This window comes from Salmo trutta, chromosome 25 (assembly GCF_901001165.1).
Source record: "Salmo trutta chromosome 25, fSalTru1.1, whole genome shotgun sequence".
NCBI lineage: Eukaryota > Metazoa > Chordata > Actinopteri > Salmoniformes > Salmonidae > Salmo > Salmo trutta.
The window spans coordinates 48,832,941-48,891,839 of record NC_042981.1 but is presented as its reverse complement, the minus strand read 5'-3'; the positions used below and the strand labels follow the sequence as shown (position 1 = coordinate 48,891,839).

Here is a 58,899-nt window from a genome sequence, read left to right as displayed (position 1 = left end):
AATGTAGATGAGCAGTGAAAGATATGTAAACATTATTAAAGTGGCATTATTAAAGTGACTAGTGATCCATTTATTAAAGTGGCTAATGATTTCAAGTCTGTTTCTAGGCAGCAGCCTCTCAGTGTTAGTGAAGGTTGTTTAAAAGTCTGATGGCCTTGAGATAGAAGCTGTTTTTCAGTCTCTCGGTCTCAGCTTTGATGCACCTGTACTGACCTCGACTTCTGGATGGTAGCGGGGTGAACAGGCATTGGCTTGGGTGGTGGTTGTCCTTGATGATCTTTTTGGCCTTCCTGGGACATCGGGTGCTCTAGATGTCCTGGAGGGCAGGTAGTTTGCTCCCGGTGATGCGTTGTGCAGTTCACACCACCCACAAGAGCCTTGCTGTTGTGGGCGGTGCAGTTGCCGTACCAGGCGGTGATACAGCCCTACAGGATGCTCTCAATTGTGCATCAGTATGCTTTGACCATGACAGTTGACAATCTAATATAACACCAAGAACACCATTCATATGGCAGATCACATCAAGTTCTCAAGACAGATAACTTAAAGGTCTGTACCTCTTACTAATTATAATCTCTTTCAAATTATAATTGAAGATATCCCTCTAGTGGTGTTGGGGATGTGCTTTGGCAAAGTGGGTGGGGTTATATCCTGCCTGTTTGGCCTTGTCTGCGGGTATCGTCGGATGGGGCCACAGTGTCTACCGACCCCTCCTGTCTCAGCCTCCAGTATTTATGCTGCAATAGTTTGTGTCGGGGGGCTAGGGTCAGTGTGTTATATCTGGAGTATTTCTCCTGTCTTATCCGGTGTCCTGTGTGAATTTAAGTATGCTCTCTAATTCTCTCTTTTTATCTTTCTCTCTTTCTTTCTTTCTCTCTCTGAGGACCTGAGCTCTAGGACCATGCCTTAGGACTACCTGGACTGATGACTCCTTGTTGTCCCCAATCCACCTGGTCGTGCTGCTGCTCCAGTTTCAACTGTTCTGCCTGCGGCTATGGAACCCTGACCTGTTCACCGGACGTGCTACCTGTCCCAGACCTGCTGTTTCCAACTGTTTCCTGCTGACCTGTTGCACCCTCTACAACCACTGTGATTGTTATATTTGACCCTGCTGGTCATCTATGAACATTTGAACATCTTGGCCATGTTCTGTTATAATCTCCAACCGGCACAGCCAGAAGAGGACTGGCCACCCCTCATAGCCTGGTTCCTCTCTAGGTTTCTTCCTAGGTTCTGGCCTTTCTAGGGAGTTTTTCCTAGTCACTGTGCTTCTACACCTGCATTGCTTGCTGTTTGGGGTTTTAGACTGGGTTTCTGTACAGCACTTTGTGACATCAGCTGATGTAAGAATTTGTGACATCAGCTGGTGTAAATAAATTTGATTAATTAATCTATGAGCCAAGCTTAATGTTATTTAAGGAGTGCAGCCTACCTGGCACAATAGGGGAAACACAGGACAGGGTGTGAGCTGGGTTGGGGTCAATTCCATTGCTATTGAGTCAATTCAGTAAGTAAACAAAAATGTAATGTCAGGAAGTAAACTAAGTTGAATTAAAATGGAATTGACCCCAGCACTGAAACAGTAGCTATTGTTCTAACACCACAAGAGAACAGAAGGGAAACTAAAGATTACAATCTTGTTCCTGTATTTCTCTTTCCTAATGCGTACGTTCCAATCTGAGTCAAAGGCCTGACATTTAATGCCCAAATCCATTTAACATTCATCCAAGTGTTCCAATAACTCCTATGTTGCCCGACACAGGTAAATAACATTTCGAGATTTATGACGCCTATCCAGCTTATCCATTTAGTGGGGTTATTGGTGCCTGCCAGGTGGGGAAATATATCAAGTAAGATCACATGACCTTTGTGGTCTGACTCTGACATACTGTATTCATTTGCAGGTATGTAAGTATTCACATGTTTTTTTGTTCTCCTGTCAGATAGGATAGCTATCATTATTGAGTAAGTTATTAAGTTATAAGTTATTGAGTAATTTTTTTGCAAGTGAATAATGGAGTGTTTTTTTAACCCTATATTCTATCTACAATACACAGTCATGAGGAGGTAGTTTAGAAGTTTACTACACCTGACCTCTGTACAGTGTGTAGGACCTTGCAGCCACAGTGCAGTCCTTAAACTCTTTCTTATTAGCCTACTAACTCATTTACAGCCTGGTGATGTCACCAGGCAGGCCACAACTCCATCCCACCAAAACAGGTTGACATTTCAGGCAGTCTTTTCAAACAGCTCTTACACTAAAAACTCTTACACAATTTCACAGTATTTTTCCAAACTCATAGTGTGGATTTACAGTACCTGTCACACCCTGATCTGTTTCACCTATCTTTGTGCTTGTCTCCACCCCCCTCCAGGTGTCGCCCATTTGCCCCATTATCCCCTGTGTATTTATACCTGTGTTAACTGTTTGTCTGTTGCCAGTTCGTCTTGTCTCGTCAAGCCTATCAGTGGTTTTCCTGTACTCCTGGGTTCTCTAGAGTCACTGTTATCTAGTTTTCCTGGTTTTGACCATTCTGCCTGCCCTGTGCCTGCCTGCTGTTCTGTTCCTTTCGGACCAACTCCGCAACGCCATCTCCTCCCAAGGAGCCACCATTGGGGGACACGAGGAGTTACTTCAAGGTCATCTAGATGGATTCCAGACCTTGGCAGAACGCCATGACTGTGCCTTGAATGCATTGCTGGAGCAATTCCACTGATTATCTGTGAGACAGCCGGCCACGACAGTAGCCTTCCAGCCCCCCAGTAACACCGCTGTCTCTCCAGGCCACCCCGGCTTCCCAAGAACCCCGCTTACCTCTTCCGGAACACTTCGCTGGAGGGTCAGGAACCTGTCGAGTGTTTCTTTCCCAGTGTTCCCTCATCTTCGAGCTGGAGCCTTCATCCTTCCCCTCGGACCGCTCGAAGATAGCGTATCTCATAAAGCTAATGTCCGAGGCAGGCTCTTGCCTGGGCTACGGCGGTGTGGGAACAACAATCTGACATGTGTTTCAGCCTGGAGGAGTTCGTGGCTGAGGTGAAAAAGGTTTTAGATTCTCCATTGTCCGGGAGAGAGGCTGCCAGGAAGTTACTGCAGCTTTGCCAAGACTCCCGCAGTGTGGCTGACTATGCGGTTGATTTCCGCAAGTTGGCTGCCGAGAGTGCCTCTGAGGAACTCCGGAAGTCCCCGGCGTCTACGTCCCCGAGAGGATCCGAGTTCCCCGAGTCTGCCGACTGGCCTTTTACGGAGCAGATGCAAATTGGCAGAGCTAGGCTGTCTCCAGCCGAACGCTTACGCAGACTTAACACCTGCCGGTCATTATGTGTCTACCTGTCCGTTAAAGAGACCAGGCTCATCAGTAGGTACGAGTACTCTGGTGGGCCATATGGAGAGTTTTTCTTCTCCCCTCACTCGCACCCCTCTCCATGCCATCTTGCTGTGGTGCGACCAGTCTAAATCTCTCTGGGTTCTCATTGACTCTGGGGCCAATGAGAGTTTCATGGACGCCACTCTGGTGTCTGAGCTGGCCATCGCCACTCAGCCCCTCTCCATTCTCTGGATGTTAGAGCACTGGATGTGCACTCTATAGGCACGGTCACCCACAATACTACTCCTATCCACCTGCGTGTGTCCGGAAACCACAGCGAGTCTATACAGTTTATGCTCATCAAGTCTCCTCAGGTTCCCGTGGTATTGGGGTTTTATTGGCTCCAGCACCACAATCCCCTTATCAACTGGACTGGTGGTACTATTGTGGGCTGGTGCCCGATCTTCCACGCCCATTGCCTGAAGTCGGCGCAGCCTGCCCCGGGACCTCTTCCTGTGGGCTCGGAAGAAGCCTCGGACCTCTCTACCGTTCCCGCGGAGTACCAAGATCTCCGGGAGGTTTTCAGCAAGGCCCGGGCCACTTCGCTTCCTCCACACCGTCCCTATGACTGCAGGATCGACCTTCCCCCAGGCACTACACCACCCCAGGGACGGCTATATTCACTGTCGGGTCCGAAGACCAAGGCTATGGAGACGTACATTGAGGACTCCCTAGCTACAGGGGCAACCGTCCTTCTGCCTCCCCCTCCAGCACAGGGTTCTTCTTTGTGGAGAAGGACAAAACCCAGCGCCCGTGCATCAACTACCGGGGCCTCAATGACATCACAGTTACATCACATCACAGCTGTTACCTGCTACCACCACCTCGGCTTTCAAGCCGCTCCAGGGGGCCACTATATTCTCTAAGTTAGACCTGTGGAACGCCTACCACCTGGTATGAATACGGGAAGATGACGAGTGGAAGACAGCCTTCAACACTGCTAGTGGACACTATGAATACCTGGTGATGCTATTCGGTTTGACCAATGCTCCTGCTGTGTTCCATGCCCTGGTTAATGATGTTGTCCAGGATATGTTGAACCGGTTCATGTTCGTCTAGCTTGACGACATCCCCGTTTTTTCCCGCTCGGCTCAAGAACACGTTCTCCACATCCAACAAGTCCTCCAGCGTCTCCTGGAGAACCAGCTTTGTCAAAGCCGAAAAATGTGAGTTCCATCGTTTTCCTTCCTTGGATACATCATCGCTGCTGGGAATGTGCTGATGAATCCGGGAAAGGTGAGAGCGGTGGTGGCTTGGCCCCAACCCACATCCAGAGTGCAGCTACAACGTTTCTTAGCATTTGCGAATTTCTATCGCCGTTTTATCCGGAGTTACAGCACCCTGCCCCCCCCCCCCCCCCCCCCCCCCCGTCAGCACTCACCTCTCCCAAGGTCCCGTTCATGTGGTCCCTGGCCCGCTTCACCACATCTCCCGTATTGATCCATCCAGACACGTCCTGTCAGTTCGTGGTGGAGGTAGACGCTTCAAATGTCGGAGTGGGGGTCGTTCTGTCCTGGACCTAAAGCTGCATCCCTGCGCCTTCTTCTCCCATCGCTTAAACGTCACGGAGAGGAATTATGATGTGGGGAACCGAGAACTACTCGCGGTGAAGATGGCCTTGGAGGAGTGGAGACACTGGTTAGAGGGGGCAGAACTTCCATTCATAGTGTGGACGGATCACAAGAACCTGGAATATCTCCGCACCGCCAAGCGTCTCAACTCCAGGCAAGCTTGATGTGCCATGTTTTTCACCCGTTTCAACTTCACCATCTCCTACCACCCGGGGCTAAGAATGTTAAGCTGGACGTGCTTTCACGACGCTATTGCCCCGCTTCTACACCCTCGGACCCGAGACCGAATGGTGGGAAGAATTTCCTACCTCGTGCCTGGTGGCTACCCTCGTCTGGGGAATAGAGAACCCGGGTCCGTGAGGCGCAGCGTTTCCCGGGGGGGCCCGGCTAACCGGATGTTTGTCCCAGACGCTGCCCGCTCCCTGGTCTTGGAATGGGCTCATTTGGGCTCATGCTTCTTTAATCAGAACAACAGTTTTCAGCCGTGCTAACATAATTGCAAAAGGGGTTTCTAATGATCAGTTAGCCTTTTAAAATGATAAACTTGGATTAGCTAACACAACGTGCCATTGGAACAAAGGAGTGATGGTTGCTGATAATGGGCCTCTGTACGCCTATGTAGATATTCCATAAAAAAATCAGCCGTTTCCAGCTACAATAGTCATTTACAACATTGACAATGTCTACACTGTATTTCTGATCAATTTTAAATTATTTTAATGGACAAAAAATGTGCTTTTCTTTCAAAAACAAAGACATTTCTCAGTGACCCCAAACTTTTGAACGGTAGTGTGTATATATTTTTAAGTCTAAATAAATGCTACAGTACCGTAGGACCAAAGGGATAGACTGTAGACAGCAAGACGAGACTGTCTAGGTCTAGTCAATATCTGACAGTCAACCATTGCACACTGACAGTGTATTTATTCAACACATTTACAATGCATGAGCTTAATATTGATTAGGTTTTCTAGGAACTCTGCATGCATGGGTCAGAGGAACACTGAAGCTTCGTCCCAAATGGCACCCTATTACCTAGTTAGTGCATTACTTTTGACCAGAGCCTTATGGCCCTAGTGCACTAAATATGAAATAGGGTTCCATTTGGGAAACACCCTGCCAGTGGTTTTTATAGAGCCTAGAGAGGATCTAAAGGCCAAAAGAGGATTCCTGACATCTCTCATTAGGGTGGTTTGTTTTTTCCCCTCACCCCAATTAACCCCAGATAAAGTAATCTATTCTCTGGCTCAGTGAGTACTTGTACAGCTTCCAAGAAACGGCTTACTTAAAAAGAAGACACTCCATTGGGCACAAACGTCAATTCAACATCTATTCCACGTTGGTTCAACGTCCCACTGGGCACACACTGGTTGAATCAACATTGTTGTCACGTCATTTCTACGAAATTATGTTTAACCAACTTGGAATAGATGTTGACATCTGTGCCCAGTGGGGTTGATTCAACCAGTGTGTTCCCAGTGGGACCCTCCTATGCCTCTTCTAGAAGAATCCATGCAGTTTGTTTCATACATGAGTGAAAGTCAATTTAATTTCTCCTTGCTTGATAAGTAAGTACTTTAGGGGTAATAACAGAACAGAATAGAATAAATTGAAATAGAATAAAACAGAACAGAACATACAGTACATGGTACCAAATCTGTTTTCAAATAAAAAGGTTAATCTGTATCCCCTGTAGATTAGAACGAAAAAATGATTGCTGTGAAGTATGGTGCCAAAACTAAGAAAATATAGCTTGGACTAGTTCCTACCTCATTGTCAGTGTTGGAATGACAATTTCTTCCTCCAGATTTGCTTGATATCTATCAGCCTTTCTTGTAGTCCTCATTTGTTTCAATCAAAGCATATACTTTATCCTGCCTAGCGGTGGGCGCTGTTGAGTTTTGGCCGCATTAGGATTTTCTTTTACTATTCAGCTTCAGATAAGAATTGACTGAGGAGGTGTTTTTGGTGTAACATAGTATAGGCCTATTGTGCTATTATATTCGGTTCTGTTATGGAAAATGCTAATTAATCATTATGTGATCTTGCGAGACATTGATTGAGCTTTGATCTAACTTTACTAAACAAGCACCGTTGTGAGAAGTGATAATCTTCTATTTGTAATAATAATGATGAGTAGGACTATTAGGTGTAGGCAACAGACATATCTTGATGAGGGTTATTTTAAGCGCTTTGAGTGCCCTTCGAATTGTGGTGGACAACACCATAACCATGTGGCCACATATCGTTCAGGGTTCCTCTGCGCAAGAGGGGGTCAGTGGAGTTTTTTGAACATCAAGGAGACACACAGTGAATTTGGATCTTAGATCTGGTTGATGTGATGATAAGGTTAATGCGGTGGATCAGTTTGTCTGCATATGCAGTGGTACGTTTCTGTAAGCTAAGGACTCGGACAGTAGGGCGAGTTCAAGTGCGACGTACTTGTACATGAGTCCCAACTCCATAACAAACTGCTTTGAGGACAGCCATTTTAGCAACCCCTGTTAAAGTTTCGTCTGTGGCTGTTCTTGTTAAGTCGGATTTGGCCTGCTCAAAATGGTCAAAATGCTCCGACCGACATGCCTCTGCACACACCTACAGTTATTCCAGAGAGATAGAAGACAGGGAAGAAACCACCATCCCTAACTTAAGGCTGCTATAGCCTACAGTACATTTTTATTTTGTTTGTCATTCTATCGTTTTCATGGAATTTTAGTGGTAATTAAATAGAATTTATTTAGAATTTATCCGAATTCATTTGACCAGCTCTGTGCATTCTCAAATTGTAAAAAGTGAGGGAGTGCCGCTCCCCCGCGCTACAGCAGCACCACATCCCTGGTCAAGAAAAGGTTGAAAACCCCTGGTCATGTAGTAATGTAGGCACGTGCCAAGGGGCCCTGACTTTCAGGGGGTACCATTTGATTTTGATAGTCCCTATCACTCAGATATCATTAGCATGGCATAAGTTATGAAAAAACAGTAGAATTGCATGAAATTTGTTATAAAATTGCTAGGCTTTCTCTCGGCCCCATTGCAAAATCTGTAGAAAACTTGCTTTAAAACAGCAACATTATCTCTACAACTCATGACAAAATGTGTAGAATTGCAGGAAATTGACTTTAAAACATTTTTTTTTTGCCAAATCTCATTTAGGGCCGCTAAAAGACTAGAGCCGACCCTGTTTGAATGACTAGCTCCTCTCTGTACTCCACACATACAGTAATCTGTAAGGTCACTCAGTCGAGCAGTGAATTTCAAACAGATTCAACCATAAAGATCAGAGTTTTTCCAATGCCTCGCAAAGAAGGGCACCTAAAAAATGTAATATCCCCCTAGGTTTTACGGGTATTATGACACCTCCACTGTGGGGCTCTATTGCACATCACATTCAGTCATCTAACAGACTCCCATCAGAGCGACCCACAGAAGCAACCAGGGTCAACGTCCTGCTCAAGTGCACGTTGACAGATCTCCCACAAGGTCAAAAACGGGGACCCGAACCAGAGACCTATCAGCTACCGGTCCAAGCTCCCAAACGCCAGGCCACCAGCCCTCCAAGATCTCCCCCACAGTTCCCCAAGAGCTGCCCCTCAACCATCCGAGGCCCCCCCCCCCCCCGAGAACATTTTTATAATTCCTTCCCCCCCTGTCCCCAAACCCCCATCCCCAATGCACCAACAAAATGAACAAATGACAAAAAAGACAAAGACAAAAGAAAACAGAAAACAACAATGGAAAAAACTAAATCAAATAAATGTTTATTTGTCACATGCGCCAAATACAACAGGTAGACCTTACCGTGAAATGCTTACTTACAAGCCCTTAACTTTATTTCTTGAACTGCATTGTTGGTTAAGAAAATATTTACAAAATAAAGTAATACAAAATAACAATACCGAGGCTATATACAGGGGGTACCGGTACCGAGTCAATGTGCGGGGGTACAGGTTAGTCAAGGTAATTTGTACATGTAAGTAGAGGTAAAGTGACTATGGGGGGTGTCAATGTAAATAGTCCGGGTGGCCATTTGATTAATTGTTCAGCAGTTTTATGGCTTGTGGGTAGAAATAAAGGAGCTTTTGGACTTAGATTTGGCGCTCCGGTACTGCTTGCTGTGCGGTAGCAGAGAGAACAGTCTATGACTTGTGTGACTGGAGACTTCGACAATTTTTTTGGGCCTTCCTCTGACACCGCCTAGTATATAGGTCCTGGATGGCAGGAAGCTTGGCCCCAGTGATGTACTACCCTCTGTAGCACCTTATGGTTGGATTTCTCGAGCAGTTGCCATACCAGGAGGTGACGCAACCGGTCAGGATGCTCTCGATGGTGCAGCTGTAGAACTTTGAGGATATTGGGACCCATGCCAAATATTTTCAGTCTCCAGAGGGGGAAAAGGTGTTGTCGTGCCCTCTTCACTACTGTCTTGGTGTGTTTGGACCATGATAGTTTGTTGGTGATGTGGACACCAAGGAACTTGAAACTCTTGACCTGCTTCACTACAGCCCCATCTGTGAATGGGTGCGTGTTCAGCCCTCCTTTTCCTATAGTCCACGATCATCTCCTTGGTCTTGCTCACGTTGAGGAAGAGGTTGTTGTCCTGGCCACGCGGTCATGGTTGAACAGGGAGCACAGATAGGACTAAGCATGCACCCATGCGGGTCCCCCGTGTTGAGGATCAGCGTGGCAGATGTGTTGTTGCCTACCCTTAACTGTAAACAGTTGAAGTCGGAAGTTTACATACACTTAGGTTGGATTCATTAAAACTCATTTTTCAACCACTCCACAAATGTATTGTTAACAAACTATAGTTTTGGCAATTCGGTTAGGACATCTACTTAGGTGCATGACACAAGTAATTTTCCCAACAATTGTTTACAGACCGATTATTTCACTTATAATTCACTGTATCCCAATTCCAGTGGGTTAGAAGTTTACATACACTAAGTTGACTGTGCCTTTATTAATTAAACAACTTGGAAAATTACAGAAAATTATGTCATGGCTTTAGAAGCTTCTGATAGGCTAATTGACATGGCTAATTGACATCATTTGAATCAAGTGTACCTGTGGATGTATTTCAAGGCCAACCTTCAAACTCAGTGCCTCTTTGCTTGGCATCATGGGAAAATCAAAAGAAATCAGCCAAGACCTCAGAAAAAAATTGTAGACCTCCAGAAGTCTGGTTCATCCTTGGGAGCAATTTCCAAACGCCTAAAGGTACCACGTTCATCTGTACAAACAATAGTACGCAAGTATAAACACCATGGGACCACGCAGCCGTCATACCGCTCAGGAAGGAGGAGTTCTGTCTCCTAGAGATGAACGTACTTTGGTGTGAAAAGTGCAAATCAATCCCAGAACAACAGCAAAGGACCTTGTGAAGATGCTGGAGGAAACAGGTACAAAAGCATCTATATCCACAGTAAAACGAGTCCTATATCGACATAACCTGAAAGGCCGCTCACCAAGGAAGAAGCCACTGCTCCAAAACCGCCATAAAAAAGCCAGACTACGGTTTGCAACTGCACATGGGGACAAAGATCGTTAATGTGGATATATTGAAGCAACATCTCAAGACATCAGTCAGGAAGTTAAAGCTTGGTCGCAAATGGGTCTTCCAAATGGACAATGACCCCAAGCATACTTCCAAAGTTGTGGCACAATGGCTTAAGGACAACAAAGTCAAGGTATTGGAGTGGCCATCACAAAGCCCTGACCTCAATCCTATAGAAAATGTGTGGGCAGAACTGAAAAAGTGTGTGCGAGCAAGGAGGCCTTCAAACCTGACTCAGTTACACCAGCTCTGTCAGGAGGAATGCTTAAAAACACACAAAATAGCACAGTTGGTTAGGAGCCCGTAAAACGGATGGCTGCCAGTAAACGGCAGCCATCCCTCCGGCGCCATTATATCGTGGACAACCATACATCAAGGACAACAAAAATAACAGCAAGGCCAACTGAATATGTGCATGTATGGCACTATTTACTTGTGTGTGTCCGTGTATGTGCACGTGTGTGCATTTTAATGAGTGTGTATGCACACTTGAATGAGTGTGTGTATATGCATGTGTACCAACACCTGCGCGGCATCAGCCTCAGGCAAACAGGCATTAGCTGTAACAACACTGCCTCTGTGTCATTCAAGCTTACTTAAAAAAAAAATATGTTTTTAATTACTTAAGCTAAATTACAGACTTGTTGGACACATTTGCAGTTTGTTGAGGTTGTGTTTCGGGTTATGTTGTGCCCAGTAGAAATGAATGGTAAATAATGTATTTTGGAGTCACTTTTATATTAAATAACAATATAATATGTTTCTGAACACTACATTAGTATGGATGCTACCATGATTATAGATAATCATTATTGAATGTTGAACTATGATGAGTGAGAAGGTTAGAGGCATAAATATCATACCCCCTGTTACGTTCCCCAGTTTCTGTGTTGTGGTTTTGTATGTATGTGTTTGTATGTCATTCAGGATGGCATAAATAACCCGTAGTATTTACTGTCAATGCACACTAGGTAAGACCTGAGCGGACCACCCCCTTGTATGTTGGTTAGCGCACCAGGTGGCGCTAAAAGGTTAGTTAAGTAGTGGGTACATTTTACATTTTAGTCATTTAGCAGACGCTCTTATCCAGAGCGACTTACAGTAGTGAATACATTTCATAATTATTTTTTTTTCCGTAGGTAGGCAGGTAAGGTAGGAGAGGGGGCTTTGAAATGTACTTTCTTTGCTTCCGTTCAGCCCCTTTTCCCCAAAATTTACCGTGTGAAGAAATAAATAAATTCCCAGTAAATGGTAAATTCTCTGCCTTTTGTCATCCTTACTCGCACCTACAGTCCCATACCTCTTTTCACTCCACGGGGAGTTGAGTTGTAGCAGGGTGTTGTGTTCCCTCTTCCTAGAGGTGTACATAACACCCCCTAACCTCCCTTGTTTTTGGTAAAGGTGAAAAATTAGCATGTTTTGGGTGTATGTTCTTTGTGCCTATAACTTTCTCACTCATCATTATTCACAATTCATTCAAACCAGTGCTTGACTTGGGCAGGAGCTCACCGGAGCTGAGTACCGGCACCTCAAATGTTCTACTGCTTGAGCTCCTGTTCCTCTTATAGAATATTAGCTCAAATGTATTGTGGAGTTCCTGCACCTACATACTGTAACAACAGTACCGGCAACCAAAATGAGTACTAGAATCTATTTCAATCCAAGTCAAGTAGTGATTCAAACACAACCAAACCAAACTGCAAATGCATCCAACAAGTTTGTTGAGTCACAAGCTTGATGTAGTCATTACATGCTAGGAATATGGGACCAAATACTACACTTTTGACTAATTTAATACAACGTGTAAGTGAATTTGACACCTTCAAATTCAGGGGACTAGATACATAAAGTGCTTTGATTTCTAAGCGTTTGGGTGGTAAGGCTAAAGCAAACGACTCTAGGCGAAAGTTGAGGAGTGAAGGCAGAGGAGGTGTATCTGCAACAGCCGAAAGTCGGAAACTAATGTGGTTTTCCAATAGTAAGGCTCAGATCAACATGGCAGTGTTGCCATTATTTACAAACATATCACACACTCACAAACTGAAATCATATGTGTGTATATTGTACAATCAGTTAGTGAGAGAGTACCTCACACATCACAATGGGCTTGTTCAAGTGGATCACTTTTTGTCACTTTTGGCCATCGTTGATCACTGGCTTCCAAAGTGATTGCATTATTGGGATATATGCCGCATTCAAAACAACTGAGATCTCAGAAATCTCAGACTTCCGACTTCAATGTTTTCAAGACAACAAAACGAAAAATAAAAAAATAATTCTGACTGGGACATTTTTTGGAACGGTTATCCAACTTGGAATCACAAGTTGGAAACTCAAGCATCTTTCTAAAGCTCCGACTTTCTGACCTGAAGATCACTGAAGTCATGATTTGACCTAGTTTTTCTTTTGAGTTCCCAGTTGTCTTGAAAGCACCAAAATATTGACCAACTTCGACACAAAGTGATTTTCGTAGCAGGTTAGGAGAGCATTTTCGCTAACCCTAACACTTTACCTAACCGTAATATTAGTCTCTTAACCTGCTGCGTAACTTCTAACCTGCTGTTACGAAAAAGTAACTTCATTATCGACGTGCGGTGAAACGAGTGTTTAACCAAAGAGTTTTTCTAACTAAACCACAGCCTGTCGTTTCAAACGAAAAAAAAAGTGTCATAGTGGGCAGAGCCAAGGGCGTGCTAGCGAGATCATAGTGCGCGTTGTAGCATTATTTGCATATTTCTGTTAGGGAACGCCTACTCAGGAATGTGTATGTGCAATAACTCAATTTGCCTTTGCACTCCTAAACAACGCACTTTTTTGGAAATTTCGACAAAGTGTAGTATACTGTTCATAACATATTTTAGTTTTGGGAACAGAAAACTGTCTTGCGATCAAATGTTTAGTCGATTAGAAAATGTGCAGAATGAAACAGATTTGCAGAATCTAACCTTTCCCATCAGCCAACTCCCATTTCCCCGTCTAAATTGCATTGTGGGCAGCGTAGTACTCTTATGGGACATAGCCGTGGACTTATCTCTTCAAGTTCGTCCTCCGGTAATACAAGTACCAGCATGCACTGTATGAATACGTTTGAAGGAGTAGCTGCCAGTTGACGAAATCGGCTGCATTGATTAGAGTACCACATACACGTCACCCGTGGATGTGCTTTGTCTAGACTAGACGTCTAGTTCGTTCACTGTTGAGTCTACGGCCATCGTTGTTCGTCATTTCGGAAAATGTCCAACAGCAGCGTGGGCGACGATAGCTCCGGCACCATGGAGGTGTCAGCTGCCGTCCAAACTGTTGCTGCAGAAGCATATTCGTAAACTTGTCCGCCTGTTCCTGGAAGATGGCGGCGAGGCTCCGACCTCCTTGGAAACCGCTGTAGAAGAGAAGAGATCCATAGAGTAGATGAAGTTTCTCTCAGACCCCAAATTCACACACACCATTCTCCTCGAGAGAAGCACTCTCAAAGGTCAGTCTGATTCAAGTAACTAGCTAACTAGTTGGCAATGAATAGCTTCTTCATAGGCTAGCAAGCTAACGTGCCTGTCAAATAAACTGCTGTTTACTGATGGTTTTACCAAAAGACGATACAGCAGGGTTCCCCAACTGGCCAGGGGGTGGTTTAATTTATGAGCATTCCTTTGATATAAAGTTTTTGACAAACGTGTAACTTTTTGAAGTAATAACATGTTAAACTACTTAAAGACATTGGTTCGAATTAGAGGTCGACTGATTAATCAGCATGGCCGATTAATTAGGGCCCATCAGTAATCGGCATTTTTGGGCGCCGATTATGGCCGATTGCATTCCATGAGGAAACTGCGTGGCAGACTGAACACCTGTTACGAGAGTGCAGCAAGGAGCCAAGGTAAGTTGCTGACTAGCATTAAACTTATAAAAATCAATCAATCTTCATGTAATGATGTGAAATGGCTAGCTAGTTAGCGGTGGTGCGCGCTAATAGTGTTTCAATGGGTGACATCACTCGCTCTGAGACCTTGAAGTAGTTGTTCCCCTTGCTCTACAAGGGCCGTGGCTTTTGTGGCGCGATGGGTAACGATGCTGCGTGGGTGTCAGGTGTTGATGTGTGCAGAGGGTCTCTGGTTCGAGCCCAGGTAGGGGCGAGGAGAGGGACGGAAGCTATACTGTTACATTGATGCTGTTGATCCGGATTTGACCATATTAATGACCAAAGGCTCGTATTTCTGTGTTTATTATAATTAAGTCTATGATTTGATATTTCGTAGAGCAGTCTGACTGAGCGGGGGTAGGCGGCAGCAGGCTCGTAAGCATTCATTCAAACTTTACTGCGTTTGCCAGCAGCTCTTAGCAATGCTTGATTCACACGGTGTTTATGACTTCAAGCCTATCAACTCCTGAGATTAGGCTGGCAATACTAAAGTGCCTATTAGAACATCCAATAGTCAAAGGTATATGAAATACAAATGAGAGAGAAATAGTCGATGCGTCATAATTCCTATAATAACTAAAACCTAAAACTTCTTAACTGGGAATATTGAAGAACTGGGAATATTGAACCACCAGCTTTCATATGATCTCATGTTTTGAGCAAGGAACTTAAAAGTTTGCTTTTTTACATGGCACATATTGCACTTTTACTTTCTTCTTCAACTCTGTATTTTTGCATTATTTAAACCAAATTGAGCATGTTTCATTATTTATTTGAGACTAAATAGATTTTAAGTTAAAACAAGTGTTCATTGTTAATTCAGTATTGTAATTGTCATTATTACATACATATATATGCAGATTAATCGGCTGATTTTTTTATTTTTTATTATATATATTGGCTTTTTTTGGTCCTCCAAGTATCGGTGTTGAAAAATCATAATCGGTCGACCTCTAGTTCGAATCTAGGTTGTGTCTTTGAGTTTGAGAAAATTAACAAAGGAAGAATTTCAGTTCTCATTAACTTCTCAAACCCCGGGCTGGTCTGCTTAGCAAGCATTCTCGGAAGTCTCGCGTAGTTGCGCCTCTAGATGGGCATGATTAATCGAGTACTCGAACTGACGTCAACTCAATGTTTAACCATATTTTTTATTTTTTTTATATATATACTGTAAAACTATTTGACCAAAATTGTCTTGAAGACAACGTTAATTTGCTTTGACTCTAGTGTTCCATTTGCACATGTGCATTTGCAGGGCGCAACAAAAAAGCCAAGCATCAAACAGTTCTTCGTGGCTGAGTGCGCACACAAGCTCCTGCACTTTGAAATAAATGCCTATTTAAAACATATCTAACTGATGGGACACACAAGCTACATTCCTTGCCAAATGAGTTTTATCACATTCAAATTAGACTGGTTGACTGAAGTAGGGAAATGTGTTCCAACAACTAGCTGCAGTTTTGGAATTTTTAGGTCCCTGTCTGATTTACATTTACGCTTTGATCACACCGAAAGCGTAGTTGCTCAAAATAGTATGCAGCATCATCTGGATATGTATGCAACAAAAGTTCAACATTCACCTTCTGCTACCATTTCTGTCAAGCCATCTACGCATACAGTTTGACGCATATGTTCGATAAATCCAAGGTATGTACCACACCGAACGCACGGCATCTGCCTCTGCAATGCTGCAAGGCAAATGCAGCGTGTCATTAGAAATTTTGTTATTCTGGTGTACCAGAATTACAGGTGCCACGAAAAAGGATGGAAAGTTACTGAGGATAGTAGCAGATGATATTGCCACTCCTATTTGCCACATCTTCAATTTAAGACTACTCGAGAGCGTGTGCCCTCAGGCCTTGAGGGAAGCTAAAGTCATTCCTCTACCCAAGAACAGTAAAGCCCCCTTTACTGGCTCAATTAGCCAACCAATCAGCCTGTTACCAACCCTTAGTAAACTTCTGGATTTTTTTTTTGACCAGATACAATGCCATTTTACAGTAAACAAATTGACAACAGAATTTCAGCATGCTTATTAGGGAAGGACAGTCAACAAGCACAGCACTTACACAAATGACTGATGATTGGCTGAGAGAAATTGATGATAAAATGATTGTGGGGGCTGTCTTGTTAGACTTCAGTGCAGCTTTTGACATTATTAATCATAGTCTGCTGCTGGAAAAACTTGTTATGGCTTTATACCCCCTGCTATAATGTGGCTAAATTGTCTAACAGAACACAGAGCGTGTTCTTTAATGGAAGCCTCTCAAATATAATCCAGTTAGAATCAGGAATTCCCCAGGGTAGCTGTTTAGGCCCTTTGCTTTTTACATTTTTTTACTAACGATATGCCACTGACTTTGAGTAAAGTTTCTATGTATGCGGATGACTCAACACTATACACGTCAGCTACTACAGCAACTGAAATGACTGCAAACACTCAACAAAGAGCAGCAGTTAGTTTCAGAGTGGGTAGCAAGGAATAAGTTAGCCCTAAATATTTCTAATACTAAAAGCATTGTATTTGGAACAAAACACTCACTAAATCTTGTAGAAAATAATGTGGAAATTAAGCAAGTTGAGATGACTAAACTGCTTGGAGTAACACTAGATTGTAAACTGTCATGGTCAAAACATATTGAGGCAGTAGTAGCTAAGATGGGGAGAAGTTTGTCTATAATAAAGCGATGCTCTGCCGCCTTAACAACACTATCAACAAGACAGGGCCTACAGGCCCTAGTTTTGTCGCACCTTGACGACTGTTCAGTCATGTGATCAGGTGCCACAAAAAAGGACTTAGGAAAATTGCAATTGTTGCAATTGATATCGTGGCCGTCGTCCTCATGCAGTGTTCAATGTTGAATTGTTAATCCATTTAGACAATTCCAAAGAACAGGCAGAAGATACTAAATCAGACATATCAATATAAAAACAAATACAGAATTTGTTTGTGAACCGTGAAATTATTTCAACTCGCCTAATTGAGCCCGTTTTCAAATGATCACTCTTTGAGAATAAGTGTTCCAGACGCGAGATGCTTATCACTTAGACTATTCTGTTAGATGTTTTGACTGATAAGGGATCAGGAAATAAGTGTCTTGTCTGCTAAATTAACAAAACAAGGCTACGCCATTGCACAGTTATAGGCTTCGGCAAGCGCCACTGCTGAGATTACTACCTTTTTGAAGATTGTGTTCAATGATATAATATAAACAATCAATATTACGGTTTCAATAAATTAATCTTAAATGGCACTTTTGTTATTGACTGTGTGTACAGTGCATTCGGAAAGTATTCAGGCTCCTTGACTTTTTCCACATATTGTTACGTTACAGCCTTATTCTAAAATTGATCAATCTTCACACACTACCCCATAAAGCAAAAACAGGTTTAGAAATGTTAGTACATTTGTAAAAAATAAAACTGAAATCACATTTACATAAGTATTCAGACCCTACTCACTACTTTGTTGAAGCACCTTTGGCAGTGATTACAGCCTCGAGTCTTCTTGGGTATGACGCTACAAGCTTGGCACACCTGTATTTGGGGAGTTTCTCCCGTTCTTCTCTGCAGATCTTCTCAAGCTCTGTCAGGTTGAATGGGGAGTGTTGCTGCACATCCATTTTAAAATCTCTCCAGAGATGTTTGATCGGGTTCAAGTCTGGGCTCTGGCTGGGCCACTCAAGGATATTCAGAAACTTCTTCCGAAGCCACTCCTGTGTTGTCTTGGCTGTGTGCTTGTGTTTTCCTGTTGGAAGGTGAACCTTCGCACCAGTCTGAGGTCCTGAGCACTCTGGAGCAGGTTTTCATCAAGGATCTCTCTGTACTTTGTTTCGTTCATATTTCCCTCGATCCTGACTAGTCTCCCCTTCCCTGCCGTTGAAAACCATCCCCACAGCATGATGCTGCCACCACCATGTTTCACCATAGGGATGGTGCCAGGTTTCCTCCAGACGTGAAGCTTGGCTTTCAGGCCAAAGAGTTCAATCTTGGTTTCTCATGGTTCGAGAGTCCTCTTAAGGATCTGACCCATTTTTAAAAATGTTGCCTAAAATGACATGCCCAACTCTAACTGCCTATAGCTCAGCACCTGAAGCAAGGATATGCATATTCTTGATACCATTTGAAAGTAAACACTTTGAAGTTTGGAAATTAATGTAGGAGAATAACACATTAGATCTGTTAAAAGATAATACATCTTTGAAATGCAAGAGAAAGGCCATAATGTACTATTCCAAGTTGGGCGCCATTTGGATTTTGACCACTAGATGACAGAGTGCACATGCAAAGATTTAGACTGATTCGATGAACCAATGCATTTCTGTAAAATGTTGTATCAATACTGCCCAAATGTGCCTACTGTAATTTCCGGACTATTGAGCGCACCTGAATATAAGCCGCACCCACTGAATTAAAAAAAAAATATTATTTTTTACATACATAAGCCGCACATGTCTATAAGTCGCAGGTGCCTACCGGTACATTGAAACAAATTAACTTTACACAGGCTTTAACGAAACACGGCTTGTAACAAAAATAAATGGGCTTTAACAAAACACGGCTTGTAACAAAAAATAAAAAATTAGCAGTAAGCTTTAGTTGTCTTTTTGCACTGAGTCAATTCCTCACGCTGCTGTTTCCAATGTCTTATCGTCGACTCATTCAGACCAAGCTCCCGTGCAGCAGCTCTATTTCCTTTTCCAACAGCCAGATCAATCGCCTTCAACTTGAAAGCTGCATCATATGCATTTCTCAGTGTCTTTGCCATGATGAGGGTGACAAAATGACTACTGTTATCAGAATGATGGGAAGTTTGAGAGCGCTCGATTTAATCTAAACAGTAAACAAAAAAGTTGTTTGACCTTAACCCGTTCGGCAATTTCATTGGTCTAATGAAAGCTTCATGCCGCCAAAAAACTGAGCACGTCACAGAATGTGTTTTTTTGGAGAAAAATGTTTTAAAAGCGGGAAAAATCCATATATTAGCAGCGTCATTGTTTAAGCCGCGAGGTTCAAAGCGTGGGAAAAAAGTTGCGGCTTATAGTCCGGTAATTGGTTTATTAATACTTTTAAGTTCATAACTATGCACACTCCTCAAACAATAGCATTGTATTCTTTCACTGTAATAGCTACTGTAAATTGAACAGTGCAGTTAGATTAAGAAGATTTTAAGCTTTCTGCCCATATCAGATATGTCTATGTTCTGGGAAATGTTCTTGTTACTTTCAACCTCATGCTAATCACATTAGCCTACATTAGGTCAACCGTCCCGGGGGGGGGGGGGGGGCACCAATCCCGTAGAGGTTTTAAGTGCCTTTTGGCAAACCCCAAGCGGGCTGTCGTGCCTTTTTTACTGAGGAGTGGCTTCTATTTGGCCACTCTACCATAAAGCCCTGATTGGAGTGCTGCGGGATGGTTCGCCCATCTCCACAGAAGGACTGGTCACCTCCCTGACCAAGGCCCTTCTCCCCCAATTGCTCAGTTTGGCTGGGTGGCCAGTTCTGGGAAGAGTCTTAGTGGTTTCAAACGTCTTCCATTTAGTCTTGGTGGTTTCAATTCCATTTAAGAATGATGGAGGCAACTGTGTTCTTGGGGACCTTCAATGCTGCAGAAATGTTTTGGTACCCTTCCCCAGATCTGTGCTTCGACACAATTCTGTCTCTGTGCTCTACGAACAATTCCTTTGACCTCATGGCTTGGTTTTTGCTCTGACATGCACTGTCAACTGGGGCACCTTTATATAGACAGGTTTGTGCCTTTCCAAATCATGTCCAATCAATTGAATTAACCACAGGTGGACTCCAATCAAGTTGTAGAACAGCTCAAGGATGATCAATGGAAACAGGATGCACCTGAACTCAATTTCAAGTCCCATAGCAAAGGGTCTGAATATTTAAGTAAGGAAGTTTAATGTCTAAACTATTTTCACTTTGTCATTATGGAGTGTTGTGTGTAGATTGAGGAGGGGGGAGTAATCAATTTAAAAATAAGACTGTAACGTAACAATGTGGAAAAAGTGAAGGGGTATGAATACTTACCGAATGTGCTGTATAGGACAAACATTACCCATTTCATTTGAATACATTTAGAATTGTATTATTGAAATATCTACATCTTTGTGTCATAATCTTTTTTCTTTAGTTAATGTAGGTTAAATGCATACACCATTTTTCTTTGCTTATGTGCTTTCACTGGCTGGCATTCTGTTTTATCTCATCAGAGGATGTTGAGGAAGAGGAGTGCATCTCTTACAACATCAACATTGACATCCACTATCGGCTCAAGTCCAACAGGTAAGAACTTTCAACTCGGTGATACAGGAAGTAAACGGCAGTATCAGGCCGTCTTCCGCAACAACAAGTAGTGAGAAGCTTATCTTCTCCCCAGTTGTTGGAACGCTATCATGTTGTAGGAGATCGACGTGTACCCGTGCACACGTGCAGATACTGAGTGTGTCGTCATGCACTCTGCAATATCTTTGGTTCACCCTGCTGCTCGTTGCAACGTCTTATCGCCGAGTCTGTTTTTAAAGCCCTGAGTCATCCTGGACTAAAAAATCACCATGTGATTTCCATTTCAAGATTGTGATGGCATATGATATCCATTTTGAGATGGGCCAGTGATAGACTGTGTCTTTTCCCAGTTAGATAGGCCTTTTATGTGTATCGAACTGATGGAACACAGTTCCCAACATTTAATAATAGTCCAACTAGCCTAAATCCCTGTTTATTCATACGAGGATTATTACATTTTCCAACTTTGTTTTTCAGTCTGGCTTTCATCAAGAGGACTGGAGTGATTGACGCTGACAAGCCCATATCGACCCAGGTGCGCATGTTGACTCTGAGCAAGGATTCTCCCTACGAGACCCTGCACTCTCATCAGCAATGCCGTTGCTCCCTTCTTCAAGTCCTATATCCGGGAGTCTGGAAAGGCGGACAGGTAACCCTGGAACTAAGTAGACTAACATGATAGTTTTGTAAAACTGTTCTGTTTTCATATTTTGTGCATCTTGTTTATATTCATAGGGTTACTAACGCCTCCATTTTGTTCTGGTCCAGGGATGGTGACAAGATGGCTCCCTCTGTGGAGAAGAAGATTGCCGAGCTAGAGATGGGGCTACTCCACCTGCAGCAGAACATCGAGATCCCCGAGATCAGCCTTATCATTCACCCCATCATCCTCAACATCGTCAAGGCAATCTACAGGCGCGGCGAGAAGCCCAAGGTCACCTATTTCGGCGAAAAGGTGGAGGACCCCACCTTCCTCAACCAGCTGCAGTCGGGGGTCAACTGTTGGATCCGGGAAATCCAGAAGGTTAGGGTCAAAACGATTACTTGGCTGAGAAATTGGGTGACAGGTAGTGTTTGGTAGTCGGCCATACCCAAGCAAAACGTTTGCAACGATTTTTTAAAATATTCTTCATATTGAACACAATCAGTTAGTATCTCCCCCGTCTCACTTCATTTCTAATAGTTTTCCATCGACTGAACACAACTTTGGCTTTTTGGTTGCTTTTGGCATCTGTTACTGTGTTTTTTGTGTCCGCTTTGGCTAGTTTGAATACTTTCCTCTTCCTGTCAGGTGACCAAGCTGGACCGTGATCCGGCTTCTGGGACTGCCCTGCAGGAGATCAGCTTCTGGCTGAACCTGGAGCGCGCCCTGAACCACATCCAGGAGAAGAGGGAGAGCCCTGAGGTGCTGCTCACCCTGGACATCTTGAAGCACGGCAAGCGGTTCCACGCCACCGTCAGTTTCGACACTGACACCAGTAAGTTCTGTTCCATGGAACAATCGCCAAACATTTGTATCAGATGTAATTCCTCTTCATGAATCTGAACGCTTTTCAATTTTTTTTTTTATAGAGGACCTGTAACTCAATCCTTCAGTCAATATACATTATCTACTTTATGAATGTCATCACTACTTTAGAACTTGCAATGACTTTATTAGGCTTAATGACTTGAATATGTTTTCCCCTCCATCTATTTCCCAGGTCTGAAGCAGGCAGTGGAGACGGTCAATGACTACAACCCCCTGATGAAAGACTTCCCCCCCCTGAACAATCTGCTGTCGGCCCCCGAGCTGGACAAGATACGCCAGGCATTGGTGGCCATCTTCACCCATCTAAGGAAGATCCGTAACACCAAGTACCCCATCAAGCGGGCCCTGCGACTGGTGGAGGCCATATCCCGAGACCTCAGCTCCCAGCTCCTCAAAGTGTTGGGCACCAGGAAGCTCATGCACGTAGCCTATGAGGAGTTTGAGAAGGTGGGTCTACAATGGCGGCTGCTACAAATACTCCATACATTCCTGTACTCTCCTATATAGTTATATTGTTAATGACATGAGTTGACTTGACGTTATCAGTTGACATGATTTAATAACATTTAATTTATACTCATTTTTATCTCATTGCAGGTGATGGTGGCTTGCTTCGAGGTCTTCCAGACCTGGGAGGATGAGTACGAGAAGCTACAGGTCCTGCTGAGAGACATTGTGAAGAGGAACAGGGAGGAAAACCTGAAGATGGTGTGACGCCTTAGCCCAGCCCACCGCAAGCTCCTGGACCACATGAGGCGCTTCCGCAGGCAGCACGAGCAACTGACGGCTGTCATCGTTCGTGTACTCAGGCGTCAAGTAAGACACATACAGAGAGATTGGTCAATGACTAGTGCCCTCAAGCCTATATCTGGACTAAAAACCTCTCAGGTCATTGCTGAATTTTTTTATTATTATTTCCCTCTTCTTGCTTTGTTGAGGTGTCTGCTGTGCCACAGCACGCCCCAGGCGAGGTGGTGGGGCCCACCGAGATGAAGGTTGCGGAGGTACTGTTTGACGCGGCGGACGCCAATGCCATCGAGGAGGTGAACTTGGCATACGAGAACGTCAAGGAAGTGGACGTCCTGGATGTGTCTGAGGAGGGCATGGAGGCCTGGGAGGCAGCCATGAAGCGCTACGACGAGCGCATTGACCGCGTGGAGACTCGCATCACCACCCGCATCCGCGACCAACTGGGCACGGCCAAGAATGCCAACGAGATGTTCCGCATCTTCTCGCGCTTCAATGCCCTGTTCGTGCGCCCCCACATCCGCGCCGCCATCCGCGAGTACCAGACGCAGCTCATCCAGCGCGTCAAGGATGACATTGAGTCACTGCAGGAAATTTGCAGTACCCGCAGAGCAAGGTGCAGTACCCGCAGAGCCAGTCGTGCAAAATGAGTCACATGCGCGACCTGCCTCCTGTGTCGGGCTCCATCATCTGGGTCTAGCAGATCGACCGACAGCTGACCGCTTACATGAAGCGTGTGGAAGACGTGCCGGGCAAAGCCTGGGAGAACCATGTGGAGGGCCTCAAGCTGAAGCAGGATGGTGACAGCTTCCGTGCCAAACTCAACACCCGGGAGATCTTTGACGATTGGGTGTGTAAGGTGCAACAGCGCATCCTGGGCGTGTCGGGCCGCATCTTCACCATCGAGACCAGCCGCGGTCGCACAGGAAACATGCTGAAGCTCAAGGTCAACTTCCTGCCCGAGATCATCACACTCTCTAAAGAGGTGCGCAACCTCAAGTGGCTGAGTTTCTGCGTGCTGCTGGCCATTGTCAACAAGGCGCACCAGGCCAACCAGCTCTACCCGTTTGCCAGCTCCCTGATCAGGAGCGTGCACACGTACGAGTGCACCTGTGAGAAGGTGGAGGAGTGCATCTCCATCTCTCTGCTGGTTGCTGGCCTGAAGGAGGTGCAGGCCCAGGTCACAGAGGGTATCGCCCTGGTCTGGGAGTCCTACAAACTGGACCCCTACGTCCAGCGCCTGGCCGAGACGGTCTTCAATTTCTAGGAAAAGGTCAGTGTTTTAGAGCCATAAGGTGGGATCTCACCTCACCTTACAATTTTAATTGTACCCCTGCAGTTGACATCCATGCAAGACTTCCGCGAATGTCTGAGTTGTGCAAGCAGATCTAATCTTCGCATTCCCCTTAAATGTCTAAGATTCGTGTCTGAGTGTCTCGACCCCTTTGTTTTCCAGGTGGATGACCTGGAGGTGCGCTCTCTCGACATCTGTATGTACGAACACAAGACCTTCACGGAGGTCCTCAACCGTGTGCAGAAGGCCGTGGACGACCTCAACCTGCACTCCTACTCCAACCTGCCCATCTGGGTCAACAAGCTGAACGTGGAGGTCTGTACAAAACCCTTACAAACCGCAGCACTCTAATACATACTGTATGGTTTTCTGAAGGTACTGTTACCCAGCGTCCTGCTAGTCAATATCCCTCTAACTGGGGACCAGAGCCGATTGTTCCTATGTAAACCGGCACAGTCCACTATTTACAAGTTGGAACTATTTTTCATCATCCTTCGAGCAGGATAATTGAATAATCTGGAACATGACCAGTAGGGGCCAGAAATACCAGCACCTTTAACATTCCTGCTGAACTTAATTACAATTTCTTTGCCTTTCCTTGTGTATAGATTGAGAGGATGCTCGGGGTGCGTCTGCAGGCTGGGCTTAGGGCCTGGACCCAGGTCATCCGGGGCCAGATGGAGGACAAGGCGGACGTGGACATGGACACCGAGGCCCCACAAGTCAGCCACAAGCCTGGCGGGGAGCCCAAGATCAAGGTTAGGGTCCAAGACTGCAGTAAAAGGATTTATTGATGATAATATAACTAATAAAATGTATTCTATATCAAAAACTTGTGCCAAAATGTCAAAGGCACAAATTGTAGTTAAGAACTTATTTTGCTTCCTGTACTTCACAGAACGTTGTGCACGAGCTGAGGATCACAAACCAAGTGATCTACCTGAACCCGCCCATCGAATACTGCAGCTACAAGCTCTACCAGGAGATGTTTGCCTGGAAGATGGTCATCCTCTCTCTTCCCAGGATCCAGAGCCAGAGATACCAGGTCTGGAGGCCCTGCAGAGCACTTTTATATGTTAAATTCAATGCTACCACCTAGATAGTTTCTTTAGTATTGAATTCAATGCTATCACCAAGCTAGCCTCTCTAGCATGCTGGGTGCAAGTACATGGGTGTCTGGTATAGGTTGCAGAGTTGATGTATTGACATTACTTTCCTGGCCCCTAAGTGGGCGTCCACTACGAGCTCTTTGAAGAGGAGAAATTCTACAGGAACGCCCTGACCAGAATGCCAGACAGACCGGCTGCCCTGGAGGAGGCCTACAACTCTGTCAAGGCCAACGTCAACGAAGTGGAGCAGTACGTCAAGGTACGCACAACCCCAATCAATGATTTGAAGCGCCATTACACGATACTGGACTCTTTCTCAATTGTCTTTCCTTGATTCCTCATGTCCTTTGTTCCTCGCCTCGTACTTTTATTGAGATTCGGCCCAAGATGGAGTGCACTACAGCTATGGGTTCTATCACTCACCTACGTGTCTCTGATGTCTGTTGTATAGGTGTCTGTTGTATAGGTGTGGCTGCAGTACAGAGAACATATACAATTGCCTGGGGGAGGACCTGACCAAGTGGCAGGCCCTGCTAGTCCAAATCCGCAACGCCAGGACCAAGAAGGAGTTTGGGCCCGTGGTCATCGACTATGGCAAGGTAAAGAATCTGACTGTTCAGCAGTAGAGTTGTAGAGCACCTTGTTTATGCCGTTCTTTTCAATTGCGCACTGATGTAGTGATGCCTAGAAATGTGGTGATTGGTTGAACTCCAGGTCCAGTCCCAAGGTCAACCTGAAGTATGACTCCTGGCACAAAGAGGTTCTCAGCAGGTTCGGCCAGATGCTGGGCAACAACATGCAGGACTTCCACTCCCAGATCTCCAAGGTAAGTCCTCTCCATACCACTTAGAATGCATGCCCAATACATTGCTTAATTCTAAGTGTTATGTTGGTGTGGCTGTTGTCTCCTCGAGCTTCTTTTTTTGTGAAGGAGGGGGTCTGCGCCAGTGCATTGACTATAGAGGTCTAAATGCTATTACGGTGGGTTTCAGTTACCCACTACCTCTCATCGCCTCGGAGGTATTTTCACGGGGCGCGCTTCTTCACGAAATTAGATCTCAGGAGTGCATAAAATCTGGTGCGTATCCGAGTGGAAAACTGCATTTAGTACCACATCTGGCCATTATGAGTATCTCGTCATGCTGTATGGGTTAAAGAATGCTCCCGGCGTCTTCCAATCCTTTGGGGACGAGATTCTCCGGGACCTACTCGGTCAGGGTGTGGTCGTGTACATCGATGATATTCTGATCTACTCCGCTACACGCGCCCAGCATGCGTCTCTGGTGCGTAAAGTGCTTGGGCGACTGGTGGAGCATGACCTATACGTCAAGGCTGAGAAATGTGAGTTCTCCAAGCCAGCCGTCTCTTTCCTGGGATATCGCATTTCCACATCCGGGGTGGTGATGGAATGTGAACGCATTTCGGCCGTGTGTAATTGGCCGACTTCCACCACGGTGAAGGAGGTGCAGCGGTTCTTGGGGTTTGCCAATTACTCTCGGAGGTTTATCCGGGGCTTTGGGCAGGTAGTGGCTCCCATCACCTCACTGATGAAGGGGGGCCCGGTGCGGCTGCGGTGGTCGGCGGAGGCAGTCAGGGCCTTTAGCCGTCTGAAGGCTCTGTTCACTGATTCTCCGGTGCTGGTGCATCCGGATCCCTCTTTGCCATTCATAGTAGAGGTGGACGCGTCCGAGACTGGGGTAGGAGCTGTGCTATCACAACGCTCGGGCATGCCACCGAAGCTTCGCCCCTGCGCTTTCTTCTCTAAGAAGTTGAGTCCAGCGGAGTGTAACTCATGTGGAGGACAGGGAGTTGCTGGCTGTGGTAAGAGCCCTGAAGGTGTGGAGACATTGGCTTGAGGGGGTGCGTCACCCATTTCTCATCTGGACCGACCACCGTAACCTGGAGTACATCCGGGCGGAGAGGAGACTGAACCCTCGTCAAGCCAGGTGGGCGATGTTCTTTGCGAGATTTCAGTTTACAATCCCGTACATCCCAGGTTCCCGGAACACTAAGGCCGACGCACTATCTCGTCTCCATGACACCGAGGAACGGTCCACCGATCCCACCCCCATACTTCCAGCCTCCTGCCTGGTGGCACCAGTGGTCTGGGAGGTGGATGCGGATATCGAGCGGGCGTTACGGACGTAACCTACTCCCCCTCAGTGTCCCGTGGGTCGTAAGTACGTCCCGCTCGGTGCCCGCGATCGGTTGATTCGGTGGGCGTACACGCTACCCTCCACGGGTCACCCAGGGATTGAGCGTACAGTGCGTGGTCTTAGTGGGAAATACTGGTGGCCCACCTTGGGGAAGGACGTGAGGCGCAATGTCTCTTGTTCGGTGTGCGCCCAGAGTAAGGCTCCTAGGCACTTGCCTAGAGGGAAATTACAGCCCCTCCCGATCCTGGTTATTGTGGACCGGTTCTCTAAGTCCTGCCGTCTGCTCCCTTTACCCGGTCTTCCTACAGCCCTGCAGTCCGCGGAAGCTCTATTCACCCACGTCTTCCGGCACTACGGGGTGCCTGAGGACATCGTTTCGGATCGAGGTCCCCAGTTCACGTCCCAGGTGTGGCGTGCATTTATGGATTGACTGGGGGTCTCGGTCAGTTTGACCTCAGGGTTCCACCCCGAAAGTAATGGGCAGGTAGAGAGGATAAACCAGGATGTGGGCAGGTTTCTGCGGTCCTACTGCCGGGACCGGCCAGGGGAGTGGGCGAGGTTCGTGCCGTGGACCGAGTTAGGTCAGAACTCTCTTCGCCACTCCTCGACCAACCTGTCACCCTTCCAATGTGTGTTGGGTTATCAGCCGGTCCTGGGGCCCTGGCATCAGAGCCAGACGGAGGCCCCTGTGGTGGAGGACTGGGTCCAGCGCTCAAGGGAGACCTGGAACGCTATCCAGGAGTCACTGGAACGGGCCAGGGGACAAAAACTAAAACAGCGCGGACCGTTGCCGCAGTGAGGCCCCAGTGTTTGCCCCAGGGGAGAGAGTCTGGCTCTCAACCCGGAATCTGCCCCTCTGCCTGCCCTGCCGGAAACTGGGTCTGCGGTTTGTAGGGCCATTTAAAGTCCTGAGGAGAATAAACAAGGTGTGTTACAGGTTACAACTTCCTCCATGTTATCGTATTAACCCCTCGTTTCATGCGTCTCCTCAGGCCGGTGGTAGCTGGTCCACTGCAGGACAATGAGGTGCTGGAGGTCCCTCCGCCCCCCCCCCCCTGGACATCGAGGGGCCCCCGGCGTATACAGTCCGGTCCATCTTGGACTCCAGGCGCCGGGTGAGGGGTCTGCAGTACCTCGTGGACTGGGAGGGGTACGGTCCGGAGGAGAGGTGCTGGGTACCGGTGGGGGACATATTGGACCCAACGCTAATCCGGGAGTTCCACAGCCTCCATCCGGATCGCCCTGCGCCTCGCCCTCCGGGGCGTCCTCGAGGCCGGCGTCGGCGCGCTGCGGGAGCCGCGCGTCAGGGGTGGGGGGGTACTGTCACGACACCTACGGAAGGTGGCGCCCCTCCTCGCCCGGGCGGCGCTCGGCGGTCGTTGTCGCCGGCCTACTAGCTGCCACCGATCCTCTGTTTTCACGTTCTGTTAGTTAGGTCTAGGATAGGCACGCATCTGTTTTGTATTAGTTGTTAGTAGGGGGGGTATTTAGGCTAGCTAGGTAGGTTTGTGTTTTGTGCGGGATTGTTTTTGTCAGGGCTCTTGTTTGGAAGTGAGGGTCTGTGTTTTTCCTCTGCCCGTGTTTTACGCGGCGTTTATATTGGGCTTCGTCCCTGCGTTATGTTTTGAGTGGGTGGTGCATTTTATTTATACGCCCTGCCCTACCGGGCTTGTATTTTTTTCGTGTGGATATATTAAAGAAGTATTCACGGAATCATCTGTCTCCTGCGCTTGACTCTACCTCTCCTGCTTCCTTGAGCCACACCTTGTGACACATGGTCAATTCGGTTTGACATTCGATATCCCTGTGGGGTTAGTTAGGGACCATAAGTAAATTACACAATGGACATGGGACAATATTTCCCATTTTCAATGACTTAAAAACTTCAAACCAACTATAAATTGTAGAAATGCATATTCAAATATTGAAAGCATTTAATAAGACAACTAAATGATGTGCAACATGAAAATATTGTCCCATTTACATTGTCATTTTTTGGCGGTCCCAGAGATAGGCTATCAAATTATCCAATTTTGCCAACAGTCACACACCAGCCGGCTGAAGCTAATTTGTGAAACAAGTTGGCTAGCACAGTATTAGCACTAGCTAGCCTCTGTGACTTCAAGACCTGGCTAGACTGTTTCAAGTTACAGTGCATTCAAAAAGAATTCAGACCCCTTGACTTTTCCACATTTTGTTAGTCTTATTCTAAAATTGATTAAATTAACATACATACATACAATACATGCATACAATACCCCATAATGACAAAGTGAAAAAATATTTTTTGAAATGTATAAAAAAACGGAAACCTTATTTACATAAGTATTCAGACCCTTTGCTATGTGACGTGAAATTGAGCTCATGTGCATCCTGTTTCCATTGATCATCCTTGATATGTTTCTACAATTTGATTGGAGTCCCCCTGTGGTAAATTCAATTGATTGGACATGATTTGAAAAGGCACACACCTGTCTATATAAGGTCCCACAGTTGACAGTGCATGTCAGAGCAAAAACCAAGCCATGAGGTCAAAGGAATTGTCTGTAGAGCTCCGAGACAGGATTCTGTCGAGGCACAGATCTGGGGAAGGGTACCAAAACATTTCTGCAGCATTGAAGATCCCCAAGAACACAATGGCCTCCATCATTCTTAAATGGAAGAAGTTTGGAACCACCAAGACTCTTCCTAGTACTTGCCGCCCTGCTAAACTAACCAATCGGGGGAGAAGGGCCTTGGTCAGGGAGGTGACCTAGAACCCGATGGTCATTCTGACAGAGCTCAAGAGTTCCTCTGTGGAGATGGGATAACCTTCCAGGACAATCATCTCTGCAGCACTCCACCAATCAGGCCTTTATGGTAGAGTGGCCAGACGGAAGCCACTTCTCAGTAAAAGGCACATGACGTCCCGCTTGGAGTTTGCTGAAAGGCACCTAAAGGACCCTCAGACCATGAGAAACAAGATTCTCTGGTCTCATGAAACCAAGATTAAACTCTTGGGCCTGAATACCAAGAGTCACATCTGGAGGAAACCTGGCACCATCCCTACGGTAACGAGTGGTGGCAGCATCATGCTGTGGGGAAGTTTTTCAGTGGCAGGGACTGGGAGACTAGTCACGATCGAGGGAAAGATGAACGGCGCAAAGTAGAGATCCTTGATGAAAACCTGCTCCAGAGCACTCAGGACCTCAGACTGGGAGCAAAGGTTCACCTTCCAACAGGACAATGACCCTAAGCACACAGCCAAGACAACGCAGAAGTGGCTTCGGGGCAAGTCTCTGAATGTCCTTGAGTGGCCCAACCAGAGGCTGGACTTGTACCCGATCGAACATCTCTGGAGAAACTTAAAAATAGCTGTGCAGCAACACTCCCCATCCAACCTGACAGAACTTGAGGATGTGCAGAGAAGAATGGAAGAAATTCCCCAAATACAGGTGTGCCAAGCTTGTAGCGTCATACCCAAGAAGACTCAAGGCTGTAATCGCTGGCAAAGGCTCTTCAACAAAGTACTGAGTAAAGGGTCTGAATGTAAATGCATATTTCAGTTTTTGATTTTTTTATACATTTGCAAAAATTTCTAAACCTGTTTTTGCTTTGTCTTTATGGGGTATTGTGTGTAGATTGAGGGAGAAAAACAATTGAATCCATTTTAGAGTAAGGCTGTAACATAACAAAATGTAGAGAAAGTCAAGGTGTCTGAACTTCCTGAATGCACTGTATCTAGAAGGGTGAGTGACTGTCACTGTGTACTGTTTTGACAGAGTGAATGTGAAAATGCTTGCCATGTGCGAACACACGAGACACCCACTTTAAACCCTCCGCAATACAAGGCCAAATCAGGAGGTTCAGCCCCTCTTTAATTGTGGAAATGTTTGTATAATGAATGCCAATCTAATTGCAAAAATCACTGAAGCTGGAGACTTATCTCCCTCTCTAACTTTAAGCATCAGCTGTCAGCGCAGCATACCGATCACTCTACCTGTACACAGCCAATCTGTAAATGGCACACCCAACTACCTCATCCCCATTGTTATTTATCTCTTTTGCACCCCAGTATCTCTACTTGCGCATCATCATCTACACATCTATCACTCCAGTGTTAATGCTAAATTGTAATTATTTAGCTTCTATGGCCTATTTATTGCCTTACCTCCCTAATCTTCTACATTTGCACACACTGTACATAGATTTTTCTATTGTGTTATTGACTGTACGTTTGTTTGTGTAACTGTTGTTTTTGTCGCTTTGCTTTATCTTGGCCAGATCGCAGGTTTAAATGAGAACTTGTTCTCAACTAGCCTACCTGGTTAAATAAAGGTCAAATAAATAAAATAAAATCCCAGTTCAAAGTGTATCCAAGACACGATGGCTGTTCAGGTTTTTAAAGTCCTGGAAAACAGGCCCTTTGGGCTGATTGAGATCCTAATAAAAAAACAAATTCTTTGCCTTTCCCAGGTATCCCCTGATCATCGACCTGTCCGGCCAGGCCACAGAGTTCATCATGAACGAGTACAAGGACTGCAAGATCACCAGAACCAGCTTCCTGGACGACGCCTTCAGGAAGAACCTGGAGAGCGCCCTGCGATTTGGAAACCCTCTACTTGTGCAGGTCAGAACAGTCTCCTCTTGGTCTATCCAGCATGTTCCATACCATGTATACCTATCCAACTAGTATATAATGCATGCTTTTAATCTGAATAAATTGTGAACTAGTGCGCAACTGCTGTTGCAGTAAATATAATCTCTGACTGGTAACGAATGTTATTATATTTCATGTAAATGTTAGGTCCAGTAGCTAGGTAGCTAGCGTACGCAACATTTGGTTCTGGTTTCCAAGATTATGGTAGATCGGGTTATCCAATTGGGGAAACCATTTTGCTGACATGTAACTGATAATATTTCACGGTCTCTTTCAGGACGTGGAGAGCTACGACCCCATCCTTAACCCGGTGCTCAACAGAGAGGTGTGCAGGACCGGAGGACGTGTGCTCGTCACCCTCCAGACCTGTGTTCTCGTGTGACCTTTGTCAACTTCACAGTGACTCGCAGCAGTCTGCAAAGCTAGTGTCTCAACAAGGTGCTGAAGGCAGAGAGGCCTGAAGTGGACGAGAAGCGCTCCGACGTCCTCAAACTGCAGGGTGAGGCGTGCATGCACACACACGTCCTCCTATAGGCAAGGCTCATTCTGTGTGCTGACAGTCACTTGCATTAAATTATTAATCCATCCCGGACCTGATTTCGTTTGAATGAAACTCGTATACGGATCTGACTTCTGATGTGTAATGGACACAAAGTATCTTACCCTCTTCTCTTAGTTCTATTTTGTCCTTGAAATATCAAAGCACTAACCTTCACTGTACTTCTCCACTCCGTCCCTCCACAAGGTGAGTTCCAGGTGCGTCTGGGCCATCTGGAGAAGTCCTTGCTGCAGGCCCTAAACCAGGTCAAGGGTCGTATCCTGGACGACAACACCACCCTGGAGAACCTGAAGAAGGAGGCAGCAGAGGTGACCAGGAAGGTGGAGGAGACGGACATCGTGATGGCCGAGGTGGAGACTGTGTCGCAGCAGTACCTGTCTCTCTCTTCGGCCAGCAGCTCTATCTACTTCACCATGCAGGCCCTCAACCAGGTATGCAGAGAGATGCGTACACACTCACTAGGGTTGGGCGGTTTCCAGATTTTCATACCGTCCTTCTCTCATCCTGGGATTTACAGTATTACCGGTTTAGTACACAAGGGGGCGCCAAAGAATGAGACCTTTGGGTATCTGTTACCAGAATGCTAACAAAATTATTACAAGTAATAGCGAGTTTCCATGGAGGCTGCTAACTAAATTTGTTAACGAGCGCAAATGGAAATAAACTAATTGCAAAGATGGGCAATCCAACTCAAAGTTATTCATGTATAAGTTGGAGCTACCGAATGTCATTTTTGATGAGTTTGGACATTTGCAAGCGAATGTGAACGAGATGCATTGCAAATTAACAAAGTTTTGATATATGCTTGTCTGAAGGAAGAACAGTACTGGCTCTGAAGCAGCATGTGGACACATTGTGTCTTTGTGGAGTCTAGAGTCTCTAGGGCAGCAGTTCCAAAACTAGGGGTCCTGACCTCATGTGGGGTTACCTGATATGAAAATGGGGTCGCGGGGGAATTTCAAAAATCCTGAAGGGGCAAAAAAAACATTATACAAAAAAATATTGCCAGATAACACTGTTAAACCAAGAATGTATGCTTTTGCTAGCAATCAAGCGGAAAACTGACTGAAGAACTCAAACTCCCCAGCTTATGCTCTCCAAATGGACGTTAGATGTAAGGGCCGAGATGCCCATAAATTGATTTTTGTTCGCTATACTGTACATATCGGCATGCTTTTCACAAGGACATATTATTCTGGCTCACAATTCCCGAGCATGAAATGGCATGGGATGTTCATTATGCTGCGTGGCTATATTGACATATCACCATTCAATCCCATGACATCTATGGTGGGATGGCGGGCAGGCCTCTGCACTCTAGTTATGAATGTGTCTCCCTCTGCCATATGGACACATTTTATGATACACAGAGAGCAACTGGTGGCAAAAGAGCTGAGCACAGAACTCTGAGATATACTGCAGCAGGTAACTTTGATTTGTAAATTACATCAAACCACATCCACTGTTTGCAAAACTGTGGAGATGAGGTATCCGAGCATGACAATGTTCTATTTCACACCGAGGCTTGGTGGTTATCGAGAGGGTGTGTTAGAAAGATTTTTTGCATTGAGAGAGGAACTGTTGTCATTTTACAATGGATGTAAAAACAAACAACAACAGACAGACTTGGTTAACTTTCTGTGTGATGAAAAGAAAACGTCTCGGTGCCTATAACAGATATATTTGTCTGAATGCAAGCATAGAGGGGAAATACAAAAACATTCTACAAATGTGACCGAATCAGTGGATTCAGATGAAAAAAAATCTTATTGGAGAGTCTTTCAAAAGCGAACCATGCCTCCTTCCCTCAGCTATGCATGTTTGTAAGTTAGTGTCCCAAACTCCAATGCATAGAAGAGCACTTTGGGACTTACTTCCAAATCCGTTTGACTGTGATCCTGGCTCAGTTGAATTTACGTGAATTTACGAAAGTGAAATTGATCAGCTGGTCGAGCTGTTACGTGACCGAATGCTTTCACGGGTCATTACGGAGGAGTTTTTGTTCCTGACTCAAAGGGAATAAATACTCTGCAGTCTACATCTGAGCATTAATGCCACATTCAAAACCAATGGAAATGTGGTAATCTCAGACTTAAGTACGTACGTTCAAGACAACTGGAAACTTTGAGGGGGAAAAAAACAAGCTCCTACTGGGAGCTGTCATCCAACTCGGAATTCCAGCTCGGGAACTCGGGCCTCTTTCTAGAACTCCGACTTTCCGATCTGAAGATCACTGATGTCATGATTGGACCTCGTACTTTTTTGAGTTCCGAGTTGTCTTGCAAGCGCCATAAAACTCATGATCTGGCAAACGGTACCATATCTGTGTGACTCAAGTTGGATTCAGTGCTCTCGTCTGCATTAAAAACAAATATTAATCCAAGTTGGTTCTGACGGCAGAGATGAGGTTTGCACTGTTGACCACGCCCCCTGACTTTGAGATGCTCTGACGCGGCATGCTTCAAACACACCCACCTTGTTAGTGGTGGTGAGATTAGACACATTGTCAGACTAATTTGCAATTGACTGTCATAGCCCCACATTTAAAAGTATGTGAGAAATACTGTTAGAATGTTTCTCAATTGATTGCCATAGCCCCAAATAAAAAAGGTAACATTGGCTGTTAATTAGGCTACATAATATTTTTCACATGATTGAGGTCGTGAGAATTTTCAGATCAAAATGGGGTCGTGGGCCAAAAAAAGTTTGAACTCTTGCGCTAAGGCAACAGGCCGTCACCTTAATTCAGTAACTTAGAGTAAACACTTCAGCGAGCAGGCAGTGGCGGTTCTAGACCATTTCAACTGGGGGGGGCCATACTCCACATTTAGGGGGGCCACAAGGGGGTCCAAAATTGTTGTCACAGGGGCACTGCCCCCCCCCAGAACCGCTAGTGCGAGCAGGCCTTTCTAATTGACCTGGCCCGGGTATCCTGGAAGGATATTTACCTCATCCCATCAGTAGAGGATGCCTGGTTGCTCTTTCAAAGTGCTTTCCTCACCATCTTAAATAAGCATTCCCCATTCCAAAAATGTATAACTAAGAACTAGAGGTCGACTGATTAATCGGAATGGCCGATTAATTAGGGCCGATTTCAAGTTTTCATAACAATCGGAAATCGGTATTTTTGGATGCCGATTTTGGCCGATATTTTTAATTTTTTTTTGTTTTTGTTTTTTTTACCTTTAACTAGGCAAGTCAGTTAAGAACGCATTCTTATTTTCAATGACGGCCTAGGAACGGTGGGTTAACTGCCTTGTTCAGGGGCAGAACGACAGATTTTTACCGTGTCAGCTCGGGGATTCAATCTTGCAACCTTACATTTTACATTACATTTACATTTTAGTCATTTAGCAGACGTTCTTATCCAGAGCGACTTACAGTAGTGAATGCATACATTTCATAAATTATTTTTTTTCCCTCCGTACTGGCCCCCCGTGGGAATCAAACCCACAACCCTGGCGTTGCAAACACCATGCTCTACCAACTGAGCCACAGGGAGCGGTTAACTTGTCCAACGCTCTAACCACCTGCTTTACATTGCACTCCACGAGGAGCCTGCCTGTTACGCGAATGCAGTAAGAAGCCAAGGTAAGTTGCTAGCTAGCATTAAACTTATCTTATAAAAAACAATCAATCATAATCACTAGTTAACTACACATGGTTGACGATATTACTAGTTTATCTAGCCTGTTCTGCGTTGCATATAATCGCTTAGGTACACGTTGCTCCAACCATAAACATCAATGCCTTTCTTAAAATCAATACACAAGTATATATTTTTAAACCTGCATATTTAGTTAATATTGCCTGCTAACATGAATTTCTTTTAACTAGGGAAAATGTGTCACTTCTCTTGCAAACAGTCAGGGTATATGCAGCAGTTTGGGCCGCCTGGCTCGTTGCGAACTGTGAAGACTATTTCTTCCTAACAAAGACAGCCAACTACGCCAAACGGGGGATGATTTAACAAAAGCGCACTTGCGAAAAAAGCACAATCGTTGCACGACTGTACCTAACCATAAACATCAATGCCTTTCTTAAAATCAATACACAGAAGTATTTATTTTTAAACCTGCATATTTAGCTAAAAGAAATCCAGGTTAGCAGGCAATATTAACCAGGTGAAATTGTGTCATTTTGCGTTCATTGCATGCAGAGTCAGGGTATATGCAACAGTTTGGGTCGCCTGGCTCGTTGCGAACTAATTTGCCATAATTTTACGTAATTATGACATAACATTGAAGGTTGTGCAATGTAACAGCAATATTTAGACTTATGGATGCCACCCGTTAGATTAAATACGGAACGGTTCCGTATTTCACTGACAGGAAAAACGTTTTGTTTTCGAGATGATAGTTTCCGGATTCGACCATATTGATGACCTAAGGCTCGTATTTCTGTGTGTTATTATGTTATAATTAAGTCTATGATTTGATAGAGCAGTCTGACTGAGCGATGGTAGGCAGCAGCAGGCTCGTAAGCGTTCATTCAAACAGCACTTTCGTGCGTTTGCCAGCAGCCCTTCGCAATGCATTGCGCTGTTTAGATTAGGCTGGTGTAACCGATGTGAAATGGCTAGCTAGTTAGCCGGGTGCGCGCTAATAGCGTTTCAAACTTCACTCGCTCTGAGACTTGGAGTAGTTTTTCCCCTTGCTCTGCATGGGTAACGCTGCTTCGAGGGTGGCTGTTGTCGATGTGTTCCTCGTTCCAGCCCAGGTAGGAGCGAGGAGAGGGACGGAAGCTATACTGTTACACTGGCAATACTAAAGTGCCTATAAGAACATCCAATAGTCAAAGTTATATGAAATACAAATCGTATAGAGAGAAATAGTCCTATAATTCCTATAATAACTACAACCTAAAACTTCTTACCTGGGAATATTGTAGACTCATGTTAAAAGGGACCACCAGCTTTCATATGTTCTCATGTTCTGAGCAAGGAACTTAAACATTAGCTTTTTTACATGGCACATATTGCACTTTTACTTTCTTCTCCAACACTTTGTTTTTGCATTATTTAAACCAAATTGAGCATGTTTCATTATTTATTTGAGGCTAAATTGATTTTATTGATGTATTAAGTTAAGTTAAAATAAGTGTTCATTCAGTATTGTTGTAATTGTCATTATTACAAATAAATACAGTGAGGGGGAAAAATGTACACTGCTCAAAAAAATAAAGGGAACACTTAAACAACACAATGTAACTCCAAGTCAATCACACTTCTGTGAAATCAAACTGTCCACTTAGGAAGCAACACTGATTGACAATACATTTCACATGCTGTTGTGCAAATGGAATAGACAACAGGTGGAAATTATAGGCAATTAGCAAGACACCCCCAATAAAGGAGTAGTTCTGCAGTGGGTTTGTCGCCAAACCCACTGGCTCCAGGTCATCTATAAGTCTTTTGCTAGGTAAAGCCCCGCCTATCTCAGCTCACTGGTCACCATAGCAACACCCACCCGTAGCACGCGCTCCAGCAGGTATATTTCACTGGTCATCCCCAAAGCCAACACTTCCTTTGGCCGCCTTTCCTTCCAGTTCTCTGCTGCCAATGACTGGAACGAATTGCAAAAATCAGTCTTATTTCTCCCTCTCAAACTTTAAGCATCAGCTGTCAGAGCAGCTCACCGATCACTGTACCTGTACACAGCCAATCTGTAAATAGCACCCCCAACTACCTCATCCCCATATTGTTATTGATCTTCTTGCTCTGTTGCACCCCAGTATCTCTACTTGCACATCTATCACTCCAGTGTTAATACTAAATTGAAATTATTTCGCCTCTATAGCCAATTTATTGCCTTACCTCCCTAATCGTCTACATTTGCACACACTGTACATAGATTTCTCTATTGTGTTATTGACTGTACGTTTGTTTGTAACTCTGTTGTTTTTGTCGCACTGCTTTGCTTTATCTTGGCCAGGTCGCAGTTGTAAATGAGAAATTGTTCTCAACTGGCCTAACTGGTTAAATAAATACAAAAATTAACTCGGATAACTAGCAAGTTAAACTAGGTGTCGCGTTTATGCTGAATTAATTTTTCACACAGGAAAATATTTACGCCAAAAGCTCTTGCTGTGTTTTGTAAATGCAGCTCTAAAATGCTTATTGTAATTTCTGCTTGGCATCAGACTAATTTTGTGCTTCAGTTGCACTTCTCCATTCATCATGAACGGGCATTTTATCAGCAGACAGCGCTCTGAATGTAGCTACTTTTCTCAGTGTAGCCAGCCTTCTTTTCTCTGCTAAAATGTAACTGGCTACATTATTTTTATGATAAACATTAGAAATATGATGGCCATGCATTATTTTTGAAAAAAAACGAATTTACTTGTGTGTCTGCCAGCAAATAGCACTGCACTTCTGTTGTCATCTGATGAAAATTAAGCTATTTTCTGCCGAATGTGTTGCACTAATGTATGCTTAACAAACATATATAAACGCAACATGCAACAATTTAAAAGATTTTACTGAGTTACAGTTCATAAAAGGAAATCAGTAAATTGAAATAAATTCATTAGGCCCTAATCTACAGATTCCACATGTCTGGGAATATAGATATGCCTCTCTTGGTCACAGATACCTTAAGGTAGGGGCTTGGATCAGAAAACCAGTCAGTATGTGGTGTGACCACCATTTGCCTCATGCAGCGCATAGAGTTGATCAAGCTGTTGATTGTGGCCTGTGGAATGTTGTCCCACTCCTCTTCAATGGCTGTGCAAAGTTGCTGGATATTGACGGGAACTGGAACACACTGTCGTGCACGTCGATCCAAAACAACCCCAAACATGGTCAATCGGTGACATGTCTGGTGAGTATGCAGGCCATGGAAGAACTGGGACATTTTCAGCTTCTAGGAATTGTGTACAGATACTTGCAACATGGGGCTGTGCATTATAATGTTGAAACATGAGGTGATGACAGTGGATGAATGGCACGACTATGGATCTCATCACGGTATCTCTGTGCATTGAAATTGCCATCGATAAAATGCAATTGTGTTCGTTGTCCGTAGCTTATTTCTGCCCATACCATAACCCCACCACCACGGGGCACTCTCTTCACAACGTTGTGAGGCCGATTGGACGTTCTGCCAAATTCTTTAAAACTACGTTGGAGGCGGCTTATGGTAGAGAAGCGAACATTCAATTATATGGCAACAGCTCTGGTGGACATTCCTGCAGTCAGCATGCCAATTGCATGCCCCCGAACTTGAGACATCTGTGTCATTGTGTTGTGTGACACAACTGCACATTTTTAGAGAGGCCCTTTTATTGTCCCCAGCACAAGGCGCACCTGTATAATGATCAACTATTTAATCAGCTTCTTGATATGCCACACTTGTTAGGTGGATGGATTATCTTGGCAAATGAAAAATGCTCACCAACAGGGTGAAAATGCTCACCAACAAAAATGCTCACCAACATCAAATTGATCATAAATACAGTGTAGACATTAATCTTGTAAATGAGTATTGTAGCTGGAAATGGCAGATTTTTTATGGAATATCTACATAGGCGAACAGAGGCCCATTATCAGCAACCATTACTTCTGTGTTCCAATGGCACGTTGTGTTAGCTAATCCAAGTTTATCATTTTAAAAGGCTAATTGATCAGGCTTTTATCATGTTAGTACAGCTGAAAACTGTTCTGATTAAAGAAGCAATAAAACTGGCCACCTTTAGACTAGTTGAGTATCTGGAGCATCAGCATTTGTTCGATTACAGGCTCAAAATGGCCAGAAACAAAGAACTTTCTTCTGAAACTCGTCAGTCTGTTCTCGTAAAACGCTGTGTACTACTCCCTTCACAGAACAGCGCAAACTGGCTCTAACTAGAATAGAAAGAGTGGGAGACCCCGGTGCACAACTGAGCAGGAGGACAAGTACATTTGAGTGTCTAGTTTGAGCAATGGGACGTCTCACAAGTCCTCAACTAGCTGCTTCATTAAATAATACCCGCAAAACACCAGTCTCAACGTCAACAGTGAAAAGGCGACTCCGGGATACTGGCCTTCTAGGCAGAGTTGCAAAGAAAAAGCCATGTCTCAGACTGGCCAATAAAAACAAAAGTTTAGGATGGGCAAGAGAACACAGACACCGGACAGAGGAACTCTGCCTAGAAGATCACTCTGTCATGCTGATTGAGTTTGAATAACAGACTGGAAGCTTCAAAAGGAGGGTGGTGCTTGGAATCATTGTTCTTCCTCTGTCAACCATGGTTACCGGCAAGGAAACACATGCCATCATCATTGCTTTGCACAAAAAAGGGCTTCACAGGCAAGAATATTGCTGCCAGTAAGATTGCACCTAAATCAACCTTTTATCGGATCATCAAGAACTTCAAGGAGAGCGGTTAAATTGTTGTGAAGAAGGCTTCAGGGCGCCCAAGAAAGTCCAGCAAGCGCCAGGACCGTCTCCTACAGTTGATTCAGCTGCGGGATCGGGGCACCACCAGTACAAATCAAATCAAATTTATTTATATAGCCCTTCGTATATCAGCTGAAATCTCAAAGTGCTGTACAGAAACCCAGCCTAAAACCCCAAACAGCAAGCAATGCATGTGAAAGAGGCACGGTGGCTAGGAAAAACTCCCTAGGAAAAACTCCCTAGAAAGGCCAAAAACCTAGGAAGAAACCTAGAGAGGAACCAGGCTATGAGGGGTGGCCAGTCCTCTTCTGGCTGTGCCGGGTGGATATTATAACAGAACATGGTCAAGATGTTAAAATGTTCATAAATGACCAGCATGGTCAAATAATAATAATCATTGTAGTTGTCGAGGGTGCAACAAGCACGTCCGGTGAACAGGTCAGGGTTCCGTAGCCGCAGGCAGAACAGTTGAAACTGGAGCAGCAGTATGGCCAGGTGGACTGGGGACAGCAAGGAGTCATCGTGCCAGGTAGTCCCGAGGAATGGTCCTAGGGCTCAGGTCCTCCGAGAGAAAGAGAGAGAGAGAGAATTAGAGAGAGCATATTTAAATTCACACAGGACACCGGATAAGACAAGAGAATACTCCAGATGAAACAGACTGACCCTAGCCCCCCGGCACATAAACTACTGCAGCATAAATACTGGAGGCTGAGACAGGAGGGATCAGAAGACACTGTGGCCCCATCCGATGATACCCCCGGACAGGGCCAAACAGGCAGGATACAGAGCTTGCTCAGGAATGGCAGCAGGCAGGTGTGAGTGCATCTGCATGCACAGTGAGGTGAAGACTTTTGAAGGATGGCCTGGTGTCAAGAAGGGCGGTAAAGAAGCCACTTCTCTCCAGGAAAAACATCAGGGACAGACTGATGTTCTGCAAAAGGTACAGGGATTGGATTGCTGAGGACTGGTGTAAAGTAATTTTCTCGGAATCCCCTTTCCGATTGTTTGGGGCATCCGGAAAAAAGCTTGTCCGGAGAAGACAAGTTGAGCGCTACCATCAGTCCTGTGTCAGGCCAACAGTAAAGCATCCTGAGACCATTCATGTGTGGGGTTGCTTCTCAGCCAAGGGAGTGGGCTCACTCACAATTTTGCCTAAGAACACAGCCATGAATAAAGAATGGTACCAACACATCCTCCGAGGGCAACTTCTCCCAACCATCCAGGAACAGTTTGGTGACGAACAATGCCTTTTCCAGCATGATGGAGCACCTTGCCATAAGGCAAAAGTGATAACTAAGTGGCTCGGGGAACAAAACATCGATATTTTGGGTCCATGGCCAGGAAACTCCCCAGACCTTAATCCCATTGAGAACTTGTGGTCAATCCTCAAGAGGCGGGTGGACAAACAAAAATCCACAAATTCTGACAAACTCCAAGCATTGATTATGCAAGAATGGGCTGCCATCAGTCAGGATGTGGCCCAGAAGTTAATTGACAGCATGCCAGGGCGGATTGCAGAGGTCTTGAAAAAGAAGGGTCAACACTGCAAATATTGACTCTTTGCATCAACTTCATGTAATTGTCAATAAAAGCCCTTGACACTTATGAAATGCTTGTAATTATACTTCAGTATTCCATAATTGTCAATAAAAGCATTTGACACATATGAAATGTTTGTAATTATACTTCAGTATTCCATAGTAACATCTGACAAAAATATCTAAAGACACTGAAGCCGCAAACTTTGTGGAAATTAATATTTGTCATTCTCAAAACCTTTGGCCACAACTGTAGATACTCCATTAAAAATCAGCTGTTTCCAGCTACAAGTGACCCCAAACTTTTGAATGTGTGTGTGTGTATTTGAACCTTTATTTAACTAGGCAAGTCAGTTCAGACCAAATTCTTATTTACAATGCTTGCCAAACCCAGGCGAAGCTGGGCCAATTGTGCGCCACCCTATTTGACTCCATTTACATTTACATTTAAGTCATTTAGCAGACGCTCTTATCCAGAGCGACTTACAAATTGGTGCATTCACCTTATGATATCCAGTGGAACAACCACTTTACAATAGTGCATCTAAATCTTTTAAGGGGGGGGGGTTAGAAGGATTACTTTATCCTCTCCCAGGTATTCCTTAAAGAGGTGGGGTTTCAGGTGTCTCCGGAAGGTGGTGATTGACTCCACTGTCCTGGCGTCGTGAGGGAGCTTGTTCCACCATTGGGGTGCCAGAGCAGCGAACAGTTTGGACTGGGCTGAGCGGGAACCGTGCTTCCTCAGAGGTAGGGGGGCCAGCAGGCCAGAGGTGGATGAACGCAGTGCCCTTGTTTGGGTGTAGGGCCTGATCAGAGCCTGAAGGTATGGAGGTGCCGTTCCCCTCACAGCTCCGTAGGCAAGCACCATGGTCTTGTAGCGGATGCGAGCTTCAACTGGAAGCCAGTGGAGAGAGCGGAGGAGCGGGGTGACGTGAGAGAACTTGGGAAGGTTGAACACCAGACGGGCTGCGGCGTTCTGGATGAGTTGTAGGGGTTTAATGGCACAGGCAGGGAGCCCAGCCAACAGCGAGTTGCAGTAATCCAGACGGGAGATGACAAGTGCCTGGATTAGGACCTGCGTCGCTTCCTGTGTGAGGCAGGGTCGTACTCTGCGAATGTTGTAGAGCATGAACCTACAGGATCGGGTCACCGCCTTGATATTAGTGGAGAACGACAGGGTGTTGTCCAGGATCACGCCAAGGTTCTTAGCACTCTGGGAGGAGGACACAAGGGAGTTGTCAACCGTGATGGCGAGATCATGGAACGGACAGTCCTTCCCCGGGAGGAAGAGCAGCTCCGTCTTGCCGAGGTTCAGCTTGAGGTGGTGATCCGTCATCCACACTGATATGTCTGCCAGACATGCAGAGATGCGATTCGCCGCCTGGTTATCAGAAGGGGAAAAGGAGAAGATGAATTGCGTGTCGTCTGCATAGCAATGATAGGAGAGACCATGTGAGGATATGACAGAGCCAAGTGACTTGGTGTATAGCGAGAATAGGAGAGGGCCTAGAACAGAGCCCTGGGGTACACCAGTGGTGAGAGCGCGTGGTGCGGAGACAGATTCTCGCCACGCCACCTGGGAGGAGCGACCTGTCAGGTAGGACGCAATCCAAGCGTGGGCCGCGCCGGAGATGCCCAACTCGGAGAGGGTGGAGAGGAGGATCTGATGGTTCACAGTATCAAAGGCAGCAGATAGGTCTAGAAGGATGAGAGCAGAGGAGAGAGAGTTAGCTTTAGCAGTGTGGAGAGCCTCCGTGACACAGAGAAGAGCAGTCTCAGTTAAATGCCCAGTCTTGAAACCTGACTGATTAGGATCAAGAAGGTAATTCTGAGAGAGATAGCAGGAGAGCTGGCCAAGGACGGCACGTTCAAGAGTTTTGGAGAGAAAAGAAAGAAGGGATAATGGTCTGTAGTTGTTGACATGGGAGGGATCGAGTGTAGGTTTTTTCAGAAGGGGTGCAACTCTCGCTCTCTTGAAGACGGAAGGGACGTAGCCAGCGGTCAAGGATGAGTTGATGAGCGAGGTGAGGTAGGGGAGAAGGTCTCCGGAAATGGTCTGGAGAAGAGAGGAGGGGATAGGGTCAAGTGGGCAGGTTGTTGGGCGGCCGGCCGTCACAAGACGCGAGATTTCATCTGGAGAGAGAGGGGAGAAAGAGGTCAAAGCACAGGGTAGGGCAGTGTGAGCAGGACCAGCGGTGTCGTTTGACTTAGCAAACGAGGATCGGATATCGTCAACCTTCTTTTCAAAATGGTTGACGAAGTCATCCGCAGAGAGGGAGGAGGAGGGGGGGAGGAGGATTCAGGAGGGAGGAGAAGGTAGCAAAGAGCTTCCTAGGGTTAGAGGCAGATGCTTGGAATTTAGAGTGGTAGAAAGTGGCTTTAGCAGCAGAGACAGAAGAGGAGAATGTAGAGAGGAGGGAGTGAAAGGATGCCAGGTCCGCAGGGAGGCGAGTTTTCCTCCATTTCCGCTCGGCTGCCCGGAGCAGGAGGGGAGGACCGAGCCGGCCTGGAGGATAGGGGACAGAGAAAATCAAAGGATGCAGAAAGGGAGGAGAGGAGGGTTGAGGAGGCAGAATCAGGAGATAGGTTGGAGAAGGTTTGAGCAGAGGGAAGAGATGATAGGATGGAAGAGGAGAGAGTAGCGGGAGAGAGAGAGCGAAGGTTGGGACGGCGCAATACCATCCGAGTAGGGGCAGAGTGAGAAGTGTTGGATGAGAGCGAGAGGGAAAAGGATACAAGGTAGTGGTCGGAGATTTGGAGGGGAGTTGCAATGAGGTTAGTGGAAGAACAGCATCTAGTAAAGATGAGGTCAAGCTTATTGCCTGCCTTGTGAGTAGGGGGGGAAGGTGAGAGGGTGAGGTCAAAAGAGGAGAGGAATGGAAAGAAGGAGGCAGAGAGGAATGAGTCAAAGGTAGACGTGGGGAGGTTAAAGTCACCCAGAACTGTGAGAGGTGAGCCATCCTCAGGAAAGGAACTTATCAAGGCGTCAAGCTCATTGATGAACTCTCCAAGGGAACCTGGAGGGCGATAAATGATAAGGATGTTAAGCTTGAAAGGGCTGGTAACTGACAGCATGGAATTCAAATGAGGAGATAGACAGATGGGTCAGGGGAGAAAGAGAGAATGTCCACTTGGGAGAGATGAGGATTCCAGTGCCACCACCCCGCTGGCTCGATGCTCTAGGGGTATGCGAGAATACGTGGGCAGACGAGGAGAGAGCAGTAGGAGTAGCAGTGTTATCTGTGGTAATTCATGTTTCCGTCAGCGCCAGGAAGTCTAGGGACTGGAGGGTAGCATAGGCTGAGATGAACTCAGCCTTGTTGGCCGCAGACCGGCAGTTCCAGAAGCTGCCGGAGACCTGGAACTCCACGTGGGTCGTGCGCGCTGGGACCACCAGGTTAGAGTGGCAGCGGCCACGCGGTGTGAAGCGTTTGTATGGCCTGTGCAGAGGGGAGAGAACAGGGATAGACAGACACATAGTTGACAAGCTACAGAAGTGTTGTTTCTTGTATTATTGTCTCTTGTGTCTTTAGAGAACTGTTTCACTTTGATATCCTTTTTCTTCTGTCCTGATTTTCTCTTTCTTTTCTTCTGTTAACTAGATATTCTTTGTTATTCTTTGTTAGCTAGCTAGCTTCTTCCAAAAGAGTCCCTAGCAACTGCTTAGCAACTGGTAAACAATTCAGCTAGCTAAGATAACTACAATTTTATGAAAAAAGGCTTTTGAAAAAAGTTACTAATCTTCTTTGTTTGTTGCTTGTTTTTTCTCCTATTCAGTCTTGCAGTTTTCTTTTGCTTTTTTCCGAAGTACTTCACTCTAAAAACCATGTAAATTTCAATATTTGTAGGAGCTCAATTTTTCAGCAGCTGCTGCTCAATTTGGAACTCCGGAGACTCCCAATCACGGCCGGATGTGATACAGCCTGGATTTGAACCAGGGACTGAAGTGACACCTCTTGCAATGAAATGCAGTGCCTTAGACCGCTGTGCCACTCGAGAGCCTCTATAAACTAGTGACTGATTTTGAACATTCAAGCTCATTCTGTTGTAGATTAAAGATATTGAAAAAACTTCAATTACAAATGTCTACATGAGGTATAACTTAGCATTCTGGTTTGTTTACCTCAAGCTTGTTTACCTCACTGAAGCACAGTTGTGGATGACTTATCTAATGAGACTATCTAAATGGGTTTTCTCTCGCTCATTCCTCTCAGGTGCTAGTGAACCTGCTACGTGCTCGACGTATCTTTGTATTTGAGCCCCCTCCCGGTGTCAAGGCCAGCATGCTGAGGACCTTCAGCAGCATCCCCGTGGCTCGCATGTTGTGACGGCCCTGAATGTTTCTGAACCGTCTCAGTGCTTCTCCTTCCAATAGAGCGCTTTCCCTTTAATTCTCAATTAAATAGTGCTTCTCCTTCCAATAGGGCGATTCCCCTTTAATTCCCAATTAAATAGCCAGCATCAGCTGCGCAAAAGTGGAGTTGTGATGGAAACATGAATGAGGATGTGTTCGACCCTTAGTTCTGAAGCTTCTCTCTTCCGTTTGTTGTGTTGCTGTAAAAGTGTGCTTTGTGTAGCCTAATAGAAAATCTACCCAGGATCGAATCCACTCTTTGCATCCGTGGACTACACCTCTGTTGGTTTTCGTGGCCTTTCTCCGCTGGAGATCTGTCGGCGGATTGGCTTCTCTGACTGACCGACTGACTACAACCTTTTTTGTGTACGGTATTTCATTTGTTTTGGGGTGATGTATACCGTGATGATTTATGTAGTTAGTTGTAGTTGAGGACGTATTAAGATTTGATATGCTTTATAGTTGTAAAATATTTATTATTTTCATTGTATGATTGACACTGGGTTTACGCTACACTGTATGAACGGACAACCATTGCGTGACGAAGGTCACTTGAGTTCCCTGAACTTGTTTACCGGGCTGGACTCTTTTTAGGCCCGAGGTACAGGACATTTCTGGAGGAACCAGAGCTGTTTAAAGCTCATTATTGTTATATTGTTGTGTGTGATCATTTATGTTGTTAATACAACCACGCAAAACAATACAGTTGTTTTGTAAGTTCTTTCCAATGTTTTAAGGGTTCATGAAAAGTGTATTTCCATCCTGACATTTACATGAGTCCTTTGTATTGGTGTAGACTTGACGGACCAGGTGGGACTCATTCCCTCCCAAACTAAAAGGAGAAACTAATATTTTCTCTGGTAGGCACAACCTACCTGGCACCCCTATAAATGATAACCTCAAGTCAAAACCGTTACAATGTGCAAGGTGACACAACCATATGAATACTGATTCTCTCTGGCTTTCTCTCACTGTGCCTTCCTCTGCCTCTCTCTTTCTATCCTTCTAGCTTTCTGATGTTCTCTCCTGTCACTCTACCTCTGTGTTGGTCTCTCACTTACACACACTCCTTCCTCTAAACTTGACTGAATGTTTTCTTTTGACCGTAATTACTAAACCAACCTCTTCCTCACCACATCTGCAGGCTCCCAATGAGCGCGCCCGCCTCTACTTCCTACTGGCCTGGTTCCATTCCGTTACGCCCCGCTGGGCTGGTCCAAGAAGTACGAGTTCGGCGAGTCGGACCTGCGACACTGTGGACACCTGGCTGGACGACACTGCTAAGGTCAGTCACACGCAAAATAGACACACATAAAATACACCCACACTGTTGTCTCTTACGTACGTTTTTATATAAAAACGTACGTAAGAGACAACAGTGTGGGTGTATTTTTATATATATATATATATATATATATATATATATATATATATATATATATATATATATATATATATATATATATATATATATATATATATATATATATATATATATATATATATATATATATATATATATATATATATATATATATATATACACACACACATATATATACACACACACACACACACACACACACACACACACACACACACACACACATTAAAAAAAAATTATATTTAACTAGGCAAGTCGGTTAAGAATACATTCTTATTTACAATGACGGCCTAAGCCGGCCAAACTCTCCCCTAACCCGGACGACGTTGGGCCAATTGTGATTCAGCCTGGGATCGAACCAGGGTCTGTAGTGACGCCTCTAGCACTGCGATGTACTGCCTTCGACAGCTGCGCTACTCGGGAGACTTTCTGTTTGCAGCAATTCTCTGTATTAGATGATGAATCCATCCTGAACCTGATTCTATGTGATTGGAAACTCCTATACGGATCTGACTTCTGATAATGCAATTCACACACAATTTATACATTCTTGCAAATGGGAATGAATTTGTTGGTCACAAAATAAACACAAAAAATGTGTCCCTAGAGCGCAGTGACCATAGAATTAGAACATATATACAGTGCTGTCCAAAATGAAATGATACAATGACTGAGGTTAAAGTGCAGACTGTCAAGCTTTAATTTGAGGGTATTTTCATCCATATCGGGTGAACCATTTAGAAATTACAGCATTTTTTGTACATAGTCCCCCCATTTTAGGGAACCCCAAAGTATTTGTGCAAATTAATTTGTGTATTCAGGGTTCTATCCAGGACTCTAAATAATATATTTTCATTAGTAGCACTGGTGCTCCCAAAATGTAGGTGTGCCTGGAAATGCATTTTATTTTTTTACAAATGATTGAGATACAGCCTATATGAATTCTAGCTACTTTTGAAGCACATGTTGTGCCCTATAAACTACACTGAACAAAAATATAAATGTAATATGCAACAATTTCTAAGATTTTACTAAGTTACAGTTCATTTAAGGATCCTAATCCATTGATTTCACATGACTGGGAATACAGATATGCTTCTGTTGGTCACAGATACCTTAGAAATCCAGAAATCCAGTTGGTATCTGGTGTGACCACCATTTGCCTCATGTAGCACAACACATCTCCTTCACATAGATCAGGCTGTTGATTGTGGCCTGTGGAATGTTGTCCCATTCCTCTTCAATGGCTGTGCAAAGTTGATGGATATTGGCAGGAACTGGAACACGCTGTCGTGTACGTCGATCCAAAACAACCTCAAACACGCTCAATCGGTGACATGTCTGGTGAGAATGCAGGCCATGGAAGACCTGGGACATTTTCAGCTTCCAAGAATTGTGTACAGATACTTGCGACATGGAACACGCTGTGAACACCTGTAATGCATTATCATCTTGAAACAGGAGGATCTCGTCACGGTATCTCTGTGCATTAATTTAAAATGCAATTGTGTTCGTTGTCAGTAGCTTATGCATGCCCATACCATAACCCCACCGCCACCATGGGGCACTCTGTTCACAATGTTGACATCAGCAAATTGCTCACCCTCACAACGCCATACACGCGGTCTGCCATCTGTCCGGTACAAAACGTGATTCATCCGTGAAGAGCACACTTCTCCACCGTGCCAGTGGCCATCAAAGGTGAGCATTTGCCACTGAAGTCTTTTACGACGCCAAACTGCAGTCAGGTTAAGACCCTGATGAGGACAACGAGCACGTAAATGAGCTTCCCTCGGACGGTTTCTGACAGTTTGTGCACAAATTCTTCGGTTATGCAAACCCACAGTTTCATCAGCTGTCCGGGTGGCTGGTCTCAGACGATCCCGCAGGTGAAGATGCCGGATGTGGAGGTCCTAAGCTAGCGTGGGTACACATGGTCTGCGGTTGTGAAGCCGGCTTATGGTAGAGAAATTAACATTCAATTCTCTGGCAACGGCTCTGGTGGACATTCTTGCAGTCAGCATGCCAATTGCACGCTCCCTCAACTTGAGACATCTGTCATTGTTGTGTGACAAAGACACATTTTATTGGCCTTTTGTCCTCAGCACAAGGTGCACCTGTGTAATGATTGTGCTGTTTAATCACCTTGATATGCCACACCTGTCAAGTGGATGGATTATCTTGGCAAAGGAGAAATGCTCACTAACATGTATGTAAACCAATTTGTGCACAAAATGTGAAAAATATGGAGAGTTTCTGGGATCTTTTATTTCAACTCATGAGACATGGGACCAACACTTAACATGTTGCGTTTATATTTCTGTTCAGTGTAATATGTAACATTGTGAAGACATTCGTTTATTATACATTCTCTTTAAAAATGTCAGGTTTGTGATGAAGACATGCAAGACATGTCGTTCATTCATTGATCTCCTGAAGAAGCTATCCCTTTTCCTTACTGTTCCCCCAAATGTTTGATTATACTGGTAAAGTAACCAGGTTGTTTGCAAGCTAGCCAATGAGGTAACATGACTGAACAAAGTAAACAACTGGGTAACGATGCGTGAGTAGTTTTTGAACGGCCTACGACACGGTTTATGTTCTGAATGTAAAATGTGGTCCCGGAGTTCAGCTATAGGAAGATACAAATATTGCGCCGGTAATATGGGTCAGATCCTATGACCTGGTTAGGCTAGAAGCAGGCCGTTTTCCCTGTAGTAATGGTGCAACCATGATGCTTTTCTTTCTAGGGCACTCTGAAACAACAGTACAGCGAAGCCTTATTACAACAATTATTATCTAGGAGATTTTATTTCTAGTCGCACGGTGCTCCTAGAATAAAACTTTGCATATGCGACCAAATTGGTCACACTTTAAAGCCCTGACTGTATGTATTTCTATGGTGGTAACCTTCTATTCTCCTCTTCCTCCACAACCCTAGGTCCGACAGAACATCTCACCAGAGAAGATCCCTTGGGCGGCCCTGAAGACCCTAATGGCCCAATCCATCTACGGCGGCCGCATCGCCAACGAGTTTGACCAGCGGCTGCTCAACACCTTCCTGGACCGCATCTTCACCACGGGCAGCTTCGACTCAGAGTTCAAGCTGGCCTTCAAGGTGGACGGCCACAAGGACATCAAGATGCCCGATGGCATCCGGTCAGTGGCCGGGGTTGGGCGGTAGTGGTGTTTATTTAGTTTAGTTTTATTTCATTGCATTGGCAACTAAAAGCTGCATTTTTTTGATACAGTACATGCAAAAAAACATGAAACATGGTTTCCAATATATTGTGACCAAACCTTCTCAGCAAAACTTTTGTAAATGTCAAAGAAATTCATAGGAAACGTTTACATTCTTTAGAAGTGCAACTTCTGAAATGCACACATTTAGGAAAGGTTGAATTTCAGAAGTGGATTTTATAACTTTCTCCATACTGTCTCATTGACACTGTGCTGTTCTGTGTCTTTTCTTCTAGACATGAGGAGTTCATGAACTGGGTGGAGGTGCTGCCAGACACCCAGACACCGTCCTGGCTGGGCCTGCCTAGCAACACTGAGAAGGTCCTGCTCACCACTCAGGGTATGCTATTGTCTGCTGCTGGTTGTCCCCGGCTGCAGCTGAACTCAAGGAGCGTGACCGGGTTTGTCTGTGGGATTCTTTGTCAGCAGCGAGGAGAGCTACAGGAGCTCATCTCCAGTTTCTCCATTTCTCTAATAGCTCTACATATGTTCTAACGCATCTTATTTTAATTTTAAATCCTATAGAAGACTTCCATTGATGCAGAACATATTCTTACATTGCTTCTGTTAACTTGGATGCAATGGCATTGGTGGCTCATTTTTACTCCCTAGGTCTCTTTCCTTTTCCTCCTATCAGTTCCAGTGTTATAACACAAGCCCCTTGTGATGGTAGCTGTACCCATGTGAATGGGGGTGTTCTCACCCAAGCAGCTGCATTTCAAATTCATGTCTTGCTTAGCTTCCGGTTCCAACTCCCAGCCGTTGATGCATCCATCCCTCTTTTCCCATTTGAATACATTGATTTCTCTCACAGAGCCCTGGAAACCTTTTTCATGCACGACTTCATGCCTCCATCACTTTGAGTTACTATGATTTTCTCAGAGCCCACAGGAACCCTCCTCACTTTTTATATTGCATGGTCTCCTGTTTACTCTTGACTTGGTATCCGTGTCCTTGTTTTCGTCATGTCTTCTTGACTTATTGTAATCGCTAATTTTGAAGCACAACTACCCCTTATTAACATGTGTATGAGAATGCAAGGCTTTGTCTTTTTTACAATGCAAGGCATTGGTCAAGTCCACCGTTAATTTCTTCTCCCCTCACTCCTACTCCTCTTCCTTCCATGGGCTTGTCTCCTCCCTAACCCCCCTCCCTTCTCCTCTCTGGTTCCCCTTGTTGGGCTGCTCAGGCACTGACATGATGGGTAAGATGCTGAAAATGCAGATGCTGGAGGATGAGGATGACCTGACCTACGAGAAGGAGACGAAGCGCGAGCGCACGGCTGGATGCGCACGCTGCGCACCACTGCCACCAATTGGCTGACGCTCATCCCGCAGGTGGTCAACCACCTCAAGCGTACGGTGGAGAATATCAAGGTAACGTCCCATCTGGTTTGAGCAGCATCTCTGGGATCTGATGGGTTGAGGTTGGAAGAGTGTTCTTATGGTATTTTGCCACTTCTATTTCTTTATATTACTTATATTTCACACGTACGTATGTACATACCGTAACACTTCAGGTAAACGCAGAGTCTCAAATAGCCGCCTGTCCCTCTAACTAGCCGGGCAACGGCACACATTTCAGCAAATAAATGCCTGTTTCAAATAAACGCTGGGTCTAAATGAATTGATTACCATGAATTGTTTTAGGTTTAATGTTTGATTTTTTTACATTGAAATAATTTGAGTAATTTCTGAATGATTTAATCAAAAGTTTTTATTTTTACGAAATAGAGGCATACTAAAGGAAAAAGAAACGGGACATGGTGTGTAGATAACACATTAGTGCAGGAAATGAGGAAATGTATTAAAATGCTGGAAATTGAACAATTAACTATGCAAATGAGCAAAAGCTGTCTGTTAAGGAAATGGACGCCTGTCTCAAATAGAAGCCTGTCTTTAATAAGCACCTGTTGTGTTCAGTGATTTAAGCAAATAAACGCTTGGGCTATTCATTTAAGTTTTAGGGTACACTTGCGCACACTGACTAAAAAACTGCCGTCTCTTAAGGATCTTTGCATTAAATGATGAATCTATCCCGAACCTGATTTCATGTGAATGAAACTCGTATACGGATCTGACTTCTGATAATGCAATTCACAAACACTCAGGGTGTGGGTTTCTTTTCAAGGACTGTACAGGTGAAAAGAATGCCACTATCTTGTTTACAATTTTTTTTTTTAAAGATATGTCCTCCTCCAACCCACTCTCACACACAGGATCCCCTGTTCTGCTTCTTTGTGCGTGAGGTGAAGATGGGTGCCCACATGCTTCAGGAGGTGCGGCAGGACCTGACTGACGTGGTGCAGGTGTGCAAGGGCAAGAAGAAGCAAACCAACGACCTGCGGACCCTCATCAATGACCTTGTCAAAGGTTCTCCTCTCATTCTTTACACAATCCTCAATTTTTATTAATTCACTACTATTTCTACCACATTGGTCTCAGTTTTACTGCACTAGCCAAACAATTTAAACTCCTACACTTCTTCCACTACCATGAAACGCTTTTATACAGGTGAAGCAAGCTCACATTTTCTTCCGGAAATGTACCTTTTCCAGTTATACCCCAATGTGGTTGTAGTCACAATATGTGAAATGTAATATGGTAACATATTGACTATTTCAAGTCAATATGGTTATATAGAGTCTGTCTGGAAGGATTTCCAATGCTAACATGTCGCATGTCTCCTCCAGGTATCCTGCCCCGTAGTTGGTGCCGCTACACGTGCCCCCCTCCATGGCTGTCATCCAGTGGGTGGCCGACTTCAGCGAGCGCGTCAAGCAGCTGCAGGCCATCTCCCAGGGAGCTGCCAGCGGGGGCGCTAAGGAGCTCAAGGTACGTTCATCTGACTTCTATATTAAAGGGATAGTTTCCTGTCATAGGAAGATCTTAGTGGATTTGGTGTTACCTTAAAATGACTCCATTAATGATTTCTCACAGTTGATAGATGCCCTATTTGCCTAATTTGTCAGGTTAGCATATTGCTAATGTTCGCATCCCATTTGGATATTATTCATTCAACTCTGAATGACTTGAACTACTCTAAAGAAGTCAATGAACAGTTGTTCATTTTTACAGTTAAGAACAAAGCCACTCTAGAAGTTATCCCTTTAATACCACATGGTGGATTTGCCATGGATTGATGCCATAGTTGACCATGAACTTGAGACATTGGACTAGGTATTGGACTCCACCCACTCTGAATTCATGTCTCTTCTGTCCAGAACATCCATGTGTGCCTGGGCAGCCTGTTTGTCCCCGAGGCCTACATCACGGCCACCCGTCAGTACGTGGCCCAGGCCAACAGCTGGTCCCTGGAGGAGCTGTGTCTGGAGGTCAACGTCACCACCACCCAGGAGGCTGTGCTCGACGCCTGCAGCTTTGGCATCAAAGGTCCACTCATCAGTCTCTCTATATACAGTACGAGTCAGGGCACTAGGTATTCTCACCAGAGAGGAAGAATTACCACAACACCAGCGGAACACTAAAGCTACTTTTTGATATAGTTGTGCTTTGGCGCAGATTTTTCTAGGGCTGGTTTCTTGGACCCATATCAAGGCTAGTCCTGGATCAAAAAAACATTTCAGAATGGAAACTCCATTGAAAGAGTGTTATTTGGTTGGCTGTGATGACACACTTAGCCTCATTGAGGAGTGCTTTGATAATGAGAACACCACCTTAACTCAGAAGTTATTTGAGTATTAATGTCTACTGACTGGAAGAAAAAATAAGTGTTTAAACCAGCCCCTATTGTTTATCTAATGTTTATGATCAACCTAAGTGACCTTAACATACCCCTCTTTCTTCCTGACAGGTCTGAAGCCGCAGGGAGCCACCCACGGCAATAAGCTCTCTCTCTCCAACTACATCTCCACTGAGTTGCCACTGACTCAGCTGGGTGAAGCAGTCGAGCGCTGAGAAGAGGCACATGGTACAGCTCATAGCAACATAAATACTGCACTGTACATGGGAATGTACAAATGTTAAGCTTTTGAGCTCAAAGCTTTCATTGGATTCAATTCAATACAAAAACTTTATTTATCCCCCTGGGGTATTGCCAGATTACAAATATCAACTTTCTCCACATATAATACAGACCTCACATTCCCTTAGAATGCATCCAATAAATAGATGGCTCATAGGAAGTCAGTCAAATACCTACAATTAAGTTGGGCGCTATTCCTAGTCTATATTGTCCAAATACCATTAAAATTGTACTGTCTTAATGACAATACACACTTGTATATCTGTCAATCCCACAGGTCACTCTGCCTGTGTATTTGAACTTCACAAGAGCCGATCTCATCTTCACTGTAGACTTTAACATCGCCACCAAGGAAGACCCTCACAACTTCTATGAGTGCGGCGTGGCAGTGCTCTGCACAGAGTAGTGTCACCAGAAGCCTAGAGAATTCCTATTAATAATCATTCCTATTAATCATTTATTTGTAGTATAGTACTCTTATTACTCCAGTCTGTATGGGTAATGTCCATATGAAACACTTTATTCAAGTAACTGTAGTGGAAGTAAAATCTGCATTTAACATCAATAGTAGGGGAAGTGGTCAAGAAAGTATTGAGTAATGTGGTCAGTTGTCTTGTGTATGGGGAAAAAAAGGTGGCCCATGGAAAATGAGTCAGCTGGTTTGTGTATGGAAAAGGGAAGTTGGAAAAAGCAAGGACGAAGGATTCTATGAAGGATTCTGTATATTTTTATGATGGTGTAAAGATGTTGGTTAATGACAAAGTATCAATGATTTAAAATGTGGTTGCTAGTTATTAAATTACTATTGGGCATAGACTGCATACATTTCAAGATGTATTTTTTTTTAAATGAAAGACTGTTCCATGATTTGACTCTTAATGCGTGACCTTTTCAAAATGCATGACTAATAATTGCGCACAGAAGAGCCTGTGCACAATTACCATATTACTAGTCTCCTTTTAAAAGTGAGGCAACCATATTGCTGCTTACTTATACAGATAGAATGGCTAACCAAACTATGGCTAAACCTGAGCCCTTTACTTTGGAACTGTGTGATATTTGATTCATTGTTCCTCTGTTCTTGGGCTGAATTCCAAATGAACCCTAGCCCCTTGATGTAATGTGGAATGTTCACTCTGATATAATTAATACAATTGTCCAATCCTTTCATATGTACAGATGATCCTCTACATTCATGGGGGTTGTATGAGGGGAGCTGTCTGTCGTTGTCAGAACAGATGGAGAGCCACAAAGCAGAATGTGCTGTGGTTACAGGAAATTCAGAAAGATTGTGGATGCTTTATTCTCAAGGACTTACAGAATACTCAAATCGAGTCACTTTAATACACTGCTCAAAAAAATAAAGGGAACACTTAAACAACACAATGTAACTCCAAGTCACACTTCTGTGAAATCAAACTGTCCACTTAGGAAGCAACACTGATTGACAATACATTTCACATGCTGTTGTGCAAATGGAATAGACAACAGGTGGAAATTATAGGCAATTAGCAAGACACCCCCAATAAAGGAGTGGTTCTGCAGGTGGGGACCACAGACCACTTCTCAGTTCCTATGCTTCCTGGCTGATGTTTTGGTCACTTTTGAATGCTGGTGGTGCTTTCACTCTAGTGGTAGCATGAGACGGAGTCTACAACCCACACAAGTGGCTCAGGTAGTGCAGCTCATCCAGGATGGCACATCAATGCAAGCTGTGGCAAGAAGGTTTGCTGTGTCTGTCAGCGTAGTGTCCAGAGCATGGAGGCGCTACCAGGAGACAGGCCAGTACATCAGGAGACGTGGAGGAGGCCGTAGGAGGGCAACAACCCAGCAGCAGGACCGCTACCTCCGCCTTTGTGCAAGGAGGAGCAGGAGAAGCACTGCCAGAGCCCTGCAAAATGACCTCCAACAGGCCACAAATGTGCATGTGTCTGCTCAAACGGTCAGAAACAGACTCCATGAGGGTGGTATGAGGGCCCGACGTCCACAGGTGGGGGTTGTGCTTACAGCCCAACACCGTGCAGGACGTTTGGCATTTGCCAGAGAACACCAAGATTGCCAAATTCGTCACTGGCGCCCTGTGCTCTTCACAGATGAAAGCAGGTTCGCACTGAGCACGTGACAGACGTGACAGAGTCTGGAGACGCCGTGGAGAACGTTCTGCTGCCTGCAACATCCTCCAGCATGACCGGTTTGGCGGTGGGTCAGTCATGGTGTGGGGGGGCAGCACAGCCCTCCATGTGCTTGCCAGAGGTAGCCTGACTGCCATTAGGTACCGAGATGAGCTCCTCAGACCCCTTGTGAGACCATATGCTGGTGCGGTTGGCCCTGGGTTCCTCCTAATGCAAGACAATGCTAGACCTCATGTGGCTGGAGTGTGTCAGCAGTTCCTGCAAGAGGAAGGCATTGATGCTAATCCAATTGAGCACATCTGGGACATCATGTCTCGCTCCATCCACCAACGCCACGTTGCACCACAGACTGTCCAGGAGTTGGCGGATGCTTTAGTCCAGGTCTGGGAGGAGATCCCTCAGGAGACCATCCGCCACCTCAGCAGGAGCATGCCCAGGCGTTGTAGGGAGGTTATACAGGCACGTGGAGGCCACACACACTACTGAGCCTCATTTTGACTTGTTTTAAGGACATTACATCAAAGTTGGATCAGCCTGTAGTGTGGTTTTACACTTTAATTTTGAGTGTGACTCCAAATCCAGACCTCCATGGGTTGATAAATTGGATTTCCATTGATTATTTTTGTGTGATTTTGTTGTCAGCACATTCAACTATGTAAAGAAAAAAGTATTTAATAAGATTATTTATTTCATTCAGATTTAGGATGTGTTTAAGTGTTCCCTTTATTTTTTTGAGCAGTATATTAATGTAAAGCACATCCTTCTACCACATATTTTTTCCTTAACTACCATACAATAGAACTCGCAAATGCATTATTTATTCAGCCCCCAAAATATCACTGCACCAAAATATAAACCAGCAATACAAATTAATATGGAATGCTATTCCTTACATGTGTAAGAATGAAGTTCTTCAAATTCTGTTGAAAAGAGTGTAAGTGCATATTTGCATTCATACTGGACTCAGAGAGATGTCATCCTTGTAAATGTGAATGGCCACAACAGACAGAGCCCAACTCGCCTCAGGAGGAGAATCCCCAGTCTCTATTTTGGTGACGCACTGCCTCTTCCTGTGGCCGCACACTTGTGCTGTCTCTGCTCGTGGAAGACCGAACTTCCATTTGAAGAGTCACCTGAACGGGACGGGACTGTCAGGAG

General features: G+C 44.9%; 3 non-coding genes and 1 pseudogene across 3 annotated transcripts; all 4 read left to right on the top strand.

Annotated features, from left to right (window-relative positions):
• The first annotated feature begins 13,595 nt into the window (after nucleotides 1-13,595).
• On the top strand, nucleotides 13,596-56,476 carry LOC115162693 (cytoplasmic dynein 1 heavy chain 1-like; annotated as a pseudogene).
• LOC115162755 (small nucleolar RNA SNORD50) lies at nucleotides 32,741-32,812 on the top strand. The gene has a single exon (XR_003869644.1). It is a non-coding gene; the product is annotated as a small nucleolar RNA SNORD50 (small nucleolar RNA).
• LOC115162753 (small nucleolar RNA SNORD50) lies at nucleotides 48,836-48,908 on the top strand. Its single transcript, XR_003869642.1, has one exon. It is a non-coding gene; the product is annotated as a small nucleolar RNA SNORD50 (small nucleolar RNA).
• On the top strand, nucleotides 53,644-53,715 carry LOC115162752 (small nucleolar RNA SNORD50). Its single transcript, XR_003869641.1, has one exon. It is a non-coding gene; the product is annotated as a small nucleolar RNA SNORD50 (small nucleolar RNA).
• Nucleotides 56,477-58,899: the final 2,423 nt, after the last annotated feature.